Source organism: Rhodamnia argentea, chromosome 3, assembly GCF_020921035.1.
Source record: "Rhodamnia argentea isolate NSW1041297 chromosome 3, ASM2092103v1, whole genome shotgun sequence".
In the NCBI taxonomy this organism is placed as follows: domain Eukaryota; kingdom Viridiplantae; phylum Streptophyta; class Magnoliopsida; order Myrtales; family Myrtaceae; genus Rhodamnia; species Rhodamnia argentea.
Window position 1 is genome coordinate 187241 of NC_063152.1, and position 72089 is coordinate 259329.

At 41.3% G+C, this 72089-nt stretch overlaps 2 protein-coding genes and 2 long non-coding RNA genes across 4 annotated transcripts; 1 reads left to right on the forward strand and 3 right to left on the reverse strand.

Moving 5' to 3' along the window:
- Positions 1-22305: 22305 nt before the first annotated feature.
- Positions 22306-22893, reverse strand: LOC125314343. The gene is made up of 2 exons (XR_007197851.1): positions 22670-22893; positions 22306-22615 (listed from the first exon to the last, which is right to left on the reverse strand). It is a non-coding gene; the product is annotated as an uncharacterized LOC125314343 (long non-coding RNA).
- Positions 22894-24832: 1939 nt separating this feature from the next.
- LOC115754125 (TMV resistance protein N-like) lies at positions 24833-25982 on the reverse strand. Its single transcript, XM_048276203.1, has 4 exons — positions 25971-25982; positions 25237-25893; positions 24996-25145; positions 24833-24838 (listed from the first exon to the last, which is right to left on the reverse strand). The coding sequence occupies exons 1-4, from the start codon at positions 25980-25982 to the stop codon at positions 24833-24835; spliced, it is 825 nt and encodes a 274-aa protein (XP_048132160.1).
- Positions 25983-26513: 531 nt separating this feature from the next.
- LOC115754129 (TMV resistance protein N-like) lies at positions 26514-27083 on the reverse strand. Its single transcript, XM_030693067.2, has one exon. It carries the CDS (start codon positions 26990-26992, stop codon positions 26519-26521), a length of 474 nt encoding a protein of 157 aa, XP_030548927.1. The 5' UTR covers positions 26993-27083; the 3' UTR covers positions 26514-26518.
- Positions 27084-32681: 5598 nt separating this feature from the next.
- Positions 32682-47079, forward strand: LOC125314346. The gene is made up of 3 exons (XR_007197855.1): positions 32682-32693; positions 43147-43152; positions 46848-47079. It is a non-coding gene; the product is annotated as an uncharacterized LOC125314346 (long non-coding RNA).
- Positions 47080-72089: the final 25010 nt, after the last annotated feature.

Below are 72089 nucleotides of genomic sequence, written 5' to 3' on the forward strand. Positions count from 1 at the left end.
TCCTGTTCCATTCTTAATTGGCGCGTCTTGCTACGAGTCCTCGTGTTTATCACTCACCTTGTTTTTCGAATATCAAATTAGTATGGAGAATATTGAAGGATTTGGAAACGTTGATCCGTGGTAACCGACTTTTCTACATGTATGTATGAAATGATCATAAAAGGAATAATATGTATTTATTACAAACCAAATTGTTCAAAAGCATCTAAAAGATAACAAATATACGAAAATCTAAATGGGGAACAGATCTATCCAAGTTGAGGACGCTTCCACTCTTCTTGCTCTTCTGATCCATCGGAATCCCATAGGGATGGGTCTTCTCCTTCTTCTGACATCCACTGCTCTGGATCTTCGGGAATGTATGGCTCTACTCCCGGTGCGTACGGTACTATGTACTCTGGCTCGTAGGACTCCACCTCTTCAATGCGAGGAGATACGCACTCGGGTACATATGGCTCAACCATTGATTGGCGATACTCCTTAAACTTCTGAATATATTCTTTGGAGGCTCTATGAATGTTCATCTCGTCGTCCAAATAATCCGGCCATTCAACTTGTTGTAACGGGGAGTTCTTCAAAGCGTGAAGTATAAGTTTGATTCGGGCTCGATACAACTTCTTTGCTTCGTTGGTGAGCTTTCCTCGTGTCATGTCAAATGAGAAGATTCCAGGACAAACATCCGGTGGTATTTCTTGTAAAACTCCAAATTGCCTCACCACTCGAATGGGGTAATACGCCACGGCGCCAGTGCATCCCAATAAGGGAATAGGGCTATCTTCAACACCAATGATGCGAGCCTCCACGATTTTAGGCCAAGTCAAATGCCATCTAACGTGCTCGGGCTTCAAATTGTCCAATAGCTCAACCCACTTCTTAAACGAGTATTTGGGTACAAGGGATTGACACTTGAGGAAGGATTTAAGAGGGTGAACGTGCTCATTGATCTCATAACACCCCACTCGGAGTTGGAAGGTTTTTATATGAGAAGTGAACCACATGTGGAGTAATCCATTAGATGCTTGGAAAACGGCCTTTTTAGAAGTTTCGGAACGGTTTAGGGAGAGAAAGGTCTCGGCTAAAATCATGTATGAATAATTCCAGCAGCAACAGGCTTGTCTGGCTATATGAACTATAGAAGGATCAAAAGTAGTCCTAAAGGTTGGGAATAGGACAAATGCAAAGAAGGCTAAAATGAACACCTTTCCCGATTTATGACCGGTTTCGGTGGGTAAAAAGGAATAATTGTCGAAAAGGAATGAGAATGTGAACTTGCCAGAATTGGATTTATAAACTTTATCTATCTCGGAGGTTTTGAGACGAAGGAAACTCGATAGGGAACGAGTAGAATCCATGTCCAAATGGGGTTGAGCTATGTGGTCGTCAAACTTGGCCCCTATGATAGCGGTATATTCCTCGAGCGTATGGGTCAATTCTAAACCCCGAAAGTTAAACGTCATCGTGTGCGTGTCCCATGCCTTGGTTAGCGCTTGAATGAGAGCCGGTTGATATTCCACTTTGATGAGGTCCACTAATCGTCCCAAACGTCCTTCAACGTAGGCCTTATTGATGATGTCGAGGCGATCCCACCATATAGAAAGCTCCTTGCGCGGTACCGGGATGACTTTGATATCTCCATTCCCCATGATCTAAAAATGCAAAATGATTATCCTAAAGTCAATTACCAGGAATTTAATATGAATATGCATGAAATGTGATGCAAATGCGCTAACCAAATTCCATGTCATCTTTTGGTAACATGAGGGTCAACTACCCCACTTGACCCGAATAAGCCAAATAGGGTAGTTATGGACCTAATCTCACCCAAAGATGACATGTAATTGATTAGGATCGTTTAAGTGCAATCGGGGTAGAAAGTCGCTCTTACAACCTCAAATCTGACAACCCACAAAATTCACAAGTCTAATACAATAAAGTCGAAAGAAATAGAACATGATAGCATCTAAAGATGTTCATACAATAGATGTAAATGACAGTACATAGTCGACTTAAAATGTAATGGACCCTAGAAAATGCCCCAAAGTCACACTAAACTAGGTAATCGAAGTAGTGTCCTCATCGGATGAAATCTCCACTATCTCGGGAAGCTCCATATCTTCTTCATCATCAGGGAAAATGGTGATGACCTCCTTCTTCATCGAGGAGTGCTTCGGAGATGTCTTGATTGCGTAAGGCTTCTTTCCTAATTTCATGTACAGCTCCCAAATTCTCTCTTTTTCGCGCTTGAGTTTCTAATGTTGTGCACATCGTGTATAATCACAACTCTCGCCACGAGTGCGGTTTCTTCCATTGAGCTCCCGTCCATGGACAAATCCAAAGACTCGAAAAGTAGCGAGCGCTCGGTCTTTGCGTCGAATGGTCTTCCGCTCCCACGTGAATATATCGGGGACATCAATATGACTTCGGGGAGTCATCTATCCTAAAAAGGAAAATTGAACTTCAACCCCAATCACTTAAACGATCTTACAAATTGTGATGATATGCTCGTGAAAATGTACGATATGCAGAATTTAAATTTACAAGTTCAAAAGAAAGAGGGTAAAAAGCCTTACCAACCAATGTTACTCTTTTTTTTGGGTTTTGGGTTTTAGGTATACCAACCGTCCATTTCACATGCGCATGAGACAAGTGAGGTTTGACTCTAAAGAAATCAAAAAGGCTCGGGTATGGACCTAAAAAGGCTCCCGCTATACAAATTGATGAGCCGCCCACAAGCGCAATCAAACAACAAGTGGGTAGGATCATCGATATCGCATAGCGAGCGGGATCAATATGGTCAACCCAAGTGCAATCAAACACAGGAGCGTCGCATACCAATCCCTATCTATGGTGACCTAAAAGGTGATTTCGCGGCTCGGGTTTAGGCGCTTGTGTGTGCAGTGTCGTGATCCTCAAAATATGCAAAACATGCGCAGCAATTTATATTCAAAACACGGCTTCAATATGTGCATAAATAAAACACACAACCCAAACACCATATACGCATCAAAAGGGTTAGCACGGACGTCACCCCTTATAACTCCCATCTGCATCAATATTTAACACTTTTCGTTAGTGAACGTACCTCACCTTCAAGAGCATCTGCAGAAAACAATGTTAGAAAAAAAAAAAGCACTCAACATTTTTATCGGCTTAAGTCCTCTTTTTTTAAAGAAATTCGATTCCCCAGCTGAGTCGCCGGTCTGTCGCGACCCTCCGTCATTTCCCGGCGGGCGAATAGGGCTAACGAGCCCATCCTCGATTTTTATATGTATTACCCCGGTTGACAGCGGGATCTTTGGGATCGCGGGTCTCTCCCGGGACCCATTACTTGAATCGCGATGTCGGATAAAATTTATCGAAATATCGACCTTAGTGTGGTCGGGTAGCATGTGCGATGTGTACATGCAATTGGAGCCGCCACCGATCAATTTATTGGAGGGTATGATCGGAAAACCCTACCGAGCGGTCGGGAGAAACCGTTCGGTTCCGCGAAAACCAGAGATTTTTGGGTCCGGGGACTTGGTTACGCCAAGATTTACATTAACGCCCTTTCGGTTACCGATGTCGAGTGTTTTTCTAACCTAAAAATTCATGCAGACAAACTTTCGGGTGAGGTAGGTTCTAACGATCTAAGGTATACATGCAAACGGGAATTTTCCACCCTATCAATCACGGTCGGAAGTTAAGAGCGCAATCAAGATAATCGCACGCAATCAAATCAAACAATCATATATGCATAGCTAGCATGGCCCTATCGACCCACAGAAATATCGAGTTTTGGTTCCTGGGATGGTTCGGGAAAATTTGGGGCAGAAAGCCCGGAAGGGTAGAATGGTCATTTTTGGGGGTTCGGGACCCGAAAATCACAAAATCGGGATCGGACCAGTTGAATGTGGCCATTTCCCATTTTTTGTGATTTCATGGAATTTTTCTAAATTTTCTTATTTTTTTGAATTTTTTATTTATTTTCTAAAAATGTTGGAAATTTTCCGGATCGGCATAGATCGACCCTCGAAGCCTCAAAATTTTTCGATCCAGACTTTATGAGTCCCGAATCGATCTATGAATTTTTAGAAATTTTTTTGTGAAAATCTGGGAATTTTTGTGAATTTTCTAAGTATTTTTACAATTTTTTGGATTTTTTGGAAATTTTTATTTATTTTTATTATTATTCATATTCGGACAGGGTCAAACCGGTCAACGACCGGTCAACCCGATCCAGACCCGTTCAGACCCTCTCTACATCTGAAACGAGACCGTATACTACTTATTCTATTTATTTTTGAATTTTCTAAACCTAATTTCCGAATATTCAAATATAAAAGAAAATAAAGGACGGCTGAGATCAATTTACGAATCGATCTCGGCCGTTCAAGCATTCAGAGTCAAAACGGCGCCGCATCGGCCTATACCTCTAAAACGACGCCGCATTTTGCATTAACGGGGACGGCCACGATCTAATTCACATCTAATCTGAGCCGTTCATTCCTCTTAGACTAAAACGGCATCGCATCTCTTAGTATCCTCAACGGCCACGATTAAAACCTAAAGCAAGATCTGAGCCGTTCGTTCCTATTAAAGCCTAAACGATGACGCTTAGGGTATTCCGTTTGAAACGGTGTCGCTTAACTAATGCATGGACGGCCGGGATTAAACTCTAAACACGATCCGGACCGTTCATTCCTCCATATGCCTAAAACGACGTCGGATCTGCTCCCACCCTAGAACGACGTCGTGGACTGCTTAACCTAAACGACGCCGCTTTTCACTTTTTATTATTTTCTGCCTATTATTCAAATATCTAAAAATACAAAAATGATGATCTAACGGCCTACGATTGAACTCATCCATTTATTGTGACCGTCGGATCAAGGTCGACTCGGTTTGTCCGCGCTAACGGCCGGGCTGAGTCGGCGACGAGCTGGACCAACCGGTGCTCGACACGTCAGAACTTTGATTGCGCTGACCGGCCACGTCATCATCTTCAACCTTTCGCCGGCGAGCGGATGAACGGCTAAAAACGTTCCGGCGAGATCCAACGGCAGGATCTCGCCGGAATGACATGAAACCAACCCTAATCGACTCGCCTTTCCTCGCAGATCAACATATGCAAGAAACACACGATTTCATTCACGGGATCACGTATAATCGAACTCGTACGGTCTCGATTTCCAACAACCAGATATCACAGCACAGAGCATAGCAATGGAATTCAAGCTTCAGACACGCTTAGATTAGGTTAAGAATACTTACCTCGGGCTCCGATCGAGCCCGGAGTTGCCGGATTCGCTTGGCCGAAGTCCGACCGGGCCGAGAAATGTTGGGGGTTTGACTCGTGAGATTCAAGGCAAATCGATGTAGAAATGAAGTGCAAACATGGTTAGTGAGGTTCAAGAAGTAAAAGGCACACAACAATTTCAAGGAATATGCTCGAGAACGTACGATGCCATAATCGCACAGTGTCAAGCTCGAGAAGTGCACTCACCGTTACTGGACGTCTCGGGCCGATTGGCTTGGCGCGATCGCTTTCTAGAAGTCCAAGGAAGTTTCCGGCGGTGGTCCGGTGCTCCGATTTGGTCAGTGGTGGCCGGACGAATGTCTCACGGTCGAGCTCCGACGAGGCGGCGTTGAAGCTCGCGAGAGCATCTCTCTCTCTCTTCTCTTTCTTTCTCTCTCTATTCTGTTTCTTCACGAGCACGAATGAGCCTCCCTTCATCGAGAACCTTCCTCGGCCTTTTATAGTTGCATTCAAATTCCCGCGCGCATAAGTGTGAGTTGACCGAGGCTGATTCACGTGCCGTTCACGTGATTTTTGGCTCGTCGGACGGTGGCAGAATCATTAGGATTCCGTCCAAGTCCGTTAGAGCTTCCGTCGAGCCAAAACGAGCATGTATTGCACTTAAACTTGACAATGTTGACTTTCGGACGCCGGCGATTTTGACCGTCGATTCCGCCGCGCTCTGGCGGCCATTGGCCGTGCCGGTGATGGTAATCGACGCGTCTTCACCTGCAAAACAAAAGCCCCATGTTAATTAGCTCAACTAGGTTTGGATTGGCCGTTAATTTGATCGCCAAAGTCCATCGTTGAATCTGCAAATGGCACAAGCTTGAGGAAGAAGACGATGCATTGTTCTGGACCGGTTTAGCCGGTCCGGCCAGCGATCGGACCGGTCCGAACCTGTTCAGGCAGTGAATTTCATGCAATTTTCAAAATTAAACAAGATTGGTTGGGAATTTTTGCAATTAAACTTCAAACTTGGACTTAGGGGCCTGGATATTACTTAGAAATGCAATTTTGCCCAAAATTTCTTATCAATTTGTACAAAAGCCCCAAATTTTTCAATTTGCCCAAATTGGGGAAAAGTTCAATTGAGTGTCAATTCGATCAAATTGGACCATGAGACCCATTCCAATCGATTTAGAATGTATGAAAACTTAGGGGGACAGTCCAATTTTACCATGATAGTCCCTAGGTTGCGAGTAATTTTAAAAATTTGAAGTCCTAGGGACTAAATTGCAAACATTTTTGGGGATTTGGCCTAATTCGTGCAATTCGTGCAATTGAGGATGTAATTGATCAAATTGAAGTTCAAAGGGACTGCAATTGAATGTCTAGACCTAAAATGTGAAAAAATCACAAATAAAAAGACTCAATTGGTATTTTTTATGGAGATTCAACCTTAGGCATTGTGAAGAAACACCTAAAATTGAACTTGATTTTTGATTTTTAATGAGGCCAAAATGAAAAGGGAATTAAATGAAAAATATTGGACATTTTGGTGTATTTTTGTGACCTCGAAAAGTATTTTTTATAAATTTTCTAACATTTTTTATTTTCCGAAAATATTAAAAAATATATGAAAAATTATTTTTTGTTCAAAATTGGTTCCTTATGCTTGGCCAAGGCTTCCAATGTTGATTTTTTTTTAATTTTTTGATTTTTTTTATGAATTTTTGAGAATTTTTAAAAAATAAAACTAAAAGAAAATTGATCAAAAATCGGGTGTCAACAATAAGGCCCTTTCAAAGAAACATCCCTTTCAAGTTTCGGAAGCATCTTTTGAATACACCTTTTGATGAAAACTTTTGCAAATGATGAATTTTGATGAGAATACCCTGAAGTTCTAAAAAAGGGTATGTTTTGAAAGCTTTTCAAGAGAATGGCCCTTCAAATGAAAAGAGGCAAACCTTATCCTTAAACACGTCCCTGATACACTTGAGCGATGAGCGAGAGTGATTGAGCAAAAAAGCTTAATTTTGGGACGTATGGGTCATTTACGATGATTACATGGATTGAAATGACGAAAGACATTTACATTTCAAAATTATCCATACACATTCATATCCTTTGACAACCACTCCGAGCCAAAAAGGGAGAAATTCTCTAATTGAAACCCTGTCAAGAACCACCCTACCTTGGGGCATATTTGGAGGTTCAATGTTTGATTATTTGGAGAAAAGATCGGGGTAAGACTTTATTGTGCTAACATACATTAATCTTTTTGTGATAGCTTCGGGTGATTTCTGGCAGAAATTTGGAACACCTCAAAGTGAGGAAGAGTGCTTTATTTCTATATCCTCAAACACTTTATCCTTTGATAAGCCAATTTGAGCCTTTAAACATTCATTTCTGAAGCCTTGTTGGTGATCACCTCCCTATACCGGGGCAAAGCGAAGGAATTACCAGTAATGAGTCAAAAAGCACAATTGGAAAAATTCTTAATCTTGATCTCAAAAGAGCGAGTCAATGTAAAAAATGATGATGACAAAAATTAAAAGGGCTGAGAAAAAAGCAAAGTGCCTGGTAAAAGTAAGGCCAAAGCCCATAAAAAAGATCACCCCGAAAAGGGGCAAATTTTGAAGAAAAATCAAAGTGAAAAGAGGAAAATCCTCAAAGCAAGCTGAAGAAAGGCGATCATGAAATTTCTCAAAAAAACAAATGATTACTGGAAGGAATATCAAGGTGATCACCCAAGTTCACCCCACTTTTGAAAAATGGTCTTTCTCAAAAGGCCTACCCTAAACCAAGCTACAACCTATTACCGAAGCTTTTTCGATCTAAGAGGTGTCTCGGGTTGATGCAATAGATCACACGGGAAGCTACCGCTTAAAGAGGTAAGTACAATCCTATCTTATCATGTCTTCGGGGTTCTTGACTTGTAAACCCGATGAAGCTGTTTTTTATCAATATTCATTTCTAAGCCTCAAAATGAATATCCTTTGATAAACCTTTGACCAGGCCTAAACTACGGTCCCTTTCAAAACGCCTTATCTGATTAGTCGGATTGTATGCATCTCGAATGATCCCGAAACCTCAAGGTTGGGTTTCCTGTGAGAGGGTTCGAATTTTGAGAAAAACCTTCCCAAATGATGAGAAGCCCTCTTGGATGAAGGAAAATCCTCTTGAAAAACTTTTTGAACAACCCTTTTTGAAGAATATTCGGGATGTGTCATTTCCCCGGTGAAAATTTGAACTTGTGAATTGGACATGTTTCTTTCACTAATACACTTTGAAAATTTGCTTGGAATTCCTAAGTCACTCCCCAAGAGTTGGAATTGCCACTCTCTTATCATATATCCAAAAATTTAAACTCATTGGACTATTTTGAAAACCATGATAATGATGTTTGACTAGATTTCTGCAAGTTCCCTAGTGTCCCCGGATCCTCGGGATGACCACGATTTCAAAATTTGACTAACTTTGATTCTCTGCAGGTCTTCTGGCATCCCCAGGTCCTCGGAATCTCTCATTTGAAAATTTAAAAAAATCGGGTTTGAGCTTTTGTAGGTACACTAGTAAACCTAGGTCCTCGGATGGCACCCACTCCTTTGAAAATTTGAAAATCGGGTTTGAGCTTACGTAGGTACACTAGTAAACCTAGATCCTCGGATGGCATCCACTCCTTTGAAAATTTGAAAATCGGGTTTGAGCTTCTATAGGTACACTAGTAAACCTAGGTCTTCAGATGGCAACCACTCCTTTGAAAATTTGAAAATCGGGTTCGAGCTTCTGCAGGTACACTAGTAAACCTAGGTCATCGGATGGCTCCCTCCTCTTTTAGTAGGTGAAACCCTTTTGTTACAAGGGTGAACCTCTCTTCCAAACGGTGAGTCCCTTCCTAGAGGATAACCAATCTGTATTTTAAATGGTGAATCCCTTCCTAGAGGATAGCCAATCTCATTTTAATAGGTGAAACCCCTTTGTTACAAGGGTGAACCTCTCTTCCGGACGGTGAGTCCCTTTCTAGAGGATAAGCGATCTGCGTTTTAAATGGTGAATCCCTTCCTAGAGGATAACCAATCTCATTTTAATAGGTGAAACCTCTTTGTTACAAGGGTGAACCTCTCTTCTAGACGGTGAGTCCCTTCCTAGAGAATAAGCGATCTGCGTTTTAAATGGTGAATCCCTTCCTAGAGGATAGCCAATCTTATTTTAATAGGTGAAACTCCTTTGTTACAAGGGTAAACCTCTCTTCCAGACGGTGAGTCCCTTCCTAGAGGATAACCGATTTGCTTTTTTAAATGGTGAATCCCTTCCCGGAGGATAGCCAATCTCATTTTAATAGGTTAAACCCCTTTGTTACAAGGGTGAACCTTTCTTCCAGGCAGTGAGTCCCTTCCTAGAGGAAATTAACCGATCTGCTTTTAAATGGTAAATTCCTTCTTACAAGATAGCCAATTCCTTCTAGATGGTGAGTCTCTTCCTAGAAGATAACCAATCTACGTTTTAATAGGTAAAACCCCTTTGTTACAAGGGTGAACCTTTCTTCTAAATCTTCAAACCACCGCTCGACACCAGACGGACGTTGACCATCATGAAATCTCGCGAATCATTCAAAGGTAATACCATACACTCATTCACTCAATCTTAGATCAACAAATCTCATACCACAGACAGGTGAGCTACGGGTAAATCTCTCTTTCCCTCCATTTCTCTTTCACATAAAATGAACATGAGCTGAACTAATTTCCCCCATGGAGTAAGAGCTTCAACGACAAAGGTAAGGCGGTTGAATGTTAAGACTTGTTTTCGTTAGATTTTTCCCAGCAGAGTCGATTAAAGACTCAGGAATCACCTTGTCTTTGAAAGCAACCTCTAACCGAGATTACTTTCAAAGAGGGGCAGTTGTTGGCATTTGATTTTTAGTCAATTTTTCCTTTAGTTTTATTTTCTAAAATTCCCAAAAATTCGCAAAAAATCAAAAAATTGAAAAATAAAGTTTGGAAGCCTTGGCCAAGCATAAGAAACCAATTTTGAACAAAAAATATTTTTTCATATTTTTCACTTTTTTTAAAATTTTCAAAAAATAGAAAAATGTTAGAAAATTCATAAAAAATACTTTTCGAGGTCACAAAAATACACAAAAATATCCAATATTTTTATTTTAATACCCCTTTTCATATTGACCTCACGAAAAATAAAAAATTGAATTCAATTTTGGATGTTCTTTCACAACGCCGAAGATTGAATTTCCATAAAAAATACAAATTGAGTCTTTTTATTTGCAATTTTCGTACATTTTAAGTCTATACATTCAATTGCATGCCTTTCAAACTTCAATTTGGTCAATTGCACCCTCAATTACGCGAACCGCACGAATTGCACAAAAATCCCTAAATTCTTTGCAATTAAGTCCCTCAACTTTCCAATTTTTGAAATTACTTTTAATTGGGGGACTTTCTCTACAAAATTGGACCACCCCTAAGGTTTTAACACATTCTGAATCAATTGGCATAGGTGGCTGGGTCCAATTTGATCATTAGGGCGTCCAATTGAAGTTTTCCCAAATTTGGGAATTTAGAAACATTTGGGGCTTTTGTATAAATTGATAAAAAATTTTGGGCAAAATCACATTTTTATATAGAATTCAGGCCCCTAAGTCCAATTTTGAGGTTTAATTGCAAAAATTCCTCACCAATTTTGATTAATTTCGAAAATTGTGCAAAGTACACTGCTCGAACCGGTTCGGACCGGGTCGACCGCCGATCGGACCAATCGAGCCGGTCCGGCACGGTGTCGTCGTCTTCCCCAAGACCGCGACAATTTGCAGTTTGCCTAGTGTCGCGACCCTCCGTCGTTTCCGGCGGGCGAATAGGGGCTAACGAGCCGATCCTCGATTTTTATATGTATGACCCTAGGTTGGGACGGGATCTTTGGGATCGCGGGTCTCTCCCAAAACCCATTACTCGAATCGCGATGTCGGAGAAAATTTATCGAAATATCGACCTTAGTATGGTCGGGTGGCATGTGCGATGTGTACATGCAATTGGAGTCGCCACCGATCAATTTATTAGAGGGTATGATCGGAAAACCCTACCGAGCGGTCGGGAGAAACGATTCGGTTCCGCGAAAACCAGAGATTTTTGGGTCGGGGGACTTGGTTATGCCGAGATTCACATTGACGCCCTTTCGGTTACCGATGTCGAGTGTTTTTCTAACTTAAGAATTTATGCGGACGAACTTTCGGGTGAGGTAGGTCCTAACGATCTAAGGTATTCATGCATATGAGAATTTTCTATTTTATCAATCACGATCAGAAGTTAAGAGCGCAATCAAGATAATTGCACGCAATCAAATCAATCAATCATATATGCATATCTAACATGGCCCTATCGACCCACGAAATATCGAGTTTGGGTTCCCGGGGTGATTCGGGAAAATTTGGGGGCGAATAGCCCGGAAGGGTAGAATGGTCATTTTTGGGGGTTTGGGACCCGAAAATCACAAAATCGGGATCGGACCAATTGAATGTGGCCATTTCCCATTTTTTGTGATTTTCTTGAATTTTTCTAATTTTTCTAATTTTTTTGGATTTTTTATTTATTTTCTAAAAATGTTGGAAATTTTCCGGATCGGCATAGATCGACCCTTGAAGTCTCAAAAATTTTTGATCCATACTTTATGAGTCCCGAATCGATCTAGGAATTTTTAGAATTTTTTGGGAAAATCTAGGAATTTTTATGAATTTTCTAAGTATTTTTGGATTTTTTGGAAATTTTTGGAAATTTTTATTTATTTTTTATTATTTTTTATTAATATTCTGGACCGGGTCAAACCGGTCAACGGCCGATCAACCTGGTCCAACCGCCCACTGAACCCCTCGGTACAAAAACGGTACCGTTTCCTATTTATTATTTATTGTGATTTTCTAAAATCATTTTCTTAATATCTGAATATACTAAAATGAATGGACGGCTGAGATCAATTCGCAAATCAATCTCAACCGTCGATCCTCTACTAAACAAAACGGTGTCGCTTCGGTCTAATACACGAACAGCCACGATTAAACTCTCAGACTTCATCGCAGCCGTTGACTCTCACTAATCTAAACGGCGACGCATTTGCTTCTGAGTACAAAACGATGCCGTATAGCTAATCTAACGGACGGTCACGATTAGACTTGAGATTTGATCTAGACCGTCGACCTACCTTAGACAAAACGGCACCGCATGGATTAATACTCTGAACGGCTACGATTAATTCTAGACTTGATCTCGACCGTTCGTTCGTTCAAAGCCCAAAAACGACGACGCATCTGCGCCGGCTTCTAAACGACGTCGCCCTCTCAAGACTTGAACGGCACCGTTTTGATCGTTTTCTATTTTCTATCTAATATACAAATTACCTAAAATCTAATCGGACGGTCGAGAATTGAACTAACCTAATTTTCTCGACCGTCGATCTAATCCTAGTTAGCTAGCTCGCTCAACGGACGAGGCGACTCGGCACTGAGCTGGACCAATCACAGCTCGCCACTTCAATACGTTGACTCGCTGACGGGACACGTCGGCTTCATCTTCTTCAACCTTGCGACGCCGCGATGGACGGCCGAGGTTTCCCGGTGAGATCCAACGGTGAAACCTCGGCCGATTGACCCCAAACCTGAACCAATCAACTCGTCTCGACCTCCGGACTAACATATCCAAAAATCAAGCTATTTCACCCGCTAGATCTCGAGTAATAAGCTTCGTACAGAACAACATTGCAGAACTCAATCACACATCACAGAGCAAGATAGATCAATTCCTTCACACAATCGCACGAATAGGAGTTCTAGACACTTACCTCGAGCTCGGATTGAACTCGCATGACCTAGAATTGTCTAGGGCGGCTTCAACAGTTCAATTTGTGGCGTTGGAGCTTGGACGACTCGATTATGCAATTTCATAGAAAATCGATGCAAAATGAAAGTGTAGATGTGGTCAGCAATGCTCCCGAACAAAAACGCACTTATCAATTTCAAGGATCGTGCTCGGGACGGTGCGATGCCATGGAAGTGCAGAGCTAAGATCGAGAGTTCGACTTGCCTGTTTTGGAAGTTGCAGGCTAATTAACTCAGCGCGATCGCTTCACGGAGTTGAAAACGAGCTTCTGAACCTGGTTTCGCAGCTCAATATGGCTTGGATTGATCGGGCGAGCGGTGCACGGTTCAAGCTCGGAGCTCCGGCAATGGCGTCGCCTAAGAACTCTCTCCTCTCTCTAGCTCACTCTTTCTCTATTCTTTTGGATCTCACGAGCACGAATGAGCCTCCCCTCATCGAGAACCTTCCTCGGCCTTTTATAGTTGCATTCAAATTCCCGCGCGCATAAGTGTGAGCCGGCCGAGGCTAATTCACGTGCCGTTCACATGATTTTTGGCTCGCCGGACGGTGACGGAATCATTAGGATTCCGTCCAAGTCCGTTAGAGCTTCCGTCGAGCCAAAACGAGCATGTATTGCACTTAAACTTGATGTTGACTTTCGGACGCCGGTGACTTTGACCATCGATTCCGCCGCGCTCCGGCGGCCATTGGCCGTGCCGGTGATGGCAATCGACGTGTCTTCACCTGCGAAACAAAAGCCCCATGTTAATTAGCTGAACTAGGTTCGGATTGGCCGTTAATTTGATCGCCAAAGTCCATCGTTGAATCTGCAAATGGCACAGGCTTGAGGAAGAAGATGATGCACTTTTCTGGACCGGTTTAGCTTGTCCGACCGGCAGTCGGACCGGTCCGAACCTGTTCGGACAGTGAATTTCATGCAATTTTCAAAATTAAATAAGATTGGCTGGGAATTTTTGCAATTAAACTTCAAAATTGGACTTAGGGGCCTGGATATTACTTAGAAATGCAATTTTACCCAAAATTTCTTATCAATTTGCACAAAAGCCCCAAATTTTTCAATTTGCCCAAATTGGGGAAAAGTTCAATTGAGTGTCAATTCGATCAAATTGGACCATGAGACCCATTCCAATCGATTTAGAATGTATGAAAACCTAGGGGGACAGTCCAATTTTACCATGATAGTCCCTAGGTTGCGAGTAATTTTAAAAATTTGAAATCCTAGGGACTAAATTGCAAACATTTTTGGGGATTTGGCCTAATTCGTACAATTCGTGCAATTGGGGATGCAATTGATCAAATTGAAGTTCAAAGGGACTGCAATTGAATGTCTAGACCTAAAATGTGAAAAAATCACAAATAAAAAGACTCAATTGGTATTTTTGTGCAAATTCAACTCTAGGTATTGTGAAGAAACACCTAAAATTGAACTCAATTTTCAATTTTTCTTGAGGTCAATATTAAAAGAGAATTAAAAGAAAAATATTGGACATTTTTGTGTATTTTTGTGACCTCGAAAAGTATTTTTTATGAATTTTCAAACCTTTTTTATTTTTTGAAAATATTAAAAAAAGTGAAAAATATAAAAAATTATTTTTTGTTCAAAATTGGTTCCTTATGCTTGGCCAAGGCTTCCAATGTTGATTTTTTTTAATTTTTGATTTTTTTATGAATTTTTGAGAATTTTTAGAAAATAAAACTAAAAGAAAGCGATCAAAAATCGAGGTGTCAACACCTAGTGAATTTCAATGGCCAAATCGAGGGTCAATTCAATCCTAATTGATTCAATTGACTGAAGGGTTTTGCTTTGCAAGTCCCATCGCGTCGATTGCCACCGGCGGCGCGATCAATGGCCGCCGGAGCACAGATGAATTGCTAGTCAAAGTTCTGGCGCGATGAAAGTCAACATTATAGAACTAAGGTGCAATTGATGCTTGTTTAAGGCTCAACGGATATCTAACGGACTTGGACGGAATCCCGATGATTCCATCGCCGTCCGGCGAGCCAATTAGCATGTGAGCGCACATGAATTGGCTCGGCCAGCTCACGCCCGACGCGCCATTTTTTTCAAAAACGAGTATAAAAGCCAATGAAGATTCCCGGAGCGAGGGAGGCTCATTACGCTCGTTCTCGCAACAAAATAGAGAGAGAAAGGGAGAGAAGTAGAGAGAGAGAGACTCTCGGACGTCGCCCTCGACGGAGTTCCAAGCCGAAGTTGCAGAACTTCGTCTCAAGCGATTCGGACCAAATCGAGGCGGTGGATCATCACCGGAAGCTCGCCTGAGCTAGGAGGAGTCGATCGGCATAGCTCAATCGGCCTGGAACCGCCAGAAACGGTAAGTCGAGCTTCAAACATCATTCTTGTACATTGATGGCATATCATGCTTGCCCGCTTAATCCTTGCAATTAGTGTAGGAGTCTTGCTTCTTGAACATCACTAATCACGTTCGCATACTCGTTTTGCTTCGATTTTGCATAAAACTTTCTAATCGAGTCAGTGAAATCCAACCTCCCTCGCCTATCCCAGTCGAAGCTCGTCTAGGTAATCCTAGACCAAACCGAGTCAATTTGACCCGCAGGTAAGGCCTTCGGACTTCATTTGAGAGTTTCCTGTGATTTAATTTGCCTATTTTACTCTGTATTGCTTGATTGAGTTTTGGCGATATCGTTCTGTGCGAAGTTTGTTGCTCATGATCCGGTCGATGGAACTCTATGATTCTTAGATATGTTAGTTCGGATGTTGTGACGAGTTGATTCGCGTTGGTTTGAGGTCATTCCGGCGAGATCTCATCGTTAGATCTCGCCGGAGGGACCTCGGCCGTTCATTCGGCGTCGTCGCAAGGAAGAAGATGATGACGTGGCGCAGTCGCCGGGTCGGTGGTCTGACGTGTCATGTCCGGATTGGTCCAGTTGGAGTCCGATCGGCTCGGCCGTTGGCCCGAGCGAGGCGGCCAGGCTCGGATCCAACGGTTGAGATAATTAGGTAGGTTTGATTCTCGGCCGTTGGATCGCTTTTTCGTATTTTTTAGATAATTCGTATATTAGATAGAAAATAAAAATGGTGAAACGGCGCCGTTTTAGTTAGTGTTAGGTGACGTCGTTTGGGGCAGAAGAGGAGTGAACGGTCGGGATTAGGTCTAAGTTAGATCGTGGCCATCCATTCACTTAGTAGATGCGGCGCCGTTTAGGGGATACGATCAAATGCGTCGTCGTTTAAGCTTGAATAGGAATGAATGGTTCAGATCTAGTCTAAGAGTTAATCCTAGCCGTTCAAGATATTAATCGAAGCGTCGTCGTTTTAGGCAAGAAGAGTCGACGGTCCAGATTAGATTCAAGTTTTAATCGCGACCGTCCGTTTAATACTAGATACGTCGTCGTTTTGTAAGGAGTTTGGCACGGCGTCGTTTCGTTTAAGAGAGAGTTGACGGTTGAGATCAATCTTGGGAATTGATCTCGGCCGTCCATTATTTTCTTTTATTTTCGAATATTAGGAATTTGTTTAGAAAATCAAATAAAAAATAGAAATAATTAGCAAACGTCGTCGTTTCAATGTCGCGTGAATTCGAGTCGGTCGGACCGGGTTGACCGGTCGATGACCGGTTTGACCCGGTCCATAAATATTAATAAAAAAATATTAAAAAATAAATAAAAATTTCCAAAAATCCAAAAAAAAATTTAAAAATACTTAGAAAATTCGTAAAAATTCCCAAATTTTCCCAAAAAAATTTCTAAAAATTTCTAGATCGATTCGGGACTCTTAAAGTCTGGATAAATTTTTTTTGAGATTTTGAGGGTCGATTCACATCGATCCGGAAAATTCCCAACATTTTTTTTAGAAAATAAATAAAAAATCCAAAAAATTAGAAAAATTCAAGAAAATCACAAAAAATAGGAAATGGCCACATTCAACTAGCTTGACCGTAATTTTGTGATTTTCGGGTCCCGAACCCCCAAAATGACCATTCTATCCTTCCGGGCCTTCTGCCCCCAAATTTTCCCGAACCACCCCGAAACTTAAATTTGACATTCCTGTGGGTCGATAGGGCCATTTTAGACATATCGAGCCATGATTGCATTGTTTTGATTGGTTGCGATTATGTTGATTGCGCTTTTAATTTTTCGATTGTGATTTGATAGGAATAGTAAAATTCCCATCTGCATGATATCTTAGAACCGTTAAGACCTACCTCACCCGAAATTGAATTTACATGAATTCTTAGGTTAGAAAATCACTCGACATCGGTAGCTGAAAGGGCTTCGATGGAAATCTCGGCATAACCAAGTCCCCGACCCGAATCTCTGGTTTTCGTAGAACCGAACGGTTTCTCCCGACCGCTCGGTAGGGTTTTTCGATCATACCCTCCAATAAATTGATCGGTGGCGACTCCAATTACATGTACACGTTGCACATGCCACACGACCACACTAAGGTCGATTTCGATAAAATTTTCTCCAACATCGCGATTCGAGTAATGGGTCTTGGGAGAGACCCGCGACCCTAAAGATCCCGCCGACAACCGGGGTCCCCAAAGGATCGGCTCCTTAACCCTCTCGTAATCGGAAAAAATTCCGGAGGGTCGCGACAAGTTTTTGTGGTGCATTTTCATGCATTTCTAATCTAAGCCTATCTTAGTCCGGAAAGAAATTAACATGCAATGTATAGAAAAGCAGTACCATGCAATGTATAGAAAAGCAGTACAATAAGTAAACAGCCATTGTAATGAAAGGATAAGTTATTCTAAGTGCGTTTAAAAAAAAAAAAAACCGCAACTCATTGGGTATTGCAAAGAGAAAAAGAAAAACCGAATATAATGTCGGGAAAAACATATACAAGGCCTCGCTTTTAAGCCTCGAGACATGAGCCCTGGGAAGCTTGCTATTTGGGACTAAAGCCTATCCTAAGTGGGAAATATCGACCATCAAAACTGAAGTACAAGGAACTCTATCACATTTTCTTATCTGAAGTCGGGTTATCAATTCCGATCTTTTGGACACGAAATGGTATAGTTTTTATTCTCCAATTATATCAAGGTTAAGTTGATCTCCACACCCCCTATTCATTATTAAAGCGAATCATAAGCTAAGCTAAAGGACTACAGTGTCTTTTTTTTCCTTCATGTCATCTTTATAACTAAAGCATTAGTTACTTAAATCCTAACCACAGGTTTATTAGCTAAATGGCCCAATCTAGTTAATCTAAACTATCACAAGAATTATGGTCGGAGTGGACATCGACCTTCCACTGTCTTCAAGTTCATTGGCCGCCATCTCCATGGATTCCCTCGCATGGCCACCATCCGTGGTGCTGGGTTTCATCAATCATAACACTCATTCACATGACTTGCACTCATTCAATAAAGCTCTTGACTTGAGGATTACAACTACTGACTCTTTTGAATCACTGGTGGATTTGCGCCGCTTGTGCAAATTTTGTTTGCACTAGAGGTGGATGTTACGTGATTAATCTTTTTGTTGTTGCACCAAAAAGATTCTTCTTTTACGATTGATAAGTAATTTGTCGTGCTTTAGTTTTCGTATTAATATAAAATCATGTCACAAAATGATATGATAGAATAAGGCCATACAAATCTACGGCTAAAGTTACTTCTATCATTAGCTTAGTAAGAGAACCCAAAATTCATTTTTTTAAAACCCAATATTAATTCTGCAACGTGATATACCACAAACACATTATTAATATGTTGTGCTGCCGTTTGGTAGTATAATTTACGTCTACGTCATTAAATTCAACCTAATCAAGTAGAATAAGAGATACTGCAAATAGAATGCATTTCTGTTTCAAGGAAATCACAGCTTTTATCACCAAAACTGCATGCATATCTTATTTTGAGTTTTTCACATATAGAAACTCATTTAATGCTAATGCAACCTACATGTGTGATGTTTGTTCTGAATAAGAAAATATATGTTTTGCTGGTGAAATGGCTCCATTTTCCAAGAGATTCTTCTTGACCTGGAACTGAAATGGCTCTAAACTTGAGTTCAACACGAGGTCTTCTATTCAATTCGTACTCCATGTAATCTCTTGAGGAAGTAATTTCCTATATATAAATTGACTAACTCGAATACGATGGCCATTTTTTTGTCTATCAGAAAAATGGGTTCACTCTCTTGTTTCATTGCTCCAGAATACCCATCCATCAACAAAGTTGGAAAAAAATACGTCCATGCCTTTTATATTGACAATCACTCTATTTATGCCTAATAACATTTTAGGTGGATCGAAATGATATCTAAACTCAAACCACAGAGAAACACTCAAGAGGCATACGATCATGATTAATTACTAGCTCATTGAGTCAACCCTCATTTAGTCTCTTATTGCATTGCAGCACGTGAGACAACTGTAGTTCTTTTCTCTTTTTCACCAGTAATTAATTTCTCTTTGGTTTTTTTTTAGAAATTCATGATTCCAAGCAATCCTAACAAACACTAGAACATGTGCAGACCCTTGGAGCTCTTCCTGCTCTTCACCTTTGTCCTCGTTGCTCTCAAACCAACAAAAGCAGCGCAGAGACTTTATCGGACATAGCATACTCCTCTATCGTATATTCATAATTAATGTCTCCGGAAGTCACAAAAAAATTGTAATTTTCTTTATTAACTTCCGGTTAGAAGTGAGATGAATAACGTGACTTTTACAAACACAAAAAGAGTCAAGAAGTAGTTTCCTTCGCCATGTTGATTAGATTGTGAAAAAATCACTCTTCTATCGTATCATAAAGCGAGGCCAAGTGTGACTTCGACCAACTAATCATCTGTTGGCATGTGTCCCCATTTTGCGGTCAGGTATATGTTCCGCAGATAGATCAACAGTGTTCAACCCCGGACTTAATTAGTCGATTAGTCGACAATCTAATCTTGATAAAGCATCACCTTGCTCTCATATCATAGGGCACACAACAGTGTTGCCACTACAATGTAAGTGTTCAACCTCTGAATGGATTTTATTTGAAATTAAACCTGCAAAATGACCGAAATTGCTGTGGGTAGCACGATAATGAAGCCAATTTGGACAGCATAAGAAGAAATGGACTTCCAATTTCCGAAGCTTGCTTCCTCGGTCATAAGGTAATTATTCCGAAAGTTTATGTAACTTCTAGATCGAAGTTCTCACGATCCAGTTCATATCCCGACATGAAATTCACAGAGTAGAATTGATATACGTTGTCGACAGAACTTCTGAACTGATTTTTGTCGCGACCTAAAATCAGGCTAACGGATTATCAAGTTAATTAAATCAACTAACCTAATTGAGACCCTCCTAAACCCTACCGATTCGCAACTTAAGTTTATTTATGAGAAAATATTTAATCGGAGCCGCCACTAATCATTCACGGTAGGTTGATTAGGAATCTATATAAAATAGCGGGAGAACTATTTTATCTCTACGAACCGAAGAAAATGGGTCCAAGGATTTGTTACACTAATTGAAAAATTAATGCCCTTTCGGTATCAATTTCATGAAAAAGCCTCTTCGATTGATCGATGTCAATTTGATGATTAATTGGAAAAATGTGACATGAGGACCATATGTTATGCGCCCAAAGGATGATTTTTTGGTATTTTCGGTAATAAAAGAAAACATTCAAAAGCAATAAAAAAATCTGTACAAAAATAAACAAAAATGCCCATAATATACCTTTTAATTTTCGATTTTTTTGAAAATCCTCTCATTCCCAAAGATGCGGGCTAGAGCGAGATTTTATCCGCTACATCCTCGAGGATTTGAACCAATATGCGGATATGTGTATAGAAAAACAACATTCTTTTTGCCAAAGGGCAGAACACGAATTTCTATACTAAATCACCTTCCCATTCCATAAGATCATGGACAAGGCGTGTGATTTATTTTTTCAACGGGTGCGGGCACACAGGGGAGCATATATTATAGGCATGTTTGTTTAAAATTGTGCAAATTTTATACCAATCAAAAGCAAACAAACATGATGAAAATAAAATAAAAATGAGTCAATTTATTTTGGATTTCGCAAATATAAGAGGGGTGGCCAAAAATATGGCATTGGGGTCCACCTTTCCTCATTTAAAAGAAACTTGATCCACTATTAATTTGAGAAATTACCTTTAAGATTTGAAAATTTAATTTCAGATAATTCTCAAAAAATGGGATGATTATCCAGTCGAACGCAAATATTATCTCTAATCAAATGTGTTCAGAAAATTCACTAGAGATAAGATAAGGTAACAACATAGCGGTTCACCCAACCAACTCATATGCTAAAGATAAACGTTCACCGCAAAATATTATCCATGACAAATGCGACGTTATCTAATTTAACCATTCCCGATGATCAGATAAGATTCGGACCTAATAAACCTAATCTATAACGTCAAATAAACAAGGATCATATCAAGCAAACAATCATGAACAAAATTTGGAGCATGGGTCATCCACGAGTAAAAAGGCAATTAGACTAACGATTACGGTACTCTAAGAATCAATAGTTCACTCACGACGCTCAACTTCCAGGAGATCATCACCACAAGAGAATTAATTTCACATGTCAATTTCAACCGTGAGAACATACATGCATGCAGAATTCCCATCAACTCATCAAAAGTTCTTATTTTTCTTTTTTAGTCCAACTTATTCAAGAAGACAAAATTTCATGCCAATAATCTGCGATTTTAAATTTTACTATGAAGAACACTCAATTTTTCACATCTTGATCACAAATCCATATACATTTGTCAAAGTATACAATCATATATGCATGTTATGAAGTTAACACACAATGGATTGCAATCAAAAGCGAGAAATTTATACCTTTTTCAAAGCAGTTTCCACACACACACGGTCTGGAAAATTTGTCCAAGAACGCGTCTATCCGAGCTCGAATCGCTGCCAAACTTTTCCAGGAAGTCTAGCACAAATAACAAGACAATTAGAGCTCCAAATAATGCCAAGACATGGGCTAATCAACCTGGTTTCACTGCTGAATAGAGGCGGACAGCAGAGGGTCTTGAGAAAAACAAATTGATTCTCAATCGGCGGTTGAAGCTTCGGGCACCAGCGGTGATTGGCGGGCTGTGGCGACTCCGAGACCGAGCTGGAACACCAAAGGAGCTACTGGTATACGTCTCTCTCTCTCTCTCTCTCTCTCTCTCTCGAAATGCTATACTTTCTAGAGATTGTTACTAATTTTGCAGCGTGTAACGTTGTTTACCAATGAATTCCCTACCAAGCATCCCACGGACTAAACTTACGAAGAAAAACTAATTCAACACTTCTCGAACAAATTCAACAACACATTCTTCGAGTTCCCACGCAAATGCAGCACCAAATGTTATCGAATCCAAAATCCAGCTCAAGTATCAAATCAACTAATACAATTCGGATGTGCCAGGCTTTACACGATCCATAGCACGCCGAAGGAAGCCCAAAACCTCGGGAGAGAATGGTTCACCCGAAGGGTACGTCATCGGTTCCCATGGATTCGGACGGCGGAGGTAGTCTGTTGCCTCTGCTCGCCTACCTCCATCGCCGCCGGTTTGCTGGTAACTCTATTTCAGGAAGTTCGTTCACCCGCCTCCGTCGCCTTCGGTTCGTTGGTAACTCTATTTCGGGAAGACGAACTTCTTCCGTTCGTCGCCTCGGTTGGAAGGTAGAGCTCGGTGGCGTCGGTTGGAAGAGGAGCGACCGTGATGCTGAAAGTGGCGTTGGTGAAAGCACGGGAATCTCTTGTAGTTGATGGCATTTTGATTTTGCAGCATCCAACAGTGACAAAATATCCCGCTCATTGAGGGATGCAGCAAGGGTAGGGATACCAAAACCCTCATCCACATATAAATGCATCGAAGGGGGAAAACGGGAAAGATTCTCCAGAACATCTATTTTGCATGGATTACTTCTCTCAAGGAATAAATGTTGCAAATTTGAAAGTCCGGTCTTCATGCAAGGATCGGCTAAATCCTCGTGCTTTGGAAACCCGACTAAATTTGGGCAATCCATAAGCACCATTTCTGTAAGGTTTTGTAACTTGTAAATGCTAGATGGAAGAACTACCAAATTTTTGCAATCACTTAAAGTGATTGAATTCAAAGAGACAAGATTTTCTATTGATGCGGGAAGTTCTTTAATAGCAGTGCCATGCAGACTAAGTATTATCAGGCCTTCAAGTTTATGTGGAATATCGGGGAACCTTTCAAACTTTTTGCAACCAAGAAGATTGAGTCGTTGGAGATTTTTTGACTTGAGCTCCTTCGGTAAATTACGAAGTTCATAGCAAAATCCTAAATCCAACCACCGTAAGTTGTCATGATTTGCAATGGACTCGTGTACTTCTACCAAGTTTCTGCAAATAGAGAGATCCAATTTCTCGAGATTTGGAGCAAATGAGATGTCGGGCATACGAACTAGCGAGGTGCATTCACTAAAATTAATGCACTTCAACTGTCGGAATTCCTACAAAAATGGCGAAATTAACTTGTTATTGAAAGTTACTATAAACCGATATTGTGAGAATTACAATCGTATTGTGAAATTAGTCAAAACTTACAAAATCTACCAATAAATCAATACATATATCGGGTGAGTGATTGAAAATTAGATATAGACAAATCCAAATGCTAATGAATATTGATTACATGCTGGCCGCGTCTCATGCAGTGTGGCAATCAAAAAAGCCAAGTGAAAGTGTCACGTGGCAATGATGTGAATGCCAGCCACGTCGGAAAATTAAGCCACGTGTCATCTCACGTGCTAATTACAAAAGCAAAGTGAATGTCACGTGGCGAGCATTGGAGTCAATATTTTATGTATGATCGGTTAAAATTACAATATATATATATTCCGTCACGATGAAATTTTCCCAAAAATTAAGAAATTTTTAATTTCTTTTTAAGTCAAACAAAGACAATGAAACGAACTTTGGAAAAAATTATGAAGAAAAAAATATAAGATTCAACTCAAAATCTGGCTCCCTTTAGATTAAGAAACTAGTGGTAACTACTGAATCCCATGTATCAGATTACGTGTAAATGCAGTTCTCGCATTAACCTATGTGTACCGGGTAAGGTAAGGCTCCATCACTTGATGATTGCTTTGATTATGATATTTGATTCGCCACATTCAAATCAAACGCTTAACCACTGAGCAAGCGACTCCTTAGATGTTTTTAATTTTGTATACAACATCAACATGCATTCTTCGTATTTTTGTTTTCTTTATATGCTATCATCATACAATTTTTCTATAAAATGAAAAGGGTTATATGTAAATAACCGACACAATCAGAGTGAATTTACACAGCTTACTTGCACTAGCACATATGCACATGCAAAGTCCATCTATATTACGATATACAGTAAGAAAGACGTCCTATTTTTAAGGAATTTGAATCTTCTTTTATTCCTTCTATCACTTATACTCAATTACGTATTTTATAAATGCTATCACCATGGGCGGACACATGAAATAGGTTACTCTATTTTAACTCCCGCAACTTTCAATATCACAATTTGAATTTTCTCTTGATGTAGTGACCTTCATAATAAATTTTCACATCTTGAAATGCCTTTCTCTCCCGCGTATATTTATAAGATTTCTTTGTGTGGGCTAATTATTTCTAACAAAGTTGTTCATGCTTGATTTTTCAAATGCCAATTTGTTTCACATAAAATATTGCTGCGAGTAAGTAAGAGTCATTTTAGAAGATAGAGAAGTGGTTTCTAAAACATAGGAACACCACTACTCCTGTGTAAGAGTATATATAATGCACAAATATACTCACCCCAAGTGGTTTTGGCACTGTTGTCATCCTGCCTCCGCGCATTTCAAGTACCACTAATTTATTTTGACCGGAGGAAAATTCTGGATAACGAGGAGCATCGGGCCATTCAAACCATCTTACCTCTTTAGAAAGACATATAGGACCTTGGAAAGAAACATTCCGCAAAATAAGCAATCTCAACCTTCTCGGTTTTGTAAAAGCATCATGACCGATAGATAGCTTTATTGGGACAAGTGGCTCCAACACTATGGCTTTTACATCACAATCTCCCTGTATGTACAAGACTATTTAGGTTATGCATATTCAATAAGTTGAGTCAAAAGATGAGAATCGGAGTTTTGAGCTTATGTGCGAGTCTTACCATGTCGCGTGACAGAACATCAAGAACATCCTCATATTGCCATAGTCTGCTGCGTCTCTCGGGATAATCGGATTCTTGGTTCACGATATCTTTACCCATCAATTGAATCAAGTCATGCACTTGTATGTTTCCGGACTCGGTTCTTATCAAGGACCTCTCGGTGAGAATTTGCAATCCTATTACCGCATTAAGATCGCAACCGCCGAGAACTTTCTTGACGTAACAAAATTCCCACCCCTTAAAGAAGCACACAATGTGGAGAAAAATCTCTTTCTCATTTGCCTCTAGTCCATCATAACTTATTTTGAGCACATCATTGATGTCTTTCTTAGGAATTCTAGAAAGGTTGTCTAGCGTACTTTCCCATTCATCTTGCCTTCTACCACATAATAAGGAACCCAGCACCTCAAGTGCTAAAGGAAGGCCTTTAACATGATCCAGAACACCATCCACTAGATCTGCCTTGATTTGTAATTTGTAATGCGGAGGAAAAGCATGCTTACTAAGCAGCTCATAAGCTTCACTATTGTCCAGTGCTTGAACTTCATACACATGATATTTGTCTATCCTAGGAATCAGCAATTGGCTATCTCTTGTAGTAACAAGGATCCTACTCCCATTACCAAACCAATTGGCTTTTCCTGCTAAAGCACGTAACTGGTTCAAGTGATCCACATCATCAAGGATGACAAGAACTCTTTTATGACCAAGTCTTTGTTGTATTAGATTAATACCTTCGGCGACATTGGACACTACTAAACTTCCTTTAGTTGATAATATATCGTTTAGTAATTTTTCTTGCAAAGTAACTAAACCATTGCGATATTTTGAATTTTCTCGAACATCCGCGAAAAAACTCGATCCTTCAAATTGTCTGTAAATATTATTATAAATGGCTTTCCCTAAAGCTGTCTTTCCTATGCCTCCTTGTCCCCATAATCCCACCATGAGAACATCATCTTTAGACTCAAGTTTCAACATCGATTTTAGATTAATCACTCGGGAATCTATCCCAACCGGATGCTCAGCAACATGTAAAGGTGTTGGAACTAGGAGAGTTGTTGAGATCTCCTTCACAATTTCTTCTATAAGCTTTGACTCATCATCTCTAACAAAAACAGAAAAAAGAAGTTGTAGCGTCGATTTAGCAATCGGAGATAAGCAACTAACTAGCAATCACCAATCAACAATGACAAAGCACTACATCTCTTTTTCAGATAATTGCAATCATGTGTGCATAGATCTATTTATTTCCTAAAGAAAAAAATAGACTTGACTCTACTTACCCATCATTCAAATGCCACCCGGACAAATTACCAGCATCAAGAAGAGCTTCCTTCCATCTCTTCAATTTATCTGAATCTTTCTTGAACTTGGACTCATGCTCAGCCATAGCAATCTTATAACTGTTTCTGCCCCCTCTCACTTCATTTGGATTCACTTTATAAAACACAGGTAGAACGGTGATGTTCTTTTGCTCCTTGCACTCCATAATCTTTGCAATCTCTGTCAAGCACCATTGTGATGAAGCGTAGTTCTCAGAGAAAACAATGATTGCGATGCTTGACTCTTCGATGGCTTTCATAAGTGTCGATAAATTGTGTCCCTTTTTTAGTTCCTCGCTATCCCGGAAAGTGTATATTCCAATCCGGTCTAAAGCTTGGTAGAGATGGCCGACGAAGTTGTGACGTACATCCGTGCCTCTGAAACTCAAGAAGACGTCGTAAATCTTTTTGGGTTTCGATGAAGAAGCCATTGGCCAATGGTGGAGTTGGACAATCAGCAACGACTATTAGCTTAAGATTTGATGAGAGTGTTTTCAGGTAGTTCGTTCACCACTTGATCTCGTTGATTTATACCTGAGGACAGAGATGCATGACCCTGTTTAGTACTTAGGAAAATGGTGTAGAGGTGTGAACGCACGGACTTATTGTCGCTCAAAAACCGCGTTCCACTGCGTTATTCGGCTTCTCTGTGGCCGACAAAAGTAGTGAATTTTATAGATTATCGCACGAACCCACAAGCAACTTTAGGGTGGGGGATTCTCGTGACCTACTTTCTGGGCTCGGTGATAAAAACAACTTTGCGGGGCTTCCACGAAATTTCATCCACGACCAAACCTCTGAGAAGTGGTTTTTCCCTTGCTATGTAATTATTTTGCACACGTTGACTTATTTTCATTAAAGACCGCGTACCAGCTTCAAGGAAATGGCTTTGACAGTTTTCCTTTTTTAATTGAAGTATTTGATGTCATTAGGTGTCACATGTTAGATATATTATATACATTAGGAGTAGGGTTTTTCTTTTCGTATATGTATTTACGTTTATAACCTTCTTTGTATGTATAATTATATCGGCCTTGTGCCTAATTGTAAATGAAGCATTCCATTATTCACTTCTATAAATCTATCATGGTATCAGAGCAAGAGTTTGCTTTCTTGTGAGTCTTGTACACTAATCAACGACTACCGCGGTCCTGTTGTCTTCATCGGTATAGCTTCGCAATTGTCTGACTTTGTCTCGCCCGATCTTCTTCATCTTTCGCCTTGTTCTTGCGACTGATCTCGGGTTCTATCTTCTTCACTCATATATATATTTGCTTCCACTTTGATTTAGTGATCTCGTAATTAATGGCTGATAGTGATTGGATTGATCACATTGATGTTAAGTTGGATGGCTCTAATTATGTTATTTGGAAACCCTCGGTGATGGCTGCTCTTGTTTATCGTGATTTATATGAGCATGCTGATGGTACTCGTTCTTATCCTACATCTTTGTCCAATACTTTTGATCCTAAACCTAGTACCGATCGGATTACGTGATGCGAATCTGAAATTAGGGCTTGGCATGTTGCTGGTCGGAAAGCATGGGCAATATTATTTGGTTCTATTAGCCCTGATCTTCGCCCCCATCTTACTCGGATTATTGGTGCAAAACAGTTATGGGATCAAATTATTGAGATGTTTATGCAAACAGGTTACGTTCGTGTTTATCGGCTTATGCGAGAACTTCGCCGTGCCACTCGGGACACACGATCAATTCTTGAATTTTATAATTATATGACATCTCTTTTATCTCAACTTGATGTATTGGCTCGTCCAGCATGTCCCACGTGTGTTGGTTGTGTTACTTGTGCTACATTTAAACTTGAAGATTAGAACAAGAATCGTCTTTACGAATTCTTGATGCAACTTTCACCAGAATTTAAGGGAGTTCGGAGTCAGATTCTCTATCGTTATCCCGCACCATCTCTTTTGGATGGAGTCAAAGAACTTCAGGCTGAGGAAACCAGACGAGGAATTCTTGGTGCTCCTCCATCTTTAGATCTCTCTACAGGATCGGCCACCCCACGCCCTGATTTCCAGTCTGGCTCCTCTCGGCGTGGTGCTCAATCTTTCTCCTCTCAACGTGGTTTTCAATCTGGCTATTCTTAGCGTAGTTCTTAACGTGGTTCTATGCGTGGCTCCCAGCGTGCCTCTTCTCAGCGAGGTTCACGTTTTTATTGTAACTTCTGTAAACAAAATGGACATACTGAGGATCGATGCTTTCGGAAGATGCATGATCTTCTCGATGCACCCTCGCGCTCCGTTGCACCTGTCTCTTCTCCATCCGTGGATCGTGCCACTCCATCCTCATCTTCGGATGATCGTCTTGCTAATATTGAGGCTCGGCTTTCTCGTTTAGCTCAGCTTCATCTTGGTTCTTCTGGTGTATCCTCTCTTTGTTGCTACGACGCGTTTACGCAATCCTCGGGTGATAGTTCTTCTTGGATTCTTGACTCTGGGGCTGCTCATCACATGATTGCCTTTGCTCATCATCTCACTCAGGAGACTACACTAAAAAAATCGACAAGGGTTCTTTACAGCTGATGGATCCTCTATTACCGCTACTATACAAGGCCATCTTACTATCCCTGGCAGCTTTAATGTGCCTAATGTGTTGCATATACCGAATTTAGCCCTGAATCTTTTATACGTTGGGCAACTTGCTAATATGGGTTATATGGTGACATCTACCGTTGATTCTTGTGTTGTACAGGATCGTACGAGTGGCCGAATGATTGGCAGGGGTAGTAGACATGGAGGATTGTGTACGATGCGGTGTCTTCAGCTTCCCTCACCTCAACATGTTCTTGTTATCTTCAACCTTGATTGTTTACACTAGCGTTTGGGTCATATATATGCTTCTCGTTTGTCTTTTCTACATCAACAATGTGTACTTGGGCCTATTTCATCTACTGTTATGTGTCCTTGTACTAGTTGTCCTTTAGCTAAACAATCTGCACCTCCTTTTCCTATTAGCTCTTCTGTTTCCAGTTCTTGTTTTGATTTAGTACATTCGGATGTTTAGGGTCCCGCCCCCCAAATTTCTAAAAGTGGCTTCAAGTATTATGTATCGTTTGTTGATGATTATTCTCGTTATACCCGGGTTTATTTCATGCGCTCTCGTGATGAATTTCTTTCTGTCTATAAAAACTTTACAACCATGATCTCTACTCAATTCTCTAAAACTATTAAAGTTTTTCGTTACGATTCGGGTGGGGAATATCTTTCTACTGCTTTTCGTTCTTTCTTAACTTCTCAGGGAACCTTACCTCGGTTGTCCTATCCCGGTGTTCTCGCTTAAAATGGTCTTGCTGAGCGAAAACATCATCATATTCTAGATACTACTCGTGCTCTCTTGTTATCCAATTCTGTTCCTACTGAATTTTGGGCCGAAGCACTTTCTCTTGCTGTCTATCTCGTAAATCGACTTCCTTCTCTTGTCCTCTCCAAAGCCACCCCTTACCAACATCTTTTCTTGAAACCACCCACTTATCACCAACTTCGTGTTTTTGGCTGTATGTGTTATGTGCTTCTTCCACCCCATGAGCATACCAAACTCTCTGCAAGATCGGTTCGGTGTGCTTTCTTGGGCTACAACACGTAACATAAAGGCTACATGTGCTATGATCCTTCTTCACGGCGTATTCGTATCTCTCGTAGTGTTTAATTCTTTGAGCACCTCTTGTTCTTTTCCGCTACCTCTACTTCTTCACAGTCCGCCCCATCTATTTTTATGGATTTTCCTCTTGATTCATCTCTTGTTCCTCCTATTATATCTTCTCCGTTAGACCCATTGCCACCACCTTCTCTTGTTATGCCTCCTTCCTCGTCTACTTCACCCGCCACTTCGACGCCTCTTAACGATTCTCGGCCTCCTTCCCCTCAGCAGAATCCTCCGCGAGATCGCCGTCCTCCGGTTAGGTACGTGGCTGCTACAAGTTATTCTGATGAGTTTGGTTCCTTTATGGCTGCTGTCCACACTTTACGGGAACCATCACATTATCGTATGGCCGTACAACATCTTGAATGGCGTGATGCTATGTCTGAGGAATTGTCCGCTCTTGAACGCACAGGTACGTGGGATCTTGTGCCTCTTCCACCGGAGAAGTCCTTGAATGGTCTAGCTCATTCTCCTGGTCAAGTTTGTCGTCTTTGTCGGGCCCTTTATGGTCTCAAACGGGCTCTTCAAACTTGGTTTGAACATTTTGTAGATGTTGTTCGGTCAGCTGGTTTTGTTCGGAGTGAGAATGATCATGCTATGTTCACTCACACTTCTCCCGCTAGTTGTACTATTTTGCTACTCTATGTTGATGATATGATTATTCTTGGGGATGACTCTGCTCATATTGCTTATACTAAGCAACATCTTCACCGTCGGTTTGCTATGAAGGATCTAGGTTACTTACGTTATTGGTATTGAGGTTGCTCGTGATCGACGTGGTATTCTTCTCTCCCAGCAAAAGTACATCGCCGACATTCTGGCTCGTGCTGAGTTATTTGATACTCGTCTTGCGGCTACTCCCGTTGAACTTCATTTATAACTTCGTCCGGATGATGGTGAGCCTTTATTCGATGTTACTCGCTACTGGCCTCTTGTTGGCAGTCTTGTCTATCTTACGACTACTCATCCCGATATCGCCTATCTTGTTCACCTTGTCGGTTAATTTGTAGCGGCTCCTCATACAGTTCATTATGCTGCTATACTCCGCATTCTGCAATATCGTCGTGGTACTCTGACTTGCTCGGTTTTTCTCCCATCAACTTCCTCACTTGCTCTTCGTGCTTACTCTGACATCGATTGTGCTTCGAATGTTACTTATCGCAAGTCCATTACGAGATTTTGTATCTTTCTAGGTGATTCTCTGATTTCTTGGAGTGCTAAAAAGCAACCTATCGTGTCTCGCTCTTCTACCGAGTCCGAGTATCGTGCTATGGGCGACACTACGGTTGAGATTATTTGGCTTCGACGTCTCCTTGCTGATCTTGGTGTTGCCTCCTCTAATCCCATTCCTCTTCATTGTGATAACAAGAGTGTTATTCGCATTGCTACAAATCCGGTCTTTCATGAGCGTACCAAGCACATCGACATTGATTGTTATATCAAGCGTCATCGGCTCTAAGCACGTATCATTTCTCTTCCCTTTGTAGCCTCTACAACCCAGCTTGTCGACTTATTTACCAAATCTCTTACATCACAACGATTTGCTGCTCTTCTTTCCAAACTCTTATTGGTTGACCCACCTTGAGTTTGGGGGGGGTGTTAGATATATTATATATATTAGGAGTAGGGTTTTTCTTTTAGTATATGTATTTACATTTATACGCTTCTTTGTATGTATACTTATATCGGCCTTGTGCCTAATTGTAAATGAAGCATTCCATTATTCACTTCTTTAAATCTATAATCATAAACAACTACATCTGAATTTAAAAGGAAAAAAAAACATGCATTTCATTATAATATACATTTCATAGTACTAAAATTCATTCTATCGCTCAGTTCGAATAAAGCTAGAGACATTCTAATTGTTTGATAGTCATCCGGTTATACCAGCAGACCAAAATGCAAACATATCATATTGTGGTTCGTCATTTTGTGTCGTGTTTGGAAACTACTAAAGTATGCATCTTTTTCAACTAAACTATCAAATTTGGGTGTTTTCAAAAAAGATTACGATGTCCCTTTTTTTAAGTATTCTTAAAGCACATTTATGACATCACAATTTCTCGGAATTTGACAAATTTATCTAAACCAACCATTGCATCAGTCCAAAACAAGAGAAGTTCGTGAGCATTTAGCATGGCCACTTACCATTGTTTTGACTCATTTTATTGTTGCTATCATAAAAATTCGTTAAGGCGTAGTAGCTAATTGGACATCCTTCGATATCTAGCATTGAATTTGCGGCAAAAGCTTCCGATTCAAAATATAAAGAGGGCAAAGAGATGTTAATTCCCGTTAGATAGTCCAAAATACGCAATTATAAGGTTACTAATTTTGTATTGTGCCTAAAGATTTTGAAAAAAGGAGAAGAAGAAGAGAGAGCTGTAAATAGGCCATTACTTTTCCTCAGATGGTGCAAAAGTTTTACCCGGCACGGAGGGCTGGCTTTTGACTTTTGTCCTCTTCCGGTGATTTTTTTATTTTCTTTTTGCATACGTGAGAAGAAAAAAAAAAGGCTTTAATAAAATAAATATAATTAGTGTAATAAAAATAATAATCAAAAAGGGTTGGAGGGAGAATCCTACTTTCAGCCTTGCAACCGTTGGATCGCGACATCTGTCAGGTGACCCCACCCCCTGATGCTTCTGCATTTACCCCTCCCGCGAGGTGAAGCCATGTGCGCCCCGGTGACTTTCTCACGTGCCCGGCCCCGGCATAAAGGAGACACACGTGCGACTTGCGCCCCTCAAGAGCAGCAGGTGAATTTCAGACAATAACCTAATTTAACCAAAATAAAATAAAAATAAAAGCAGAGGTTAAATTAAATAATTAGAGCTCCTGGGATGAGTCCTCTTTTTTGGCGAATAATCCAAAAGACGACAGCGGTAATTTAAAATATTAACGTAGAATTTGGAGTACGATCTGGCTCGGTAGTACGTGTTCGATTCCCTGAATAAAAGTAGCGGTTTGGATCTCACGTGATGAGAAGGATAGGAGGGCTTTCCTTTCTCGCCGATCGAGTGAGTGGGTAGCTGTTGGATCGGATTAGGGTTTTCTCGTTCCTTCCTTAAGATTCGATTATTTATGTTTTTTTACTGAACTTTCTAATTAAGTATGATTATTGGGAAGAAGGTGGGGGTTTTCCTTTTGTTGGGGTGTTAAAGATTGTTTTAGATATTGGGAAAGAGAATTTGTAATTGGGGAAATTATTCGAGTTCACGGAAAGAGTCACGAAATTTACGTATCGTTGTGCACGACTACTGTAATAAAACAAACTGCCAGCTTCCTCAAAAGGGCATGCCCAACCTCCGAGTAGTTGTTGTTTCTTTGATGATTATAAGCACAATTAAGTATATCAGCAAAGAATGAACACTGCAGACTTATTTTCACTGAAGACTGTATACCACAGATGTGTTACTAATATTGAAACTTTAGAAAATCACGGTGCTTAAGTATGGACCAAGATTTCAAATAAGTATGAACACATGGACTTATTTTCACGTAGGACCACATACCACAGCGCTATTCAGATTGTCACATTGACACAAATTTGTTTGTTTGATGCTGAGTTTAGTATAAATTGTTGATTAATTTGACCGGTTAACATTGGAGAATGATATGGGGGTGGTGACCTAGAATGGCATCTACCAAATAAATACTGCGAAATTGTGAGTACTTTTGAATTCCTTTTGGACACGGTTTGGGTATTTTTAAGTTTTGTAGACACAAGATTTTCCCTGATGTATGATTTGGTGTGAAGTCAAATTCTTATGAAATGGTTTTCGTTAAAGTCTCCATTTTTTATAGGACAACTAGTCATCCCTTATAATTTCGGCATGAATTTTTGGGGTATAATACATATATCAACCATTAACAATGAACACTCATAATATTTTCACTAACTAAATGGGCACTTACCGGAAGATCCGGGCGGATTCTCCTCTCATGGCTGAAACCCTTGCTCTAAAGCCAGGGCTGCAAATTCTACTCCAACTGAAGACGTCCTCTAATCTATGGAAGTCAAAGGCTTCAACTTCAAGCACAATGCATGTGGGATCTCCGGATCTTCAGTGGGATATCTTCAGTGACAACCTTTCCCTTGTGGAACTTCTGACCGGTCTAACCTATCAAGCACCTGGCCCATGGCCCATCGCAAATATACTCACGGACTGTAGAGACATGTTGCACCAGCTAAATGGGGTCCGTATTAAGTTCTCTCCCCGTGAAGCGAATTCTTGTACGGATTGGTTAGCTAAAGCTCACAGGCTAGGTTTTCTTCCCTCTAATTGGCTGTCTATGCCCCCCTCCATCCTTGGGGATCTGTTGTGTCTTGATATTAATTATGGTTGTTTTTCAAGCTCTATTTAGTGAATGAAAGTCCTCGTCTTCAACCAAAAAAAAAAAAAAAAAGGGCGCTTAACTGCTATCCAAACAAAAATTGAAAAAAAAAAAAGTCAACATCTTCATGCTTACCAGACAGCGTTTTCATAATTTAGTGTTGATTACAACCCCAACCTTCTTGGTTGTTCCTCTGTCTCTATCTATATGACCACGTAACTCTATTTTCAGGTAATTCACTCACAATTTGATTTTCTTGTAGATGGGAAAAGTATACTAAAAGTGCCATAATTTTTGTACGGCGTTTACTTGAGTGTCATAACTTTCAAAATGTTCACGTAAGTGCCATAACTTTCAAAAATCGTTTACTTGAGTGCCATGTTGACGTGGTAGCTGGAAAGCTGATGTGGCATACCGGAAAAGTTACCGTAGCACGCCGGAAAGGCGACATAGCACGCTGGAAAAGTTACTGTAGCACTCAAGTGAATGATTTTGCTCCGACGTAGCACTCAAGCGAACGATTTTTGAAAGTTATGGCATTCAAGTAAACATTTTGAAAGTTATGGCACTCAAGTGAACGTTGTACACAAATGATGTCACTTCTAATGTACTTTTCCCCTTGTAGATTTATTATTGTACAAGGACACAGATGAATGACTTTTTTTTTGGCGTAGGGTCAACAAACAATAATATCGTATTTATTAATACTATTAGAACTTTGGAGAATGATGGTGCTTAAGGATGGACCAAGATACCTAATACTAACAGATGTGAACACATGGACTTATTTTCACCGAAGACGGCTATACCACAGCATTATTTAGATTGTCTTATTGACAAAATTTTCTATGTTTGATGTTGAATTTTTTGTTAGATTCTAGATGAGTATGACGTTCAACGTAAGATAAATTTCACCTTACCAAAAAAAAAAAAAAACGTAAGATAAATTTCTAATTAGTGTGCCAGCTTCAGGGGCTCGCTCTCCACCTGTTTAGTCTCCGTTTTTCTTCTTCTTCTATGGAAAATGAAGTATTTGCTTTCATTAGTTTAGCTTTTGTTCTAGGCTCACTAATAAGACAATCATTGCTGGCTTCCACGAATTGGAGTTCGCGACCTCTGATGGGTTGTTTTCTCTTTGCTAAATAATAATCTAACACATGACTACTCATAAGATATGAAGTTACATAGGTCTAACCCACGTTCATTAGTATTTGTTTTGTAACCATAGCTAGTAACTCTAGAGGCCCATAAAACACACGACAAGCCCCATGGACAAATTAAATCTAATTCTAGACCATTGACCTGTACGATGGTAGTCCAAAAGTATAGAAGTTTCCACGCAATAGATTAGTGGCTTTTATGACAATACGTTTGAGAAAAATTATAACTTTGGTTGTGCAAGAAGATATAGGGATTCCAAATTTTGTCATTTGGCGAAAAGTGACCACAGAGTTTCTTGTATGACTTCCCCGTTGCATATAGTCTATACATATTTATAAAATTGCATTATTCATGACTTGATGGCATAGAAATAATGATAATTGTTACTAGCTTAGCCGTGATTTTTTTTTTTTTTAAGTTTTGCGAGTACAAATTTACTTAAAGAATGATTACATATGTTAAATTTTTAAAAATATGTTGGTTTTCATTATAGGCTTCGTCCTTCATAGGACGGCCAATCATTTTCTATAATTCAAGTATGAATTTAGGGTTTGATACATATGCTAAAATGTTTTCTTGAAATAGAATTGAAAACTTACAATAATCACTTAAGCGTCGGCTTACCGAAAAGGAAAAGAAACTAACATCTTCATGCTTACCAGAAGAGTTTTTCATTTTAGCGTTAATTAAAGAACCCAACCTTTCTGCATTTTGGCCCCTCGCCATGCATTCCTTATGTGGTTAGTCTCTCTCAACCGTATTCCTACTCAGATCTTGCTGCTTCAATATCGTATAATAGAGGAAGGTTCTTGTTCTTTTGCCCGTCTAGACCAGACTCGGTTGATCATCTATATTTTGGTTGTGCAATTACCGGTAGCTTAGCATTATTATGGGCCTCAAAATGTAATCTGCATTGGCGGAACCGTCCGTGGCATGATCATATTCGATGGGCTATACATCACCTTGGTGGTGGCTCCATTTCTCACCATATTGGCAGAATTTCTTTAGGACTTTATGTCACATTATTTGGACCGAGAGAAACAACATTCTCTTCAGAGATAAGCCTCTTTGTGTGCCGGCAATTATCAATCACCTTGTCAAAGTGGTCAAAGACAAAGCTGTCTCGTTGGTTAGCATTGAAGATCATCCCCGTAATAGGCAATTGCCAAGGAATTGGGGCCTCCCTTCCTCTATTTTTGACGACAATCCCGATGCCTTGTAGTTGCTTTTTTCCTTCTTATTGCTCTTTGGCCGCCGTTTTGGCCAAGTAGATTCTTACTAGCTAGGCCGCTCTCGTAGTGGTTTCCTTCTTTACTAACTTTGGCCGCTGGTTTGGCTTTCTCATCTTGTTGACGTGTTCTGTTTTGCCGTTTCACCTTTGCACCCTTTAGGACATACTAATGTGTCCTAATTGGTTCATGGTTTTTGTGTCCGGCAATCCCTTGTCTTTTGGCTCTTTGGAAAGTTATATACATACTTACTTTACCAAAAAAAAGAAAAAAACCAACCTGTCTGTTTATTACAACATCTTTATATATGTGGGCCACATGACTATGAGTCTATGACATTACCACCGATACCCATTTCGTTTCAAGGGGAGAAAGGCTTACACAAACTGGGTCTTCGTGCCCCAACATCATTTTATATTACCTAAAAAACCCATCCTAGGAATTGAAGGATTAATTTCGGTTATTTTTTAAAATTAACAAAAAATGTTAACACTACACTAATCATGTGCAAATAATTTTAGTAATGATTGGATATACATATTTGAAGGATAACTTTGGCAAATTTATGTGAATTCTAAAAGTACACATTTCATAATTGTCTAGATTATGTATTGAAAATTGCAATGTAGAAATGACATTTGAAACTTCAAATTACAGCAAATTCTTCTTACCAAGATATAGAAAAAAAATTACCATTATAGAAAATTTCTCAAAGATCATTTAAGCATCTTCCTTGAGTATTATAGTTGTCATACTCTTGATGTTTGTGAGTGATTTGCAGTCTTATAAAAAGAAGCATTATCTTTTCCTTGTTTGTATATTATCGAGCGAACAAACTGGTGTTTAATTCCAACCAAAAAAAAAAAAAAAAACAACAACACTGGTGTTCAAGTATTGATTTAAAAAAAATAAAAACTGGTGTTCAAGTCTGGCGAAGTTTTAAAAGTCTTGCGAAGTTTTAAGCTATGTACGTACAAAAAATATAATATATGAGGAAATCTCTCTAATAGTTAGAAAAACATCTCATTAGGGTTGTCTCTATATGTGGTACATAAATCTTCGAGAGATTGAATTCCGAATGAGAAAAGGTATTGTGGACCATATCGAAATTGGTAAAATTGAAGTTATGTGGATCAAAATTGTTGACAATTTGCAGTTTTTACTCCCGTTTATATTAAAAAATTTCATTCTGAATCAGAGAAATGTAATGGGTGAGAAGGTGAATCAGACGTACATGAAGCGACATATATTGATATTCTAAATATGGATATGTTGTTTAAACAAATTGTTAGATTAATGAATCGGCAACAACTTATCCACAATAGTTTTCTTCTTATCGTGAGAAAACTTTAGATGCTTTCACACCATCATTGGATCAGCCATCCAACTAATTAATTCAATATCAGGCGCCATGAAGTATTTACTTTCCTCTAAAGAAAAATATTATGATGAAGGAGACTAGTTGAATGGACTATCATGTGGTGCTTTGGACAGAACCCAACCATTTAAAAAAAAATGGTGAAGATGAAAGGGAAAAAATAAATAATAAAAAATATCTTGTTTAATGCACTCTAAAATTTTGAGATATTTGCAATGTGATTGCCCTAAACAGTTCTGACCTAATTGAAACTATATTTTCCGATTTCAACTAGCTCCTATTAATTTATCAATGATTGCAATACATATTATTATTTCTTGCAGAGGAAAGGCACAGAGTCAAAATAGCTAAATCGCTCTCCAGGGAAACCTCTTTTATCATCTCCACACTGCAAAAGACAGGAGATAAATCTATAGACTATTTTGTGAAGACTTCACTGAAGGAGTAACCATTGTAATTTATGGGTCACGGGGAGCGAAGAAAGATAACACTAGAACTCAACAAGTTTTGCTCGCTTGAAGTTGCTGCGAATCTCACATGGAAAAAGAGGCTTCTTACTGGAAAGATGTCGTCACCTCCACTTTCACTAACAGTATTTTTTATTTATACCCCTGTAGCAAGGTGCCTTTGTTCTTTCAGTACGCTCCGCAAGACACTATAAGGGGCCAACAATTTTTTGGCATCAGCTTTTCATTGCTGCTCACATTATCCTTTTTAGTAGTGTATTCTCACCATAAAACTATAAATAATTGCAGTAATAGACTATTAGATAGGAGATGATCTCTACCAGAAACCAGGCTTAAACTATTTGTGTACATGTGGCCATCGGATTGAAGAAATGTCCCCAAGGAGTTGGTTCCTACATCTTAAAAGGCAAGTAAGAATACCAAAGTCTAACTAACTTGCAGCCTAAGAAAACAACGTTAGGATCTTCACAAAAGCAGAGAAAGACCACACGATCCAGGCAGAGCACAATCGTAAAAGAAAAACGCAATACTTGTGCATTATAAAGCAATAATATTGCTGTTGTTAGCCTTATTCATATCTTATGAAAGAATAATGGGGACAAAACACTTTGCAGCCTATTAATGCATGGAAAATTCCAGTATTAACAGATCTGCTCATATATATTACTGTATGATCTATTAAAGAAATGATCAAGGGAGAAACATAAGATGATCAACAATAATCTGCGAGTGGTTAGTTTGAGGATATCAATTTAGAATACCAACAACGTGGTGTTGACCAAAATTTACAGATGGGAATGGTAAATATACATTTTGGGGCTCATTAGTCGGTTTCTTCCTGCCGCAATAACAGTTCCCTCCTCAACAATCACACAGCTGTTAAATCAAAGTACATTATAATTAATAAAGTACACGGCAAAATCTATCACTAGTTTAGACTAAAATACTAATGATCTTCATTAGAAAATAAAGTAACATAGCTGAAATGCACCTGGATACTGGAAATAAGTTTCTTACCCATCCGGAACTTCAAGGCTGTCCAAAGCAAGCTTTGCCTTATATAAGAAAAGCCAATAGGTCTTGTTCTTGGTTAGGAGAAGAAAACATGAGGATAATAGTGAGAAATTCTCTCATGCATGCCCCATGCACACAGGCAATTCAAGAGGAAATCGGTATCAAGTTGCTACCATTAGAAATATGCAGCATCTTTCATGTATAATATACTGGTCACAACCTCCCAAACATCGGTTATTACCACACACTTATCCTGTAATTTAGATGCAAATCCTGCCTAACTCTTAAACCGATATGGTTCTAAGAACACTGTTGACACCTAACTTGGCTATCATATATTATTATTATTATTATTATTATTATTCGTTAAATAAGAATACGTCTAATTTATTTTTGTCTCATTGCAAAATAGAAAAGTAAAAAAATATATATGTAACGAATTTAAAAAAAAAAAAATTGGGTCGAGCCGGGTCAAACCGCGCTCGCGTGAGCAAGACTCGGCCCACCTTTCTTTCCCTTCTCATGTATGAACCCGCGCATACCATTTCTTTCCTTCTCCTTTTTCTTTTTCTTCCAAGCCCAGCCTTCTCTGTTTTTTTTTTCCCCACGTGGGCTTAGGCGGACAACCCATCTTCTCTTCTTATTTCTCCTCAGCCCATCTTCCCTTTTTATTTCCCAACAGCCCATCTCTCATCCTCACCCCACTTACGTCACTCTTTCTTGCACACACTTACGTCCTGAGACAATTCCAAGCACACCGCACATGGTTTGTCACCAACCCACATCGCCATCAACCGGTTTTCACTCCTGTCCACGCAAGCAAGCTCGGGGAAGGAGGCAACTTATGCATAAAATAGGACAGAGTTGGCGGGCAAGAGGTTCTTCTTCTTCGGTTGCGAGAAAAGGGAGAGGGAACAGAGGGAGGTTGGAGAAAAAAAAAGTGTAGTGATTCAAGTGAGCACCGAGAAAGCTCCCGTGGAATTTGGTGAAGTTCATTCCTCTCTGTTTCGTCAACCGGGTAAGTTCATTTCTCGGTTGAAAATCGAAGTTGGCATTTTCTTGCCTACATCTGTATAATGTCTTCATGCGTGAATGTTATAGGTGTCCTCTTTTGAGCTTGGTTGTTTGCTTATACCCTCAAAAAGCCCCACGTCCCCACCGGTTTAGTACACCCCCATTAGTTGCTGGCATGTTTATTTGTTGGTTTCCTTGTGCAAATCTGCGCACTCTTTTCGGTGATGTGGGTCTAGACTTTGGTTTAGCGTCGGTCTGGTCCCTCTTGCATTGGTGGCAACTAGACCGTTTTTGGGTCACCTTGTTAGACGGTCGGCCGTCGCGGGTCGGCTACATCGGTTGTCGAGAAGACCCTAGATCGTGGAAAGTTGTCTTAGACCTCGAAGGTTCAAAACCCTCCCAACGCGTTTCTCGGACTTAAGTGGGGGCCCTTCTTCAGTGGGCTGCGGGGCTAGCCTCCCTCTAGGTATAGTCGCCGTTGGAAAGGGTCTTCGCCGTCCTTCGGGTGGTGGTGAGTTGACCCGATTACGACTGGCGGATCCTGGATTATTAAAAAAAAAAAAAGAAAGAAAAACTCGTCATTGGACTGTTACCGCCTAGGAAGGTCACTGCATGCCCCATTCTTGATTGACGCGAAGGTAGAACGCACAATGAGGAAAGAACAAACAGCCGGTCGATAGGGCTGTTGCTTTGAGCTCAATGTGACGGAAACTTGGGCGACGTTGCTTCTGCGGCTTCTGCCGCCCGTGAGGATGAACCTGGGGAGTGGCACCTAGGCATTGGTTCGGTGGCCGGGAGATCGTTGGTGAGCGTCCCCGATCCGCGAAAAGACCGAGCTGGTTCGGGCTGAGCTGGTATGGAGGTGAATAGGGGTGACGTGAGTTCATTTGGTAGTAGCATAATGATGGCGACGAGACGACTTGGATCCGGCAACATACGAGCAAGTTCTATGATGGAGGGCTTTTTTCCAAACCAGGTGGCCAAAACAAAGTAAATACCAAATCGGGTGTTGACTTTTTTTATTTACCAAATCGGGTGTCGCTCGGCGATCATAATGCCGAGCGACACCCGGCTCGGCGAGTCCCCGCCGATCGGGCGGGAGCAATGGTGGCCCGCCACCCGCTCGGCACTATAAGTGCCGGCCGGGTGTGCCGCTCGGCACCAAAAATGCCGAGCAGCTCCCGCTCGGCATTGTGGATGCCGAGCGGCCGCCGCTTCGGCATTTTTGGTGCCGAGCGGGTGCCCAATCCGCCCCCACCCACCCCACCCCACCCCACACATTGGACACACAACGTAACATATGTTGGTGCTTTGGGACAAATTTTAGGGGGTGCAATTGTGTCTTGACAAAGTGGATGATATGGAAATATCCCCTGTTTACGGAAAACGTCTCTCTCACGGAGAGGGAATGATTCGAGAGTAAAAAGACGAAAAGGGGGTCATTCCCGAGAAGTGAGCTTGGGTTGATATGTGAATGATGGAAGCTAAATGGGCAAAAAGGTAATTTTCGTATGTGCATGCATTTGGATTGGGTCGGGGTATCCTGGCACTCCAAAGGGCTAGGTGATTACGAAAATTCACGTGTAATTGACTAATCTTAGGGAACCAAACTCTTAGCTAGGGATGAAGCTTGAATTCATCCGAACAAAAAAAAAAATCACGCGACAAACTAAGAAGTCTCATAAGCAATCGGCTGATTTAACAACCCGTGGATTAAGGGGATAGCGATTTCGGTGCGTCGCGAGAATTCTTATAATTATGTATGTGTATGTAGCCACCGATATCACACGAAAGCATATGATATTCATGCCTCATGTTTGAATGAGGAGGGGCGCAAAAAATAAAAAAATAAAAAGGCATTCTCTTGTCGAATGAGACTCTCATCACTTGCACGAGCCTCCGAGAAACCAAGCAAAGGATTACCCAAAAAAAGGAAAAAGAAAAAAAGATGCCTCTTAGGCTATTCAAAGAATGGCTTCTTCGGAACATGCAATTTGCAATTTTTTATTTTATTTTAATCATGTTTTGTCAATCAATAGTTACCGAAGTACTTTCTTGTGTAAGTGGAGCAAAAAAAACATGGCTGGTGAACAAACCGAAAAGTTCAATGTACATGATATTGAAGAGATTAATTTACATCGAAAGGACATTAAGGCAGTCTTTTATCTTTTTTGGGGGTTGGTCGAAGTTCATTTTAGTACTTGGAAAGAGGCAAATTTCGCGAGCCGATGTTGACTTTTTGAGTAGACCATAAAGCTCATTAGGGTTCAAGTCATTGTCTAGCTTACGTGGATTGGAGTAATCTCGTATTAAACAACAGATCGGGGTGTGGAGCGATATAAGATGGATTCGAATACGATGTTTGCTACGTTTTAGGAAGAATCTTGAGGAGATTAGTGACCGCGGAACGACTAGAACCGCTCTTCTTCCCACTTAAAATTGATTAGAAAGCGTAGGGTGGGTAGAACAAAATAGATGTTGTTAGAGAAATTGTTAGATAAATGCTTTCAGTTAATGGTTGGAATATATGAAAGCGGGGACAAGAAAAGTCCCGAGGTAGATAGACAATAATGATTTGGGGCTATTGAGGTCGTCTCTTTGCTCATCCCTTTTATGCTCATGGTTTGAGCATTTTCTTATTTCTTCCATTCTTCACCCTCGTCCACTTCTGGTTCTTAGTCCTCCTCTTCTTCTTCTTCGCCCCGTGGGAGTAAAGCCTTCCCCATTCGTGTCGGGTTTTCCAATCTCGGGTTGACAATCCTCGCAGAACCAAAGAACGTCCCCATGGAAAACTACGGTCTCTAGGCAATAACTGAAAAACAGATAAAAAAAATGAGGCCGACATTCCAAATTTATAACAGCGAACATTCTCTTGCATGCATGCATACGAGAATGCACATGTATCATTATGTGATGTAATTATAGAGGGTGTGAGGGGCGAACTTACCGGTGGACAGCGTATTCCTTACGGTCGTTACGGTAGATCAAAGTTTCCTCAAAACCAGTATCTCCGCATTGGAGGCGGACAATCGCCTGCACGAACATAAAATCGGGGTAGACCTCAAACCTTATTTGGATTTTTAGGCATTTAAAAATGTACGGCCTTTAAAACCGATCAACCTAATTCACACAAAATGGAAACCAAAATTGTGATGGTTGTGAAAAACAGCGATAATGAATGAACCTTTACGAGAAATTAACGACGAAAAGTCTAGGACGGCCGCAGTATGCGTACCATTTCCTTCGCTGGATTCACTACCACGAACGTAGAATCCCCGTCCTGGCCGTGGCGGGAGGGGTACTCGCCACGCTCGGCGGGTCGGTCTTGTTGGACGAGAGAATCCATCCTGTCCTTCCTTTTTTTCACGAAGCACTTAAGAATGAGAGAAAAATAACTGGGACTAACTTCGTTTTTGCGCTCCAACTTTGAATTCCTTCCCATCCACTTTATACTGCGAGATTTGGGGGAGGCCCTCCCGGCTTTGCAGCCCGTATTTGGGGGAGGGCCCCCCCGCCGCGGCGCCCTGCAGACCGGGGGTGCTGCGGGGCGGGCTCGCTCGGCAGTCGGACTACGGCGGCTAACAATGATGCCAGCACCTCAACCAAGAACTACGGCAACACCCGTTGGGCCGGACGAGGAGGATGACCCCCCCGAGACTGTTCACCCGACCCGGAGAAGTCCTCGAGCTCATACATATGATGATGTCGTCCCGTATTCCATGGAATATCATACAACGGATTTTGCTCCCGAGTTCACTCCGGGGTTCAGCCAACATTTCGATGCGGGGTTCACCCGGTTCGCCGGAACATTTGATGATCAACATCCGCAGACTCCGGCTAGTTCTCCTTCGTAGTATGGACCCGATTTCTCTCATTCTTATCCAGTCCCTCCTACGAAGGGTATGACATATTTTTACAAGATATGCCTTCGTCATCGAGACATCCTACTCGGTCGGACCCTCATTCTCGTCGGTATGACACTAGGCTTCCCGATCAACGGAGACAACCTCATTGCGGAACAGGAGGTCATGTAGGAAGACGACATCGTTAGTACATGTAATTGCAATTAACTTGATATCTATTATGAAGATTTCGTGTTTTTGTATATCTTATGCAATTATATGTCGTGTTTCGACACGTATCCATTTTTATTTATTTGAAGAAAACACCAAAAAAATAAAAATAAAAAACCACGGAAACGGTGCCCATGGTAACACAAATACGCAATTTTTTTGTTCATCACTAAAACCTTAAAAATTGACCTACCACCAAAAACCGTAAACCCTGTGCATCAAAAGGGGATGGTGGAAGAAAAGCATTAGATGGAGCAATTTTAAAACACTAATCTCCATTCAAGAAGATCATATAATTATTCAAGAAGATCATATGATTATTGGAGAAGCTACTTTTCTACGTTTCTCCCCAGTTTAAACACACGTCAGAAGTTTTCCAACAGGCAAATTTCATGTTCACTTTTACCCCGGCAAAAGTACACTTTTAGTGTCATAGTTGTGTATGAAGATTACTTTAGTGCAAAAAATTTCAAACGGATTACTTTAATACTAAGTCGGAGACAAAAGGATCAGTTTGGTACCTCCGGCAAAAAATTAGCGGTGAAAATTAATACGTGGCTTGAGCATTTTCTCCTTTTAAATTTCATCCAAAAGGAGCTTTTGGTGATCAAGTTAGTAAATCTTGTGGAAAATTATGTGAATTCTGTCATCAGATTGTCTCGCGATGAATTGTGAGGACTATAAAGAAGTGACAGTATTTTAGTGACTCAAGTGTAGTTGTAATTTTCGTTTTGTCGCTTGATTAATGGTGAATCATGTGCTGCTCCTCATGGAGTATGTCGCCAATCGGATCGCGTAAATCTAAAGTGTCCGATATATTTTCTTGTTTTTTTATTATTGTGTTCGATTGCTTTTTTTTTTTTTCCCTTTTTTGAAACAACCGTATGAATAGCTTCAAATTAACTTGATCAGCGGAAAAAGAAATTAACTCTCATTTTTGCAGAGATATTATCAGTCCGTATTTCCTTTAAAGTAGTATATATATATATATATATATATATATAGGGGTCAACCCTCAAAAGATTCTATGCATGTTTCTATCTAAGATGAAATCACCGATCCAACTACCCCCGGCGAAGTCAAATTCCTATTTTGTTTTCCAATCAATGTTCGAGATAATTTTGATGAAATGTCCAGATACAATTTATCCTTAAAAAAAATATGAATCACGGTCGGTTCGTTCTCTCATAATTATTCCAAAAGAGCTAAAGACAACATATCGTGCGAACACATATATGAGCTCAACTTGCATCTTTCCAAGCAACTTCATAGGATGAATGCTTTGACCAATGAAAATAATAAATTAAAAAAACCAATCGATCCCTTAAAAAAAAATATAATGCCTACTCATATAAACACTGGTAGATGATAGTTCAAAGTAACTTACAAAATGCATAGAGAGTGTACAGATATACTAATTATGTTTGAGAGTGACCACGGAATTCTTTTGTCTGTTCAAATTTACAACCCTAGAGCAAAGAGGGAAAATCCTTAGCCGGAAAGTTACAACCGTCAAGTTACGCCGCACCATCTTGTGTCCAGTGCTTCTTGTGAATTGGTATCACAATTTGCATACAAACAATTTTGACTCATCATCAATATATTTGCAAGTAACACTCTCTTACATTTGATTCAACGATAACAATTGCAGCTAGCCATTTCAAGTACGCGAAACACGGGGTTGGCGCTCCGGACCAGGACAAACTCACATACAGCTACAGTTGGATCGAGGGCGACGCCCGATGAACATATTCGAGAAGATCTCGTATGACATCAAGATCGAGGCCAACCCCGAGGGAGGGTCCATATGCAAGAACAGAAGCAAGTACTACGCCACTTGGTAACATTCGGTTCATCGAGGAGCAAATCAACGAAGGCAAGGAGAAGGTCTTCGGCTTGTTCAACGCTCTTGAGGGTTATCTCTAGGCCAACCGTAATGCTTGCTAAGAATGTCAAACGTATGAGGTGATCACCGTCTATTACCACAAGATTGTCGATCTTATCATGATGTCTCTCCTAAAGGGTGTGTGTCTCTTCATGGTTGTTCATTTTTAATCTTGGGTTTATGTTCAGATTAAGGAGCCTCGGGCCTGCCCTGTAGCAAGTCTCCGAGATCGTTCTGTTGTTTTGAGTATTTTGAGAATGGTGTGATGTCAAAAAATAAATACGAAGGAAATCCTCTTTCTATTTTCTTAGTATGCGCGTAATTTATTATTCCTTAATTTGATACGTGAAAACTAAGGAGGGAAAACGTCAACCGTCAAAAAGCAACATGCTCTTTATTTCTAAAATAATTGGTGTCCGCACTATCATTATTTGGATAGTATATGACACCTCAACTAACAATTTATTCTACAAAAGAATAAATCGTTAAGTACTTAGCTTACAAAGAACGCGGCTAGGTGTTTGAGGTCCTGTATGCTCGATACTTAAAACTCCAATTCGTTTGCACCTTCTTAATTACAATGTACTTGAATAATCGTTATCAATTTCGTGATCAACCCAATTTGCCTACTTAATTAATTATGATTAATACATACTCTTCCAACAACTCTGTCATTTGGATCAAATGAAATTAGCGCATCCCATGCGAAGTTAATCCAATTATAGACAATATGAAAATGATAGGAGTGTTGTGTTGTACATTTTACAATCTAATTCGTCCACAATTTGTAAAATGAAAACCCATTGACCATTTAGCCGATGCCTTTTTCTTCCCCAACCTTGACCGCTTTCATATGTCGATTAATTATTTCCTAATCATTCACTCTATAATACAAGTCCTGTTTCTACCATTGAACGAATCCAAATATATAATTATTTATGATTTGTTTTATTTCGTGAAGCCGGTTAGCATTGGTGGGGGAGACCGGTTGCCGGTCGGCACTTATAGTGCCGAACGGACTGCCGGTCGGCACTAATACTTGCCGAGCGGCGATCCGCTCGGCGATGTTAGTGCCGTGACGGCAATCCGTTCGGCACTATAAGTGCCGACCGGACTTAGTCCGCCAAGGCTTCCGACCGCTCGGCAAGATGATCGCCGAGCCGAAGGTCGCGGCACTATGACTGCCCGAGCGACACCTGATTTGGTAAATAAAAAAGTCAACCCCTGATTTGGTAATTATTTGGTTTTTTACACCTGGTTTGGAAAAAAGCCCTATGATGGAAGCATTGTCGACAATGGTCTAGCGATGGGTTGTTGAGGCGGGCTGACGTTCGAAAGTAGTCCTAGTTGTCGATCGATCCAAATGAAGGCAGAGCCGGCCTAAAGCCAACCGGAGCTCCGCCCCATGGCGATTGAATGTGAGGGCACCTCGGATGAGCAGAGCGCCTAGCGGGTCTGTCTCTAGTGCATACGCCCGAAAGAAGGTGACGAACGGTGAGGTGACTCGGCTAGCAATGGATGAGCAGACTCGACGAGCGAGTCTTAGTGGGCATCGTTGGCGCTTGGAGGTGACAGACGGCGCCAACGAGCGACGAACGCAGGTGGGCGCGACCGATTGACGTCCGGGAGGTCCGGTGGAGCGTGATCTAGCAGCGGCGAGGAGCGAGTAACGACGGAACGGTAGCGAGGCGAGCAGCAGAGCCGGTCGGTGTTGGAGGTGCGGCGTTGTCGTCGTGGTTGCAGAGAGAGAGTGATGATGCCATGGAGAATAAGATCAACAATAGCGGTGCGGCATTCATTTTTGGTTGCATTGGGCTTGTCCGACTGGCTTTTTTTGAGAAAACAAAAGAAGTTGGGCCTGGGCTGTCTTATTTCAAGGAATTGGGCTAGTGGGAAGATGGGCCAGAGAGAGATTTAGGTTGTCCGAGTGGGTCAACGTGGAAGGAAACAAAGCTGTTGGCTCGGGACTGTTTTGTTGCAAAAGTGGGTAGTTTGGGTTTTGGAGGTTGGGCCAAAAAGAGATATAGGCCCGGTTCGGTCAAGGCATAGAATTTGGACCCGCTTCTTTTTGTGTCAACTTGGCCCGATTCGGGTCTTCCCTCCCGGCTAGATCAGGTCTACGACCTGATCTAAGCCCAGGTCCGAGAACCCGGGCTCTGCTTCCTTTAACTAAAAAAAAAAGTAAAAGTAAAATTATTAAAAAATAAGAAAATAATAAAATTCAAAAGTAAAAAATAATTAAAAATCGAAAAAATTTCATAAAATTGGAAAAATTATTTTTCATGACCTTTTTACCCAAATGTGAAATTGTAAGCCTTAAATTGGCATTGATTGAAGATCGATATCCAATTCGGTCTGATACTATTGTAATTCAACCTTCGAGTCGAAGTTGTTTGTTTAAATGTCGCCATCATAGATTTGGTCTGCATGTGCTTATTCCAGTCTTATATTTTGCATATTTACCTGGTTGAGCATTTACGACACCGTATTTTGAAAAATTGCCCGTAATTACTTTTCCTATCTATTAGGTTAAGGATAGATAGGTAATTACACGAAATGATAAAAAACATTATGCATAATCATTTAGTACTAGCTAGATACCTAATAAGCTTAAAATGATATGCAGAATATTGTTGACATCTGATTTTTAATCAATTTTCTTTTCCAAATTTCACTAAAAATTCACAAAAAATCAAAAAATTAAAAAATCAACATTGGAAGCCTTGGCCAAGCTTAAGGAACCAATTTGGAACAAAAAATAATTTTTCATATTTTTCACTTTTTTTTTAATATTTTCGGAAAATAAGAAAATACTTGAAAAATCATAAAAAATACTTTTCGAGGTCACACAAATACAGAAAAATGTCCAATATTTTTCTTTTAATTCCCTTTCAATATTGACCTCAAGAAAAATCAAAAATTAATTTCAATTTTAGGTGTTCCTTTATAACGCTTAAGGTTGAATTTTCATAAAAAATACCAATTGAGTCATTTTATTTGCAATTTTTGCACATTTTAAGTCTAGACATTCAATTGTGGTCCCTTTGAACTTCAATTTGATCAATTGCACCCTCAATTGCACGAATTGCATGAATTAGACAAGAATTCCCAAATTTTTTGTAATTTAGTCCCTCAATTGGCCAATTTTTGAAATTACTTTTAATTGAGGGACTCTCATGGTAAAATTGACTGTCACCCTATGTTTTCATACATTTAGAATTGATTGGCATAGGTTTCATGATCCAATTTAATCAAATTGACGTTCAATTGAAGTTTTCCCCAATTTGGGAATTTTGAAAAATTTGGGGCTTTTGTGCAAATCGATAAGAATTTTTGGGCAAAAACACATTTCGAGATAATATCTAGGCCCCTGAGTCCAATTTTGAGGTTTAATTGCAAAAATTCCCAGTCAATTTGAATTAATTTTGAAAATTGTGCAAAAATGACTGTCGAACCAGGTTCGGCACCGGTCGATCGCCCGGTCGGACCGGTCGAACCGGCCCAAAGACAAGATTCCTTCTCCAAATTGTCGCTCAAATTGCAGAATCAACAATGAATTTCAATGATCAAATTGAGAGCCAATTCGACTCTAATTGACTCGATTGATAGAGGGCTTTTATTCGTAGGTTGAGGGCGTCAATCCTCACCGTGGCGAGGCCAATGCTCGCGGAGACGGCAGAATCGGCGGTCAAAGGGTCGGTGCACTTAAAGTCAACATTCTCAAAATGGTGTCAAATTCGCGCTTGTTTACAAGTGATCAAGGCTTTAACGGATGGGACGGAATCCTAATGATTCCGTCACCGTCCGGCGAGCCTTAACACGTGTGATTGGCACGTGATTCACCTCGCCGACTCAAGCTCCCGCGCGCGTTTTTTTTGAAACCGAGTATAAAAGCTTGGAGGAGGATTCTAGAAAGGGGAGGCTGATTCTATCGCTCGTCCACCAACAGAATAGAGAGAGAAAGAGTGAGAGATAGAGAGAGAGGCTCTGCGCGACACTCGCCGGAGCTTCGACCGAAGCTGTGAGACTTCGCCGCCGCCGATTCGGGCCAAATCAGGCCACCGGACTGCCGCAGGAAGCTCACCTGCACTTCCTAGAGTCGATCGAGCCAGCTCACTTGGCCAGAAACTTCAAAAAACGGTAAGTCGGCTTCTCAATTTCTTGACTGTGCAATGATGGCATCTCGGGCTCACGAGCATAATCCTTTCAATTATTGTGTGCCTTTTCATCCTTAAACCTCATCGACCACAATCGCACTCCGTTTTTGCATCGATTTCCCTTGAATCACACGAGTCGAACCCCCAACCTTGTTCGGTCCGACCGAACACCGGCCGTGCTATTTCGGACCTTGCGAGCTCGATTCGAGCTCGAGGTAAGTTCACTTACCTCTTATTCCAGCTTCTATGTGATATGATTTGATTGTTATGCTATATGCTGTGTGTTTGAAGTTCTGGATGTCGCGATTGTGATTGGTCTGATTCTCGCGATTTAGTGGATAAAATACTTAGATCTTTAGATATGTTAAAGTAGAGGTTGAGGCGAGTCGATAGGAGTTGGTTTCGTGAGTTTTGGTTGAGGTTTCGCCGTTAGATCGTCGCCGGAAGCTCTCAGCCGTTCGTCTGCGTCGTCGCGAGGTAGACGACGATGCTGACGTGTCTTGGTCAAGTGGTCAACGAGCTGAGTTGTCGCGTTCTAATAGGGCCACCGGAGTCCGGTCGGCTCCTTTGTTAGGCGCGAGCGAGCCGACTCGGACTCGATCGAACGGCTGAGATAAATCGATAGGTTTGATTTTCAGCCGTTCGATCTTCTTTTTGTATTTTCGGATAATTAGTTTATTAGGTAGAAATTAGAATAATATAGAAACGGCACCGTTTAGATCAATAATGCGGCGTCGTTTAGGGCGGATTAGGAATGGACGGCTAGGATTAAGTCGAAGAGTGATCGTGGCCGTTCGGTGTAATAGTTGATACGATGTCGTTTTATAGCTATGCGAGTCGACGGCTTGGATTAGATCTCAAGTCGATCGTGACCGTCCGTTCATTACTAAGTGACACGGCGTCGTTTTGTTTCGTAGATGTCAACGGTTTGGATCGAGTCTTGGCATTTAATCGTAGCCGTTCGTCTATTTTTGACAGATGCGGCGTCGTTTAGGTATATAGCCAAATACGGTGTCGTTTTGTTAGGTGGCGAGTCGACGGCTGAGATCAAATCTGGGATTGATCTCGGCCGTCCATTATTTTCTTATATTTTTGAATAATAGAAAATTAGGTTAGAAAATCAAAAGAAAAATCGGATAAATACGTATACGGCGACGTTTTGAGTGATGAGTGGTGCTGGGCGGTCGGACCGGTTTGACCGGTCGTTGACCGGGTTGACCCGGTCCGGTTCATTAATAAAAATAATAATAAAAAATAAAAGAAATTTCCAAAAAATCCAAAAAAATTGCAAAAATACTTAGAAAATTCAGAAAAATTCCCGGATTTTCACAAAAAAATTTCTAAAAATTTGTAGATCGATTCGGGACTCATAAAGTCTGGATCGAAAATTTTTGAGACTTCGAGGGTCGATTAATTTCGATCCGGAAAATTTCCAATTTTTTTTAGAAAATAAATAAAAATTCCAAAAAAATAGAAAAAATTAGAAAAATCCTAAAAAATCACAAAAAATGGGAAATGGTCACATTCAACTGGCCCGACCCTAATTTTGTGATTTTCGGGTCCCGAAACCCCAAAAATGACCATTCTACCCTTCCGGGCCTTCCGCCCCAAATTTTTACCAAATCACCTCGACATCCATTTTTGATTTTTGTATGGGCCGATAGGGCCATTTTAGACATATCGAACCTTGATTGATTGATTTGATTGCTTGTAATGATTTTGATTGCGCATTAGTTCCTCCGATTGTGATTGATTAGGATAGAAAATTCCCATCCGCATGAATACTCAGATTTTTTTTAGGACCTACCTCATCTGATATCGCATCCGCATGAAATCTTAGGTTAGAAAAACAATCAACATCGGTAACCGAAAGGGCGTCAAATATGAAACTTGGCGTAACCAAATCCCCGGACCCAAAATCTACGGTTTTCGCGGAACCGAACGGTTTCTTCCTACCGCTCGGTAAGGTTTTCCGATCGTACCTTCCAATAAATCGATCGGTGGCGATTCCAAATTGCATGTACATCTCGCACATGCCACCCGACCACACAAGGTCAATTTCGATATTTGAAAAATTTTACCCGACATCGCGATTCGAGTAATGAGTCTTGGGAGAGACTCGCGATCCCCCATATATATGTCTATAAAAGGGAGGGATCGGCTCGTTAGCCCTATTCCACCCCGGAAGGAAATTTCCGGGAGGGTCGCGACAGATCGGCGACTCCACCGGGGAATACTTTAAGAGGATTTAAGCCGATAAAAATGCTGATTGTTTTCTAACCTCGTTTTCTGCAGATGCTCTTGAAGATGAGGTACGTCCACTAACAAAAAAGTGTTAAATGTTGATGCAAATGGGAGTTATAAGGGGTGGCGTCTATGCTAACCATTTTTGATGCAGATATGGAGTTTTGGATTGTTTGTTTATTTATGCAAATTTTGAAGCGGTGTTTTGAATATAAATTGTTGTGCATGTCTCGCATATTTTGAGGATCACGACACTGCACACACAAGCGCCTAAACCCGAGCCGCGAAATCACCTTTTAGGTCGCCATAGATAGGGATCGGTATGCGAAGCTCTTGTGTTTGATTGCACTTGGGTTGACCATATTTGATCCCGCTCGCTATGCAAGATTGATGGTCCTACCCACTTGTTGTTTGATTGCGCTTGTGGGCGGCCCCTCGATTTGTATAGCGGGAGCCTTTTTAGGTCCATACCCGAGCCTTTTTGATTTCTTTAGAGTTAAACCTCACCTGTCTCATGCGCATGTGAAATGGATGGTTGGTATACCTAAAACCAAAAACCAAAAAGAGAGTAACATCGGTTGGTAAGGCTTTCTACCCTTTTTATTTTGAACTTGTAAATTTAAATTTTGCATATCATGCATTTTCATTACATATCATCACAATTTGTAAGATCGTTTAAGTGATCGGGGTTGAAAGTCAAATTTTCCTTTTTAGGATAGATGGCGCCCCAAAGTCGTGTTGATGCACCCGATGTATTCACATGGGAGCGGAGGACCATTCGACGCGAGGACCGAGTACCCGCTACATTCCGAGTTTTCGGATTTGTTCACGGACGAGAGCTCAACGGACGGAACCGCATCCGTAGTGAGAGTCGCGATTATACCCGATGTGGACGACATTTAGAGCTCGAGCGCGAGAAAGAAAGAATCTGGGAATTGTACATGAAATTGGCAAGAAAGCCACGTGCGACCAAGACGGCCCCAAAACATTCCCCGATTAAGAAGAAGGAAATCATCACCATATCCTCCGATGATGAAGAAGATATCAAGCTTCCCGAGATAGTAGAGATTTCATCGGATGAGGATACCATTCTTACTGTCTAGATTAGTACGACTTTGGGGCATTTTCTAGGTTTCATTATATTTTGAGTCTATTATGTACTTTCATCGACATTTATTGTCCGAAAATCTCTAGATACTGTCATGTTCTATCTTTTTCGACTTTATTAGACTTGTAAATTTCATGAGTTGTCAATTTGTGAACGACTTTTTACCCCGATTACGCTTAAACGATCCTAATCAAATTACATGCAATCTTTGGGTGAGATTTGGTCCATAATTACCCTATTTGGCTTATTTGGGTCAAGTGGGAGTAGTTGACCCTCATGTTACCAAAAGATGACATGGAATTTGGTTAGCACATTTGCATCACATTACATGCATATGCATATTAAACTGTGGTAATTGACTTTAGGATCATCATTTTTGCATTTTTAGATCATGGGGAATGGAGACATCAAAGTCATCCCAATACCGCGCAAGGAACTCGCTATATGGTGGGATCGCCTCGACATCGTCAATAAAGCCTATGTGGAAGGACGTTTGGGACGACTTGTAGATTTGATCAAAGTGGAATACCAACCGGCGCTCATTCAAGCACTAGCCAAGGCATGGGACGCGCGAACAATGACGTTCAACTTTCGAGGATTGGAATTGACCCCTACGCTGGAGGAGTATACCGCTATTATCGGGGCCAAATTTGAAGAACGTATAGCTCAACCCCCTTTGGACATGGACTCCACTCGTTCGTTATCGAGTTTCCTTCGCCTTAAAACTTCTGAAATTGAAAAAGTTTACAAGTCCAATTCCAACAAATTCACATTCTCGTTCCTTTTCGATAACTATTCCTCTCTACCCACCGAAACCGGTCATAAATCGGGAAAGGTGTTTATCTTGGCTTTCTTTGCATTCGTTCTATTCCCGACTTCTAGAACTACTTTTGACCCCTCCATAACTCATATAGCCGGACAAGTGTGTTGTCATTGGGATTATTCGTACATGATCTTAGCCGAGACTTTTCTCTCCCCGAATCGTTCCAAATCTTCAAAAAAGGCTGTTTTCCAAGCGTCTAGCGGATTACTCCACTTGTGGTTCACCTCTCATATAAAGACTTTCCAACTCCGGGTGGGGTGTTATGAGATCAATGAGCACGTTCACCCCCTTAGATCCTTCCTTAAGTGTCAATCCCTTGTACCCAAATACTCATTCAAAAAGTGGGTTGAGCTATTGGACAATTTGAAACCCGAGCATATTAGATGGCGTTTGACTTGGCCCAAGATCGTAGAAGCTCGCATTTTGGGTATTGAAGATAACCCTATTCCCTTATTGGGATGTACCGCGCCGTGGCGTATTACCCCATTCGAGTGGTGAGGCAATTTGGAGTTCTACAAGAGATACCACCGGATGTTTGTCCCGGGATTTTCTCATTTGATATGACACGAGGAAAGCTCACTAAGGAAACAAAGGAGTTGTATCGGGCCCGGATCAAGCTTATTCTTCACACTTTGAAGAATTCCCCACTTGCAACAAGTTGAATGGCCGGACTATTTGGACGATGAGATGAACGTTCACGGGGCCTCCAAGGAGTATATCCAGAAGTTTAAGGAGTATCGTCAATCAACGGTCGAGCCATATGTACCCGAGTGCGTATCTCCTCGGATTGAAGAAGTGGAGTCATATGAGCCAAGTACATAGTACCATATGTAGGGAGTAGAACCGTACATTCCCGAAGATCCAGAGCGGTGGATATCGAAGAGGGAGAAGACCCATACTTGTGGGATTCCGGATGGATCGAAGAGCAAGAAGAGTGGAAGCGTCCCCGACTTGGATAGATCCATTCCCCCATTTAGATTTTACATATTTGTTATCTTTTAGATACTTTTGAACAATTTGGTTTGTAATAAATACATACTATTTCTTTTATGAGCATTTCATGCATACATATAGAAAAGTCAATTACCACGGATCAATGTCTCCAATTCTTAATATTTCCCATAGCGATTTGATATTCAGAAAACGGTGAGCGATAAATACGAGGACTCGTAGCAAAACGCGCAAGTTAAGGATGGAACAAGAAGAGCTCGCACCTCGTGTGGGTAATCCGGAGAATCAAATGAATGTGATCGCCACAATGGTGGCGGAGATGAAGGCAATGATGATTGCAAGCCGGGGGAGATACCCCGTTGACCCTAATTCTCAAGCTCCCGAGGGGCCATCCGATGGGGCGAACGTTAATCCGGCGCCCGCCGCTAATCCCACTCCGAATCCGGAGAGACCGCCTAAGGATCCTCCCATTGTGATTGATCTGGAGAAAAAGGAGAAGCAAGTCCTCAAAATGGAAGAGGAAATTAAGAGGCTCGCTAAGATCGAAGAGTGTTTGGCGAGTCAAGGTTATGAGCTCTCGAGATTCGACAAGGTTGCACCGTTCGAAAAGATAGAGGTTCCTGGCGATTACAAGGAGCCGGACTTTGTAAGAAGATATAACGGGACCGGGTGTCCCAAGGCGCACTTGAAGTATTATCTGCGCCGAATGTCGCAATTCTCGGACAACATTCCACTCTTGGTTAACACCTTCCAGGAAAGCCTATCTGGGGCAGCCCCGGCTTGGTTCATTGAATTGGAGCCGAGAGGCTCGCCGATTGGGATAAGGCGCGCACGAGTTCCTTCGGCAATACAAGTTTAACACTCGACCGCCCTAACTAGAGAGGACCTTCTAAGGACAAGTAAAAGGAAAGAGCGAGGCCGTTCGCGCCTACGCCCGTAGATGAGAAAGCTCTGGGCATGCGGGTAAAGCCGCCTGATCCGGAAGAAGAATTAATAGACCTGTTCCTCAAGGCCCTTCCTTTTGAGTTTTTCGACAAGCTGAACACCTCCGGGTGTCGGACATTTGCACACCCGATCAAGGTGGCGGAGCGTCATGAGTGGGCCCGAGAGAGAAGAAGATACCCGAGGCACCTTTCAAACGCCAATACCCTTTGAGAAGGGATATTAGGGAGCAAACCGGAGAAGTAGCTTTTGTCCCTAATCCGCCAAAGCCCGGAAATTTCTCTCCTTCAATTCCTACCCAAGGAACGTCCTCCTGGACCGCTTCCAAACCACCGGAATCTCGAAAGAAAAACCCAGTTGTTTTCACCCCACTACCCCGACCCTTATCCAAGTTGTTACCCATGCTTTTGGAGAATCGTTTAGTTGCAAAAGAGCCACCTCGAGCTCACCCGCCAAGATTTCCTGGGTATGATGAGACCCGGACGTGCGTATACCATATGGGAGAAAGGGGGCATAACGCGGATAACTGTCTCGCTCTGAAATTCAAGGTGCAAGCATTGATCGACGGAAAAGTTCTGGAATTTAATAAAGCCGAACCGAATGTGCAGCGGAACCCGCTACCCGAGCATCGTGAGGTGAACGCGATCTTTGGAGATGAAGAGGAGGAGGTTCGGAGTTCATAGTGAATATGGATAAAATGCGGGATGTCTTGACATTAGCCTCGCAATACCCGGAAGGAGAGAGTATTTCCCGGGAGCAAAAAGAGGCTTGCTTGGAAAAATTGATTAGCTTGGGTGTCATAGGAAGAATGGAAAATGTCGCTTTCAATGGAACCTACGTGGCGGTAAACATGCTGTCCGAGGAGTTCGCAATGAAACCTACGAGGGGAGCTCTTTTGAAAATACCCTCGGGATATTTGATGAGCGTCAAAGATGGTCAAGAAATTGAAGAGATAGACGAATATGAGATTCGTCTGGACAAAGCACGCCGAGGCGATAGAAGATTTTTGCAGAAAGCCCTAGAGAGGGGCGAAATAGTTGATAACCTGGGGGAAGATAGTAGGGGTTATAACTTTAAGGTGTTGTATTCGGCACCCCCAAGCTTTTTTGTCGATTCTAGAGATATAGTTCCCGATGGGTGGGGTGGAATGGATGACCCGGTAAGCGATGAATTTGTGGGAACGATCGATGAAGTTAAGGACCAAGCGGCCCCTCGGGATGAACAGAGGAACCAAGAGGTTGATATACGACTTTCTAATCTGGAGACGCATATACGTCATTTGACGACTATGGTAGCAGAATTATCGCAATTAATGGCCGGGAACAACGCCACAAGAATAGAAGAGAATATGCAGATTCTGGAGATACGGCGGGCCATGGAAACACAGAATCGAAAGATCGCTCTCTTGCAAGAGCAAGGAGATGACGTGTCGAGGAAAATGGATGAGTTGAAGGAGCTGATTACGCCACTCACCCAAGCGAGAAATGTCCCGCCTCAAGGTGTGAACCCGAGAGTGGTCTTCCGCACGGAAGTATAATGGCGCTGGGTGTCCTCCGGCGCATGTCTCATACTATCTTCGCCAAATGGTTGGCCACCATGAAGATGACGAAGCAACGATCCGGAACTTTGGACAAAGTTTAATGGGCCTCGTGCTGGTATGGTTTCAATCAATCGATCTAGGCGGGTCCCGAGTGGGAGGATTTATCGAGCACTTCATACGACACTTTGAAGCTGGAATCGGGAGGTTATTTCACTAAGGCTAATCTGTTGAATATCCGGAAAGGGGAAGACGAGAGTTTTGAACTTTTCGCTAGAAGGTGGAAGAAACACGCTGTGATGGTGCAACCGCCGCTGTCAGAGAGAGAAATGCTGGAGTTTGTACTTCAAGTCACTTCCGGCGGAATACTTTGATCGCATGTATGCATACACGTACTCATCGTTCCAACATCGGTGGAGATTGGCATGAGGATTGAAGGGATTATCCTAAGGGTCGAAGAGAAAGGCAAGAGGGATTTCGATGAAGAAAATGCCACGCTGGTAAGGCCAGGTCCGTAACATAACCCCGATGACGTTCATGAGGATGGAATGATTGGGATGGTAGATGCCCCAATTCGTTTTGTGATTGATTTGAACAAAGTTGATAGCTGGGAGTTAGAAGCTTCTAGTTCAGAAAAACCATCAACATCCGAATCACTACCGAGAAAAGATCATACCGGTGAGGATTAAATTACCGCTTGTGGAAGAGTACAACTCAAGGGCGGTTCATTGGGATTATGGAACGGGCGAGATTGACGCCATAATGAGATCCGGAAGATGTTATCCCCGAGAGAAGTGGATTCCGAAAAGAGAGTCCCAACTGCGGAAGAGGTTGAGAAGTTGCAATCGGTCGTGAGGACCGGTGAATATGATGTCGTTGACCAACTGCGGAAGATGCCCGCACGATTTCCTTCTTGGATCTCTTCAAAAATTCTGAAAAGCACAAAGACGCCCTTTTGAAGGTGCTGGATGAGGTGCATGTTCCGAGACAATTAACGAAGTGCAATTGGGAGACTTTGTGGGTGCTATCCTTCCGAAGGACCAGATATCCTTCTCGGACGAAGACTTCCCGAAAGAAGGGCGGGTCCACAACAAAGCCCTTTACATAGCCGTGAGGTGTCACGGAAAAGAGGTGCCTCACGTCTTAATTGATAATGGTTCCGCTTTCAACTTTGTGTCCACTAAGCACTTTGAGAAGCTTAGGGATCAATGAAGATTTTGTGAAGACATCCAAGGCCACCATCCGATCATTTGATGGAGTCTCCAAGAATGTTGTAGGAGAGATTGAGCTGGACATTGACATTGGACCGGTAACTTTCTCTATACCGTTCCAAGTGTTGGATATTCCAAGCGCCTTCACCTTGCTCCTGGGAAGACCGTGGATTCATGTGTCCGGAGCGGTACCTTCCTCTCGCATCAAAAGTTAAAATTTGTGGTCAAGGGTCGAGTTGATCACCGTCCATGGCGAGACGGGACATCGAGCGACTTTAAAAGGGATGGTCCCTTACATTGAACCCTCAAAAGAGGAGGAGCTGAGTTATCACACCTTCGACATTGTATCTGTCATGCATGTGTTACCGGATGCAAAGGTGGCTATACCAGAGCTTTCAAGACCTGCAACTATGGCGGGAAAAGTGCTACTCTCGAATGGATTTATTCCGGGTGCTTGGATTAGGGAAATATGGTCGGGGAATTCGTAACCCTTTGAATTTGGGCTCAAATGACCACAAGGTTGGTCCGGGTTATAATGGAATAGCGGAAAATAACATAGGTCGAGGCCGAGGTCGAAACAATCGTTATGGAGACCGTGGACGCCGTGGACGCCAAGGTGGCCGTTTCATAGGTACCGATGTATGGAAAGCTAGAGGAAAAATGCTCCTAAATCCTTTATTCGAGGTATTTTCTAAAGGAGGCAAATGGCTGGAAGATGAGGACATTTCGAGAATGCAGAGCCGGACTTATTCAACCCGTTCCTGGATAATCGGGTGAACGTGATAATTGAGTGGTTGGACGATGATTTCCCCCACCCCGAGTAAAAGGCTCTTTCGAACTTTATCTTTTAATGCATTTTGATTACGCATTTGCTTTAAAGCTTTTTGATGTTTTAGCACCCTTTGGGTCACATGCTCGTGATCCGGGAAGTGCAGATCTTGTATTGTTTTTAGTTGCATTTATTAATGAAAAACATTTCAAATTTGATTACAGACATGTGGAGCAACGGATTGGTCCGATGATGACAATTGATTCTACCATGAAACTTGAGGCCCGATCCGCCATATGATCTAGGATTTTAAACAGCTTTTGAGAACCGGGATGTCGGAAGATCGTGGACTAGTTCTCCTTTCCTTATCTAAGAAAATTGAAATTTGAAAAATGTTTTCATGATAGGAATCATGCATCCTTCAATTTTATCATCTTTGAATACTAACCTTTCATGGTGCATTTCGGGCATGTCATCCCACCCATACATAACAGGTTAATATGTGACTCATATCAGCTCGATGACTATGCATGCGAAGTTGATATAGACGAGGTTGATGTGAGCGATATCAAGAAAGAATGGGATTGTTTGAAGAATCTAAGCCTCCTATTTCTCGAAGAACCTATCACTATTAATTTGGGAGATTCGATTGCGTCAAGGAAGTGAAAATAGGAGGACACCTGTCTGCAGCAGATATTTTAAGAATGACGGTGTTACTCAAGGAATATCAAGATATCTTCGCCCGGTCGTATGCTGACATGCCGGGTCTAGATCGTGAGATTGTGGAGCATGCTTTGCCCACAGATCCTTCTTGCACACCACGTAAATCAATCACCCCGAAGAATGAATCCCGAATCTGGCGGATAAAATCAAGGAAGAGGTGATGAAGCTCCTTAAAGTTGGATTTATCGAGGCTGTCCCATATGCTGATTGGGTCGCCAATATCGTACCAGTTAAGAAGAAGGATGGGAGAATTAGAATATGCGTGGATTATCGGGACTTGAACAAAGCTAGTCCCAAGGATGATTTTCCCTTACCGCACATTGATGTGCTCGTCGACAGCATCGCGGGTTTTGAATTGTTCTCCTTTATGGATGGATTCTCGTGGATATAATCGGATCATGTTGAAGGAAAAAGATAAGATCAAGACCTCATTCACTACACAATGGGGAACTTTTTGTTACAAGGTGATGCCATTTGGGTTGAAAAATGCAGGTGCAACATATCGGAGGGCTATGGTGACCCTTTTTCATGATATGATACATAAGGAGATTGAGGTCTATATAGATGATATGATTGCCAAGTCCAAACCTGGAGAAGAATTAGCGAGTCCAGTAAATGCAGACGCCGTGAAGAGATATTTTCCTTGAAATAAATTGAGCTTCAAAGCGATTGATGAGCAGATCCGAGTCACATAAAGATTTTGCATTCGCATGACATTTGCATACATGCATTTGCATACGTCTGTATTTTGCAGGTGAGCTGGGAATCGGGAAGAGCTCTGCAGAGCAATTGATCAAAAGGGAAGTTATCCGTTACTTTGGATCACAGATTTTGAATATCTTGAACCGATTGACTCCTTTTGTTTTTACAGGAAACGGGAGTCAACATCCGGAGAAGACAGGAGGAAGTCGCTTCGGGGTTTGAAAATTTTGAATATCTTTAACTGATTTGTTTCCTTTTGTTTTTACGGGAAACGGGAGTCAACATCCGGAGAAGACAGGAGGAAGTCGCTTCGGGGTTTGAAAATTTCGAATATCTTTAAGCGATTTGTTTCCTTTTGTTTTTACAGGAAATGGGAGTCGACATCCGAAGGAAGTAGAAAGGAGTCACTCCGGGATTTGAAAATTTTGAATATCTTTAACTGATTTGTTTCCTTTTGTTTTTACAGGGGGCAGAAGCCAATATTTGAAGAAAATAGGTTTGAGGTTCTCCTCCTTTACAAAATATTTTTATGCACTGTCATGCTTAAAAATTTAAAATTTTTGGATTCGTGAAGCTACAAGACCCTTTCAAAGAGACATTCATTACAAGTTTCAAAAACATCTTTTGAATATATCTTTTGATGAGAACATTTTGCAAACGATGAATTTTGATGAAAACGCCCTGAGTTTCCATAAAAGGGCATGTTTTGAAAATTTTTCAAGAGAGTGATCCTTCAGATGAGAAGAGGCAAGCATTATCCTCAAACACGTCCCCGACACACTTGAGCGATGAGTGAGAGTGACAGAGCGAAAGAGCTTAATTTTGGGGACGTAGGGATCATTCGCGGTGATTACATGGATTTAAATGATGAAAGGCATTTCCCTTTCAAAATTATCCATACACATTTGTATCCCTTGATAACCACTCCGAGCCAAAAGGGGAGAATTTTATGAATATAACCCTGTCAAGAACCACCCCACAATGGGGCATATTTGGAGGTTCATTGGATGATTCCTTGGAGAAAAGGTCGGGTAAGACTTTATTGTAGCGACTGCATCAATCTTTTTGTGATTAGCTTCGGGTGATTTCGGCAAAGACTTGGAACACCTCAAAGTGAAGAAAAGCATTTCATTTCTATATCCCAAACACTTACCCTTTGAAAAGCCAATTTGAGCCTTTGGATATTCATTTCTAAACCCTTGTTGGTGATCACCCCCCACACGGGGCAAAGCAAAGGAATTACCAGCAATGAGTCAAAAAGCATGAGCGGAAGAATTTTGATATCTTGGTTTCAAAAGAACCGGTCGGTGCGAAAATGATGAAGAATGAAAGGGCTAGAAAAAGCAAAGTGCCTGGTAAAAGCAAGGCCAAAGCCCATGAAAAGAGCATCCCGAAAAGGGGCAAGTCCTAAAGAAAAATCATTAAGATGAAAAGAGGAAAATCCTCAAAATCAATTGGAAAAAGAATGATCGTAAATCTTCCGCAAAAGGCAAATGAAAGCTGGAGAAATGTCAAGGTGATCACCAAAGTTCACCCTCTTTTGAAAATATGGCCGTTCTTAAAGAGCCCACCTTAAACCAAGATACAACCTGTCACCGGAACTTTTCGATCTAAGAGGTGTTTTAGGTCGATGCAAGAAATCATACGAGGAAGCTACCGCTTAAAGGGGTAAGTACAATCCTGTCTTATCATGACTTCGGGGTTCTTGACTTGTAGACCCGAGGAAGCTATTTCTGATCAAAATTCATTTCTAAACTTCAAAATGAATATCCTTTGAAAAGCCTTTGACCTGGCCCGAATTACGGTCCCTTTTAAAATGCCTTCTACGATTAGTCAGATTGTATGCATCTCGAATGATCCCGAAACCTCAAGGTTAGGTTTCTTGTGAGCGCATTTGAATTTCAAGAAAAGCCTTCCCGAATGGTGAGAAGCCCTCTTGGATGAAGGAAAACCCTTTTGAAAAACTTTTAAACACCCCTTTTGGAGAACACTCGTGGTATGTCATTTCAAAATCCATCCCTAGTGAAAATTTGAAATTGAGATTGGACATGTTTCCTTTGCAAATACACTTTGAAAATTTGTCTAAGAATTCTTAAATCTCTTCCCAGAACTTAGAATTGTCATTCTAATGATGTTTGATTGAACTTTCTGCAGGTTCCCTGGTAATCCCAAATCCTCCGAAAAGTTGCATTTTAAGATTTGATTAACTTGGATTTTCTGCAGGTCTTCTGAAGTCCCCAGGTCCTCGGATCCCCCACTCTTTGAAAATTTGAAATAGGGTTTGAGCTCTGTAGGTACACTAGTCAACCTAGGTCCTCGGATGGCACCCTCTCGGACGGTTAGTAGCTGGAGAGACGAAAACCGATCTGCTTTTTTGAAAATTTGAAATAGGGTTTGAGCTCAGTAGGTACACTAGTCAACCTAGGTCCTCGGATGGCACCCTCTCGGACGGTTAGTAGCTGGAGAGACGAAAACCGATCTGCTTTATTTGAAAATTTGAAATAGGGTTTGAGCTCTGTAGGTACACTAGTCAACCTAGGTCCTCGAGATGGCACCCTCTCGGACGGTTAGTAGTTTGGAGAGACGAAAACCGATCCGCTTATTTGAAAATTTGAAATAGGGTTTGAGCTCCGTAGGTACACTAGTCAACCTAGGTCCTCGGATGGCACCCTCTCGGACGGTTAGTAGCTGGAGAGACGAAAACCGATCTGCTTATTTGAAAATTTGAAATAGGGTTTGAGCTCTGTAGGTACACTAGTCAACCTAGGTCCTCGGATGGCACCCCTCGGACGGTTAGTAGTTGGAGAGACGAAAGCCGATCTGCTTTTTAGATGGTGAGTCCCCGCATGGAGGATAGCCAATCTTTTTAAATAGGTGAAACCCCTTTGTTACAAGGGTGAACCTCCCTCTCAGACGATTAGTAGGTGGAGAGACGAAAACCGATCCGCTTTTTAGATGGTGAGTCCCCGCATGGAGGATAGCCAATCTCTTTTAAATAGGTGAAACCCCTTTGTTACAAGGGTGAACCTCCCCCTCGAACGGTTAGTAGCTGGAGAGACGAAAGCCGATCTCGCTTTTTAGATGGTGAGTCCCCGCATGGAGGATAGCCAATCTTTTTAAATAGGTGAAACCCCTTTGTTACAAGGGTGAACCTCCCCTTTCAGACGGTGAGTAGTTGGAGAGACGAAAGCCGATCTGCCCCTCTTTTTTAAATGATGAATCCCTAGTGGATAGTCAAACCCATTTTAAATAGGTGAAACCCCTTTGTTACAAGGGTGAACCTTCCCCACAAACCTTCAAACCACCACTTGACACCGGACGGACGCCGACCATTGCCAAATCGCGCCAAACCGTCCACGGGTAATTCCGTGCATTCAATTTTTCAACCTCGGATCAACAAATCTCAAACCATAAACAGGTGAGCTACGGGTAAGTCTCTCTCTTTTCATCTCCCTTTCACATAAATGAGCATGGACTGAAATGATTTCCCCACTGAGTCAGAGCTTTAATAGCGAAGGTAAAGCAATCGAATGTCAAGACTAGTTTTTTTAGATTTTTCCCCAGCAGAGTCGATTAAGGATCCAGGTGTCACCTTGTCTTTGAAAGCAACCTCTAACCGAGATTACTTTCAAAGAGGGGCAGTTGTTGACACTCGATTTTTAATCAATTTTCTTTTCCAAATTTCACTAAAAATTCACAAAAAATCAAAAAATTAAAAAATCAACATTGGAAGCCTTGGCCAAGCTTAAGGAACCAATTTGGAACAAAAAATAATTTTTCATATTTTTCACTTTTTTTTTAATATTTTCGGAAAATAAGAAAATACTTGAAAAATCATAAAAAATACTTTTCGAGGTCACACAAATACAGAAAAATGTCCAATATTTTTCTTTTAATTCCCTTTCAATATTGACCTCAAGAAAAATCAAAAATTAATTTCAATTTTAGGTGTTCCTTTATAACGCTTAAGGTTGAATTTTCATAAAAAATACCAATTGAGTCATTTTATTTGCAATTTTTGCACATTTTAAGTCTAGACATTCAATTGTGGTCCCTTTGAACTTCAATTTGATCAATTGCACCCTCAATTGCACGAATTGCATGAATTAGACAAGAATTCCCAAATTTTTTGTAATTTAGTCCCTCAATTGGCCAATTTTTGAAATTACTTTTAATTGAGGGACTCTCATGGTAAAATTGGACTGTCACCCTATGTTTTCATACATTTAGAATTGATTGGCATAGGTTTCATGATCCAATTTAATCAAATTGACGTTCAATTGAAGTTTTCCCCAATTTGGGAATTTTGAAAAATTTGGGGCTTTTGTGCAAATCGATAAGAATTTTTGGGCAAAAACACATTTCGAGATAATATCTAGGCCCCTGAGTCCAATTTTGAGGTTTAATTGCAAAAATTCCCAGTCAATTTGAATTAATTTTGAAAATTGTGCAAAAATGACTATCTGAACAGGTTCGGACCGGTCTGACCGCCGGTCGGACCGGTCGAACCGGTCCAAGACAAGACTTCGTCTTCTCCAAATTGTCGCTCAAATTGCAGAATCAACAATGAATTTCAATGATCAAATTGAGAGCCAATTCGACTCTAATTGACTCGATTGATAGAGGGCTTTTATTACGTAGGTTGAGGGGCGTCAATCCTCACCGGCGGCGAGGCCAATGCTCGCCGGAGACGGCGAGAATCGGCGGTCAAAGGGTCGGTGCACTTAAAGTCAACATTCTCAAAATGGTGTCAAATTCGCGCTTGTTTACAAGTGACTGAAGGCTTAACGGATCGGGACGGAATCCTAATGATTCCGTCACCGTCCGGCGAGCCTTAACACGTGTGATTGGCACGTGATTCACCTCGCCGACTCAAGCTCCCGCGCGCGTTTTTTTTGAAACCGAGTATAAAAGCTTGGAGGAGGATTCTAGAAAGGGGAGGCTGATTCTATCGCTCGTCCACCAACGGAATAGAGAGAGAAAGAGTGAGAGATAGAGAGAGAGGCTCTGCGCGACACTCGCCGGAGCTTCGACCGAAGGCGTGAGACTTCGCCGCCGCCGATTCAGGCCAAATCAGGCCACCGGACTGCCGCAGGAAGCTCACCCGCACTTCCTAGAGTCGATCGAGCTAGCTCACTTGGCCAGAAACTTCAAAAAACGGTAAGTCGACTTCTCAATTTCTTGACCGTGCAATGATGGCATCTCAGGCTCACGAGCATAATCCTTTCAATTATTGTGTGCCTTTTCATCCTTAAACCTTACTGACCACAATCGCACTCCGTTTTTGCATCGATTTCCCTTGAATCACACGAGTCGAACCCCCAACCTTGTTCGGTCTGACCGAACACCGGCCGAGCTATTTCGGACCTTGCGAGCTCGATTCGAGCTCGAGGTAAGTTCACTTACCTCTTATTCCGGCTTACGTGTGATATGATTTGATTGTTATGCTATATGCTGTGTGTTTGAAGTTACGGATGTCGCGACCGTGATTGGTCCGATTCTCGCGATTTAGTGGATAAAATACTTAGATCTTTAGATATGTTAAAGTAGAGGTTGAGGCGAGTCGATAGGAGTTGGTTTCGTGAGTTTTGGTTGAGGTTTCGCCGTTAGATCGTCGCCGGAAGCTCTCAGCCGTTCGTCTGCGTCGTCGCGAGGTAGACGACGATGCCGACGTGTCTTGGTCAAGTGGTCAACGAGCTGAGTTGTCGCGTTCTAATAGGGCCAGCTGGAGTCCAGTCAGCTCGCCCGTTGGCGCGAGCGAGCCGACTCGGACTCGATCGAACGGCTGAGATAAATCGATAGGTTTGATTTTCAGCCGTTCGATCTTCTTTTTGTATTTTCGGATAATTAGTTTATTAGGTAGAAATTAGAATAATATAGAAACGGCACCGTTTAGATCAATAATGCGGCGTCGTTTAGGGCAGATTAGGAATGGACGGCTAGGATTAAGTCGAAGAGTGATCGTGGCCGTTCGGTGTAATAGTTGATACGATGTCGTTTTATAGCTATGCGAGTCGACGGCTTGGATTAGATCTCAAGTCGATCGTGACCGTCCGTTCATTACTAAGTGACACGGCGTCGTTTTGTTTCGGAGATGTCAACGGTTTGGATCGAGTCTTGGCATTTAATCGTAGCCGTTCGTCTATTTTTGACGGATGCGGCGTCGTTTAGGTATATAGCCAAATACGGTGTCGTTTTGTTAGGTGGCGAGTCGACGGCTGAGATCAAATCTGGGATTGATCTCGGCCGTCCATTATTTTCTTATATTTTTGAATAATAGAAAATTAGGTTAGAAAATCAAAAAGAAAAATCGGATAAATACGTATACGGCGACGTTTTGAGTGATGAGTGGTCTGCGGGCGGTCGGACCGGTTTGACCGGTCGTTGACCGGGTTGACCCGGTCCGGTTCATTAATAAAAAAAATAATAAAAAATAAAAGAAATTTCCAAAAAATCCAAAAAAATTGCAAAAATACTTAGAAAATTGAGAAAAATTCCCGGATTTTCACAAAAAAATTTCTAAAAATTTGTAGATCGATTCGGGACTCATAAAGTCTGGATCGAAAATTTTTGAGACTTCGAGGGTCGATTAATTTCGATCCAGAAAATTTCCAATTTTTTTTAGAAAATAAATAAAAATTCCAAAAAAATAGAAAAAATTAGAAAAATCCTAAAAAATCACAAAAAATGGGAAATGGTCACATTCAACTGGCCCGACCCTAATTTTATGATTTTCGGGTCCCGAAACCCCAAAAATGACCATTCTACCCTTCCGGGCCTTCCGCCCCAAATTTTTACCAAATCACCCCGACATCCATTTTTGATTTTTGTATGGGCCGATAGGGCCATTTTAGACATATCGAACCTTGATTGATTGATTTGATTGCTTGTAATGATTTTGATTGCGCATTAATTCCTCCGATTGTGATTGATTAGGATAGAAAATTCCCATCCGCATGAATACTCGATTTTTTTAGGACCTACCTCATCGATATCGCATCTGCATGAAATCTTAGGTTAGAAAAACAATCAACATCGGTAACCGAAAGGGCGTCAAATATGAAACTTGGCGTAACCAAATCCCCGGACCCAAAATCTCTGGTTTTCGCGGAACCGAACGGTTTCTCCCGACCGCTCGGTAAGGTTTTCCGATCGTACCTTCCAATAAATCGATCGGTGGCGACTCCAAATTGCATGTACATCTCGCACATGCCACCCGACCACACAAGGTCAATTTCGATATTTGAAAAATTTTACCCGACATCGCGATTCGAGTAATGAGTCTTGGGAGAGACTCGCGATCCCCCATATATATGTCTATAAAAGGGAGGGATCGGCTCGTTAGCCCTATTCCACCCCGGAAGGAAATTTCCGGGAGGGTCGCGACAAATATGTGGTCACCTTAGGGAATATTGACTGGTTAGGTACTGAAAGGATGCTAATTATCTAGTTTACGTAAACAGGTCCCCGAACCTAGAAGCTCTAGTTGCGTAGAAATCGAGATAACCCTTCCATGCCTCCATTAGTTTCTAGTTGACCCCAATTGGTTAGTAGCAACTCTTAATAGCATTTTAATTTGCTAATCAGTAAAAAGAAATCCAAAATCATGCGAGGTAGGACTTGGGAGAGTTCACGCCATTGACGCATGGCAAGACGTCTAAACCCGCCGGACCCTCGGGAGAGGCTTGAGACGGGTCGCGACAGCTTGGTGACTCCACCGGGGAAATTAGATTAAAAACCTGTATAGACATGCCTTAATAACCAGTTGATTGTTCCCTAACTTGATTTCCATTTTGCGGTGTTGCAAGGAAAATCAGGTTAATCTACTAATTTTGTGATTAGATGTTCTTGCAAGTTTAGAGTTATAAGGGGTGGAGGGATTGTTGACATGTCTATTTTGTAGGGAGTCGTAAGAATGCATGTTTTACGTGTGTATATGGAAGCGGTGTTTGATATTCCCTATTATGCATGCTTTTCATACACTATATTTTTTGCACATACATCTAGTGGTCAAGCCCGGACTGCGACCCCAAGAAATCCTTAAGAGGCGTTAGAAATAGATTAGGCCACACACAAGTCCGTAAGCGGCATGATCATTTTTGATCCCACTCATCATCTCGAAATATGTGCCTCGACCCGATTATGCTATCAGCATTTTTGGGGGCTGTGACATCCCGAATTCCGACCCACTTTCGAAGCTTCGAATAAATGAAAAGTCTCATTGATGTATTTCGGTCGAATCTCACTCGGAGTTGATCCCTCTCGGCGAGACTAACCAAATGGGAATGGCTAACTAGGAAAATCAAGTACGTGGACCTAAGAACTTGATCCTGGATTGACTCTTTGGCCATGAAAATTGTCGAGGGAATATTCTGGATCAATATAGGCCGATCCTAGAATGATTAAGGAACGATTTGGATAATACCCTACGCTTGGATCTCGGGTGATTCCATTTGACCTTGTATGGGTTCCGAACGTCCCTGAATTATTTTCTAACGATCGTGTCCATCGGGACTGCTGATTGACCCTCGCAATTGAATGACAACCAAGGTCGCCAAGACTCGAGTAATTCTTAAACGTGATTTTAATCACGGGTCGATACGCGTAGCTCCTCAAAGCCGCCCGTTAGTTTGAGATATGCTGAAAATTCTATTGATCGAGATTGATCGCGAATCGAGTTTCGGAATTTGACGTCGGACCTTCGGGGGTTTCAATAAATAAAATTTTGGACGTTTCCTCATCCTGTGTGAAATTCCTTCGCGGTTCGCCCCAAAGAGGTTCGGGAAAAGTATATTTGGACTGGATATGGGAAAGGACCCATTTACCCTCGAAAAATACCCCATTTTTCACTTGGAACTAAGGGTATTTTGGCCATTTTCCCTTTTGGCCGAGATTGACTAGTCAATGAGGGGAGATAATTATTTTTCTCTTGACTTTGGGAGCATAATTACTTATTATTAACCTATATTAATTATTATATTGGCATCTTCTTCTTCATTATCCAAAGACTCTCTCTCTCTCTAGCTCACTTTCTCTCTACCTCACTCTCCCTCTCCCTCACTTGGCCGAACACCCTCTCTCTCACCCTCCGTTGCCGAAAATTCTGCAAGCCTTCTTTGGTGTCGCTTTGGAGCGCTTGGAGTCGCTAGAACGTTGCTGAGTCCCCGGCCGTGCAAGGACCGCCGGAATCGCCGCTCGATTCAAGCTTTTCCTCAACCGTTCAACGGAGGTTTTTGCGAGTTTTTGAGGTAGGATTGTTTCTAAACCTAAATTAGGTGGTTAGGTTGCTAAAAGACCATGAAATTGTGAATTTTTGATGAAGAAAAGTGTTGGATTTGAGCTTGTGGAGGGGCTGGACGAAAATTGCAGAAATGGAGGTGAGATATGCTTGTTCTTGCAATGAATAGTAATTGCAAGAGGATATTTGTTTGGTCAAAGTTTGACCATGGTTACCCTACCAACCCTAGTTACTTTTTGTTCAACTATGGTTGCTTTATGCTATTTATTAATCATGGTTAGGTTAGTATTTGACTCTAGTTAGTTTTTGAACCATGGTTAGTTTAAGTATTAACTAGAGTTACTTTTATGTGACATAAAGTCGTTATGCCACGATGCTAATTAAATGTGACATTATTATAGTATAGTACTATGGTCGTGAATTAATTATATGTTAGAAAATTATTATTGTTCGGCCGTGATATATTTTCACGTTAGTATAATTGAAATGGCACGTGATTTATAAATTGCTACGTTAGCGTAATATAGTCGCATGACGTGGATTGGATACTATGGTAGTATTAATTGATCGGGTAGTCTAAATTAATATTTGGATTAGTGTGAATTAATCGGGTGATCCCGAATTATTAATTCTCTAATGTGAGCGAATCACGTGGTCCCGATCTATTCCGAGAAAATGAGAAGGGTCGTATTCAATCAAGTCGTGCGAGGCCAAAGTGAGCCGTATTCGTCCGATTGTCTGAGACCGAGGAAATGTAAGGGTCGTATTCAATCAAGTCGTCCGAGGCCAAAGTGAGCCGTATTCGTCTGATTGTCCGAGACCGAGGAAATGTGAGGGTCGTATTCAATCAAGTCGTGCGAGGCCAAAGTGAGCCGTATTCGTCTGATTGTCTGAGACCGA

Bases quoted from the DNA above. Each gene is read 5' to 3' on its own strand.
- LOC115754125 (XM_048276203.1), bottom strand. The intron at 25,146-25,236 runs GTAAGACTCGCA...TTGTACATACAG, and splicing joins ATGTTCTGTCACGCGACATG to GGAGATTGTGATGTAAAAGC.
- LOC115754129 (XM_030693067.2), bottom strand. From the start codon at position 26,992: ATGGCTTCTTCATCGAAACCCAAAAAGATTTACGACGTCTTCTTGAGT.